Below are 56,286 nucleotides of genomic sequence, written 5' to 3'. Positions count from 1 at the left end.
TGCGGACACATTACTGGGGAGAGGTCAGGTAGAAGCCGGTGTGTTCCATATGCACTCCTGTGTACATGCGAATGATGGAGTATTTATCATGCATGAGGGTTTAAGTGAAACACCCCGATGCCTCCACCACATCCTGCTCTAATACCCAACTGTTGAACTTTTGGGGCCAGTTTTCCAGCGGCCAGCACCCATTTTTTTTTTTTTTAACCCTTTTCTCTCTTTTGATCTAGAAATCTCCTCCACGTGAAGACTTTGTCTTTACCCAACTGTACCTCTGTAATTCCTGCTCATAAAAAGATCCGTCTAGAACTCCCCGTCATAATATTTTAAACTTGTAGACCTGGGGTATGCGTGGTAGACACTGTGGGAGCAAGATGTACATATAGGAGAAACATAATACTGTACCACAAGAGAAAGATACACTTAGAGTGCATTTGCCATTCTGGTCAAATGCATTGTCTATTGTATAGGACAGGAGCCAAAGTAAGGCCATGAGAGCATATACAGCTGGACATACCAAGGTCAGAGGGACATACAAAGGAGGGGGTCAGCCAAATGACCCACTGATGGACTATAGACATAGGGCAGATATTTTAGGACATGAAGAGAAGAGACACATAGTCTACTAGTCCTAATAAGGACAAGCTAAACATAAGGGGCCCATAGGATAAGATGGGCATGTATATCTTTGGGACATGAAGAGGTCCTGTCACCATTATAACTTGACTGAAAGCAGATATGGGCGTTATTGGGCGTGAACAAGCAGGAAGCACAGATTGAAAGACAATGGTGGCAGATGGACTGAGGGAAGTAACTTCATTTGCATGTGGGATGGACTCATATGTTGTATGTGTATAAAGACAGAGCCAGTGCTCTGGGAAAGTGTGTGTTCTGCGGACCATCTAGGCTTCTGATATGTTTGTATTAAAAGCCTATATTGAATTCACAAGTTCTTGTAAGTGTTATATTTTGTAACGATCCTCCAAGACAACACTCGGTAGCAGTGAACAACTCATCGCTGCTCATATTTTTAGTCTAAACACCCCTCAACTTGGACATACGCACCAAGTCCCCAACTATGAATTTAAAAATATATTTTTTCTTACGGCAAAGGGGGAACAAACCATACAGATTTTTAAAGACTTGAAAATAGTTTTCAGAAGAGACCTCGGAGGGCTTCATACATATACTCTTATGGCAGCTGTTGTTGTATCCCTTCACTAAAACTTGAACTATATCGATATATCTATGCGTGTGGTGAGCTGTAAAATATCGCCACATCCGCTCCTTCAGAGTTCTGTTAAAGCGTTCAACAACTGAAGCTTTCAAATCCAAGCCTGTAGCAAAATGTACTATATTGTGCTTCTTCATGAGTTTCTGAAAAGCATTATTAAAAAATTATTTTCCGCCATCAGTCTGCACTTTCTTGGGGGCTCCTCCATCCTTCAAGATGGGGCAGAGGTGACCCGGGCCTTTGACCCTGCTCTTATTTAAGCCCCTTACCAAATGCTATTTCAGAGAAAATATCTGTAACCGTTAGCATGTAGCGATTTCCATCATTTTTATCTGCAAGGACCTGCATGTCACATAGATCCGCCTTTCTTACAGGTTTATGGAGAGTATATGCATCCTGCTCTGATAACCACTCATTCACTTTAGAATCGCTTAATTAACCGGCTACCTGTTTCTTCGGCTATAGCTCTCTGTAAATGTTCCTTACCCCCATAAGACCCGGGGTTAGAGGGATTATAATAAATGTTTTTCAACATCTGCTCCGCCATCCTTCTTACCTCTCTGAGGTACAATAACGTTAATGAGCCACTTTCAAATAACGACAACATTTCATTTTCATTATAGAATATTTTATTTTATTCATGCATCAAGTATTACGTATACAGACAATTCAGGATTCTTTGCAGGATACATGTCCCAGTTTTCTCAACGATCACAGCATGCAACACCCTGTATATTTGGTTTTGATTTACAGACTTGTGTCGCTGAACTTTGAAAACACACATGTCCGATATATATGCATATAAACAACAAATATGATACACGTTACAATTAAATGGTGTTTCAAACAAGTAAAATCTTAGACAAAGTTGTTTCTAGTTCTTCAGAATCATCCACAACATGATTCATGATTTGTTCCATTTTCAGCACACGCTCTACATTAACCCAGGCACTGTGTGTTGTGTAGAACGATACATTGTTCACTTTATTTTCAATAATCTGATGCATAACATTTGTAAGTTCTCTCAAAAGAAGACATTTATTTAATATCTCTAACATCGTATACACAAAATGTCACTAGGTCTCTTGGGGTTTATTGAGCCAGAAAGTCATCACATCAGCCACAACAGCTTCCCGGTATTTATTGTCGTCCAACAGGGTGTGTCGGATTTCTTTGAGTTTATCATGGATGTAGATTGCCTCCTTCAGTTCATGTAGGAATGCCGTGGTTACCAAGTAAACTCTGGGGATAGACGGCACAAGACCCATAGACTCCAGGGCTCTGACCAGCGATGGTATAAACCTGCAGGACCACAGTCTTTTCACCAGCTCCTCAAATTGGTTGAAGAAGTAGTATCTTGGCGGGTCATATACGGCGCTTGCTGGGGTGATTGATCTCACAACCGATGCATTTCTCTCTTATATATTCTCCAATCACCACGTCTATCACTCTGTGGCTACAGAGGCCTTGATGGTGTCCACAAAAATAGTACTGACTATCCCATCAAACACGTCCTCAGGCTGTGTACATGCAGGGGGTGTCGCGGGTCTTGCCAGGGGGGGGGGGGGGGGGTAGAATGTTGGGCTGCCGGCATACGGTCCTTAGGGTCTGGCCCCCATGTCGTATCGGAGTCCTGGTATGTTGTATGAATATCCATGGTGTATGATGAAATTAAGAACTGGAGGCTTTAAGGGAACTCCTTTTATTGTTGAACCAGTCCTTTGGGTATCAGGGCGTGGTTAACGCAACCGCGTACTTAGTTTTCTTCGGAGGCTGTCCCTTCTGAGGATGTACCTTCTTGGGGCTCCTTTGAATCATAATCCTCAGGATTCGTATATATTATGCACTTCTTTACATGAACAATGCTCTGCCGCTGTTGGCTCTGTACAAAGAGAGCGTCCAACAGCTGGAACATTTTCAATTCCATTAGATCCCAAATTTGAAAAGGAATAAGCATGCGCAACCTAAAATCCCCACCATCACAAAATGTTTTGGTTGCGGGTTTCCTCGTTGCCGAAATAGAACTCCACGTAGCCACATGGAAGTCCATTCTTTCTTTGTATTTTCACCCTGTGAATTATTCTTCCTGAGGAGTCAGGGGCACCTTGAATAAGCTATACCCCTTGGTGATAAGGCTCAGTTCAGGACACACAACCTTGCGAAAAACCGTCCAGTCTTCAAGCCCGTAGTCTACTCCTAAAGTCTGGTCTGTATATTCTTCTCCTTCGGCTACCGTATAGAGGTTCACTCTACAGGCCAGGTAATCAAACCGATACCCCGATTGATGTCCATTAGACATCAGATCTTTCAGCGTAGTTGCGGGCGGTATTTGGGTTCTATACACACTTAGAAACTGCTTTTTTTGGCGCATCGTATATTGTGGCTTGATACTTGGCCCTTTCTCGATGTTTCAACCGAGGTCCTGCTTCCATTGTTACAGTCATCACAGCTTTGCCATTGATCACAAAATCCATGCTGATTTAAAAAATCTTGTTTAGTGTTCTGAGGACGCATGTCTTGTTCTGGGCTTTATTTATAAGGCGTCTGCCAACCCCAATACCCCAGGACATTCGTGTTTCATAGACAACAACCCTAAGGTCAATAAAACAGGGGGTGGGGGGGTCAAACTCTTTGAAATGGTCACCCCCCCCAGTTCAAAGAGGTCACTAGACATCAATCATCATGACAACTTCAAAGGCATTATATACATATTGTCGCACTCACTCCAAGGCGTGAGAACAGGAACAGGATGACCAGATATGGGCATAACCACGTGATCACAACTTGTCAGTTTTGGTGTGAGAGAGAATAAAGTAGACGGCACACGTCAGTAAAGAGAGACATTCTATAATGCTCCCTTTCCTCTGCATTGTTCTCTCACAGTGAGAAACTATAGGATTACAATAGTGTTCTACACTTTCTTCATTTGATCAAATTCAACGTTGCCAATTATTTAATGACATGAGAATTAAGTGGAGTGTCTAATCTTAGCTGGTCTGAGAGAACTGATGAGGCCTGTCCTTTATGTATACATTTGTGTCTTTTTAAATGACCTAATCTGTAGAACCTCTTCCCACAGTCAGTGCAGTAATAAGGCTTCTCTGAAGTGTGTATCCGTTGGTCTGTTTTTACATTGCCCAATTGGGAAAAACTCTTGCCACATTGAGAGCGGAAATAAGGCTTCTCTCCTTTGTCTTTTCTCTAATGACTTTTAAGCTCAGCTGGTGTTTTAACATTTCCTACAGTCAGATCAGTGGTAAGGCTCCTCTCGTGTTTCCCTTGGTGTCTTTTGAAATGGCACATTCAAGAGAAACACTTTCCACAGTCGGAGCAGGAGTAAGGCTTCTCTTACTCCTGAGAGAAACTCTTTTCAAAGTCAGAGCAGGAGTAAGGCTTCTCTCCTTTGTGTATACGTTCATGTTGTTTTAAGGTGCCCAGGTGAGAGAAATTCTTTCCACAGTCAGGGCAGAAGTAAGGCTTCTCTCCTGTGTGTATGCGTTCATGTTGTTTTAAGGTGCCCAGGTGAGAGAAATTCTTTCCACAGTCAGAGCAGGAGTAAGGCTTCTCTCCGGTGTGTGTTCTCTGGTGAACTTTTAGGTCAGTTGATGTTTTGAAGCATTTTACACAGTCAGAACAGGAGTAAGGCTTCTCTCCTGTGTGTATACGTTCATGTTGTTTTAAGGTACCCAGTTGATGGAAACTCTTTCCACAGTCAGGGCAGAAGTAAGGCTTCTCTCCTGTGTGTATGCGTTCATGTTGTTTTAAGTTGCCCAGGTAAGTGAAACTCTTTCCACAGTCAGAGCAGGAGTAAGGCTTCTCTCCTGTGTGTATACGTTCATGTTGTTTTAAGGTACCCAGTTGACGGAAACTCTTTCCACAGTCAGGGCAGAAGTAAGGCTTCTCTCCTGTGTGTATGCGTTCATGTTGTTTTAAGATGCCCAGGTAAGTGAAACTCTTTCCACAGTCAGAGCAGTAGTAAGGCTTCTCTCCTGTGTGTATACGTTCATGTTGTTTTAAGGTACCCAGTTGATGGAAACTCTTTCCACAGTCAGAGCAGGAGTAAGGCTTCTCTCCTGTGTGTATACAATCATGTTGTTTTAAGGTGTCCGGACGAGAGAAACTCGCCCCACAGTCATAGCAGGAGTAAGGCTTCTCTCTCGTGTGTATACGTTCATGTTTTTGTAAGGTGCACGGGCGAGAGAAACTCTTTCCACAGTAAGAGCAGGAGTAAGGCTTCTCTCCTGTGTGTATACGTTCATGTTGTTTTAAGTTACTCAGTTGAGAGAAACTCGCCCCACATTCAGAGCAGGAGTAAGGCTTCTCTCCTGTGTGTGTTCTAAGATGAAGTTTTAGTGATGTTGATGTTTTGAAGCATTTTCCACATTCAGAGCAGGAGTAAGGCTTCTCTCCTTTGTGTATACGTTCATGTTGTTTTAAGGTGCCCCATTCAGAAAAACTCGATCCACAGTCAGAGCAGGAGTAAGGCTTCTCTCCTGCGTGTAAACGCTCGTGTCTTTTTAGGTAGCCCAGTTGAGAGAAACTCCTTCCACAGTCAGAGCAGGAGTAAGGCTTCTCTCCTGTGTGCATATGTTCATGACGCTTTAAGTTGTTCCGATGAGAGAAACAAGCCCCGCAGTCAGAGCAGGAGTAAGGCTTCTTTCCTGTGTGTATATGTTCATGTTGTTTTAAGGTATCCCGACGAGAGAAACTCTTTCCACAGTCAGAGCAGAAGAAAGGCTTCTCTGCTCTGTGTGTTCCATGATGAACTTTTAGCGCAGTTGACGTTTTGAAGCATTTTACACAGACAGAGAAGGAGTAAGGCTTCTCTCCTGTGTGCATATGTTCATGACGTTTTAAGTTGTTCCGATGAGAGAAACAAGCCCCGCAGTCAGAGCAGGAGTAAGGCTTCTCTCCCGTGTGTATACGTTCATGTTTTTGTAAGGTACCCAGTTGAGAGAAACTCTTTCCACAGTAAGAGCAGGAGTAAGGCTTCTCTCCTGTGTGTATACGTTCATGTTGTTTTAAGGTACCCAGTTGAGAGAAACTCACCCCACATTCAGAGCAGGAGTAAGGCTTCTCTCCTGTGTGTTTTCTCTGATGAACTTTTAGTTTAGTTGATGTTTTAAAGCATTTTCTACATTCAGAGCAGGAGTAAAGCTTTTCTCCTGTGTGTATTTTTAGGTGTATTTTTAGCTTTGATAGAAATGGGAAAATCTCCTCACAATGTGTGCAGTGGTGAGACCCCTTTGCTATGTGATCTTCCTGTTGATGCTCTCTGGATATAGAGAATGTCTCAACATGGTCTCCTGTGTGAACAATATCAGAACAACCAGTCAATTGGTGTGATATACATGTCAATCAAATGTATTTTATGAAGCTCCTTTTACACAAGTTGTAACAAAGTTCTTTACAGAAACCAACCCGAAATCCCCAAAGAGCAAGCAATGCAGATGTAGAAGCACAATGGCCACGAAAAACTCCCTAGAAAGCAGGAACCTTGGAGGAAACAGAGAGGAACCAGGCTCAAAGGGGTGGCCGGTCCTCTTCTGTCTGTACCGGGTGACATATGTATTTATATCAGTAGGCTGTACAATACAGGGGAATAAAACTATTCTAAAAGTGGGTAAGAGATGAAAGCTAAAAAAAAGGGGCTTGTCATCCTCCACTCACTATAACAAGGGTTAGTAACGACACAGACTCATTTCATATCATCCTCCACTCACTATCACAAGAGTTAGTAACTACATAGACTCATTTCATATCAACATCCATTCACTAGAACAAGGGTTAGTAACTACACAGACTCACTTCATAGAACTTTAAAACACAGTTTGTCTACTTCACTTCTTTAGTCTACTCTCTGATCACTCCAGATAGCTCAGTTAATTAAACAAATGCTGGCAATACTGGTGTCAAACATGCACATCTCAGTAGCATGAAATAACATCTACCTTCTCATTGAACCAGTTCATCATGAAACAGCTCTACTGCAACTTTTCATACACAGTGGGAAGTTGGAATGAACAACAAACTTAGTTAGATAGAACCTGCTCTTACCATGATTAACAGATTTCCCAATCTTCTCCTCCTCTTCTTCATCTTTAATGTTGACATTCAGCTCCAGTGTTTGACTGCAGTCTTCCAGCTTCACTGATGCCATCTCTGGATCCTGCAGTGCAAACTGGGCCCCACTGTCACAATCAGGACCCAGTGACTGTGGGTTTGCACTCAGTGTGGAAGGAGAGAGGCAGGCTGGGTTTGTCATTACTGTTGATGTTACTGGCCTCAGACTTAATTCTAGTCCTGTAGTAACAATGAGAAACAGAAACAAAAGTTATTGTCTTGACAGTTCTGGCACTTTCTTTATTCTCTAAAAATATATTATATGTTCAATTATCTAATTCAGTGCTTGACTTGGACTGAAATGGGTGCTGGTACTGTTTATATTTAGGCACAGGAGCTCCACAATACTGTTGAGCTAATATTCTATTAGAGGAACTGCCACGACTTCCGCCGAAGTTGATCCCTCTCCTTGTTCGGGCGACGCTCGGCGGTCGACGTCACCGGTCTTCTAGTCATCGCCGATCCATTACATGCGCAGTATATTTAACCCTCTGTTTCCCACATGTATGTGTGCGTGTTAGTTCTATGTTGATGGCTGTATCTGATGGCTGGTATTTTGTTGCCGGGCTAAGTATCGCCCTCGTCTCATGCCTCTCAGGGAAGGCCCTGGAGTGGGCCAACGCCTTATGTGGGGGAAGAAGAAGCTTGTTGGACCACTTCGGGATTTCACCCGCCGCTTCCGGGCAGTCTTTGACCACCCGCCTGAGGGAACGTCTCGTACACCTGAGGCAGGGGACGAGGAGCGCACAGGAGTTTGTGATGGAATGACAGGGCCCTGATCGATCACTACCGGTGCAGTCTGCGCGAGGACGTCCGTCGGGAGTTGGAATGCAGGGACACCACTCTCACATTCAACCAGCTGGTGGACCTGTCCATCCGGCTGGAAAACGTGCTGGCTACCCGCGGACATCCAGATCGGGGTCTGTCAATTCCATCCCCCAGCACCACCGCCCATGGAGCTGGGAGATGCTGCACTTAGGGCGACCGGAGGCGGGGCCATTCCATGCACCATCTGTGGCCGCAGAGGGCACACTGCCGGTCGGTGCTGGGGCGGTTCCTCTGGGAGTCGAGGCAGCAGGCGCGAGGACGTCCGTCGGGACACTCTCGTGTCAACCCAGGTGATTAGGGGTTTCCATCGATGCTACTACAGTGGAAAGCCTAGACCAGGTCTCCACCGTGCGCATCCCCCCTGAATATACCGATTTGACTCAATTACCACCCCATCCACGGGGGGGGGGGGTTGTGCGATAAATCTCCTGTCGCAAGAGGAGACGGCGGCTATGGAAACATATGTTTCCGAATCTCTGGGGCAGGGGTACATTCGGCCCTCCACTTCACCTGCCTCCTCGAGTTTATTTTCGTGAAGAAGAAGGATAGAGGTGTATTGACTACTGAGGCATTAACCAAATCACTGTGAGGTATTTACCCGCTGCCTCTCATAGCCAGTGCGATCGAGTCAATGCACGGGGAACACTTCTTCACAAAATTGGATCTCAGGAGCGCTTACAATCTGGTACATATCCGGGAGGGAGAAGAGTGGAAGACGGCGTTTAGTACCACATCAAGCCATTATGAGTACCTTGTCATGCCATACGGGTTGATGAATGCTCCACCAGTCTTCCAATCCTTTATTGACAAGATTTTCAGGAACCTGCACGGGCAGGGTGTAGTGGTGTATATCGATGACATTCTGATTTACTCCTCTACACGCGCCAAGTATGTGTCCTTGGTGCGCAGGGTACTTGTACGACTGTTGGAGCATGACCTGTACGTCAAGGCAGAGAAATGCCTGTTCTTCCAGCAGGCCGTCTCCTTCGTAGGGTATCGCATTTCCACATCAGGGGTGGAGATGGAGAGTGACCGCATTTCAGCTGTGCGTAATTGGCCGACTCCCACCACAGTAAAGAAAGTGCAGCGGTCCACTTTTCATTTTCCATTTGTTTTGTCTTTGTTTTTTTCACACCTGGTTTCAATTCCCCCATTACAGATTCAGTATTTAACCCTCCGTTTCACACATACATACGTATCCGATGGCCGGTATTTTGTTGCCGGGCTTTGTATGAACGCCAGTTTATTCGTGGTACCGGTATATTTCACGGTATTGTTTCTATACCCGTGTTTTTTCGTGTATTAAATACCTTGTCCACGCATCTCAACTCTCCTGCGTCTGACTCCTTTTCACCAGTTACCCAAAGCCTTGACAGGAACATGAGCTCAAACAGTAGACATTTGAGGTGCCGGTTCTCTGCTCCAGTGAGCTCCTGTCCAAGTCAAGCACTGATCTAATTTCATAAGCATTGACAACAAAACACTAATTCATTCATATCACAAAGTACACACTTTAAAATTAGTCTACACAAACTAAGTGCACTTAAACTAAAGTAGATTTCCCCAATTCACATAAATGGCAAAAAAACATTTAGTAAAAGTTTAGTTAACCTGGTCTTCACTGTATTATTTTAATCAAAAACCAATTGTATTTCCCGTTCACACCATAGGAACATTTATAGATAAAGATAGAAGCAACTGAAGGTGTCTGACTATTAGTGCACATGTAGAAAACTGATGATCATTACATTAAGCTTCAAAACTGGAGTGTGACCATGAAATGGTCTCTCTGCACCAGCACTGAAGTCCGTTGGAGCAGACAGAGTGGACAGCTCCATTTTACCAGCTCGTGAATTTTACACAAAACCAATAACATGCTAAACAAACTCAGAAAACTCAAATAAATAGATTCTTTATTAAAACTACATTGAGGAAATTATGTACATTTATTCAGACAAACCAAAAGCTTCTAGCTATGTGAATTGTAAAATAGTTGATCACAATCACTCGGTTTCACACAAAAATAAAACATCTCTTTTATTTATTTAATTATTTTTTATAATGAGGCTGTAACAAAACGTGGGAAAAGTCAAGGGGTCTAAATACTTTCTGAATGGGAGAGGGGATACCTAGTCAGTTGTACAACTGAATGCATTCAACTGAAATGCAACTGTGTCTTCCACATTTAACCCAACCCCTCTGAATCAAAGAGGTGGAGGGGGGGGGGGGGGGCTGCCATAATCGACATTCACGTCTTCGGTGCCCCGGGAACAGTGGCTTAACTGCCTTGCTCAGGGGCAGAATAACATTTTTACCTTGTCAGCTCAGGGATTCAATCCAGCAACCTTTCCTCCACTCACTATCACAAGGGCACGACACAGACTCATTTCATAGAAAACACTGGCAGTTTGTCCACTTCACTTCTTTAGTCTCCTCTCTGAACACTCCAGACAGCCCAGTTAATAAAACAAATGCTGGCAATACTGGTGTCAAACCATGCAAGTGTCAGTAGTAGTGATGCACCGATATGACATTTTTTGCCCATTCCGATATTTTCCTTGACAAAAAAAAACAGCTACAGATACCCGATATTGACATTTTTTGCGGCCTTTTATGCATTTTAGTACAGTTAAATAGTTAACACACACACAAACACACACATGGACGCAGCAGTCAAAGGCACAGTATCTCAGTGCAAGAGGCGTCACTACAGTCCCCGGTTCAAATCCTGGCTGTATCACATCCGGCCATGATTGGGCGGCGCACAACTGGCCCAGCGTCGTCCGGGTTTGGCCGGGGTAGGCCATCATTGTAAATAAGAATTTGTTATTAAATGACTTGCCTAGTTAAATAACAGGTTACACAAACACAACAAAAAGTTATTTTGTTGGCATTTCCATATGTCCCCATTACCAGTAAAACATAATCAAAACCTATTTCCCCACTTACTTGCTGTGCTGTTTCCTTGTTCATTTGTTCTGTCGTTTCATTCTCAACCAGGATTTCTATGGAACGCCGTTTGGGTCTTTGCGTGTCAAAAAACAAGCTTGTTGACCAATCAGGACCTGAATATGACTGCCCGTCACAATAATATTACGCGTTCATATTTTAACGTAGTTATTACACATGGATTACACAATCACTCGAATTTCATATGTCAACGATTCATCAATACGTATGCTCTGATGCTGGTCATAAAAAAAGCTAGCTAACTCATGGATGCAAACAATGTTCTTCCCCAAAAACATCGCAAACCGGCATAATCTGTTTCAGTAGCTATAGTCAGGTAGTTAACTATATAGCTAGATATCATTATCTAAAATAGCCCTAATTTATAAGACGGTTCTTATTTGATTAATGGTGGTTGGACCCATCTATGTGAAACTAGCAACAATAAGGATTAGCCACAATAGTGGAATTTGCAGTTAGCCTTCAAAGTAAAGGTAGGGCATAATTCTACTATTTGTAATCATTTGCATCACTATCAATGACATACCTTTATTTTGAAAACAGCAAATTCAACTTTTGTGCTAATCCTTATTGTGGCTAGCTTCACAACACATAACCCGGTCCGGTCGAGCCTCACTAGCCAGATGAAGCTAGTTGGATGCTTATAACGGAAGCTTTGGGCAACAGGGTTAAGTAGCTGGCTAACTGTTTATTTTCATGAACAGAAATTCAATTTCAATAGGCGAACAACAAGTGGCAACCTAGCTATTGTTTTCAGGCTGGTTGTATTGGTGCTAACGTAAACTCACGTAAACTCGTACATCGCCTTGGTCCGTACAATTACCCTTATTTTAGCGCCCCAAAAGCGTAATACTTCCAGATCAACTGTAATGTCAATACCATTGTAATAGATAGATATTGTAGATATTTGACTGTAGATAATAGATATTGTCAATAGATCTGGAAGCTAAGCATTGACAACAAAACACGAGTTCATTCACAGACAAAGTATAGACTTTAAATTAGGCTACAGAACTTAATCTATAGTAGATTTCTGAATTGACATAAATGACTCAAAAAACATGTAGTACAAGGTTGCAGTATGTTTCAGGCAGCACTATGTACTATTTTCCTGAATAACCTTGTCTTCCCTGTATTATTTCAATCAAAAAACAATATTATTTCCGTTCACACCATAGTAACATTTATAGACAGACAGAAACAACTGAATGTCTCAATATTAGTACACGTGTAGAAAACTGATAATCATTACATTTATCTCCAAAACAGTAGTGCAACCGTAAAATGGTCTCTCTCTGCTGCACCCTCATTGCCTGCACTGAAGTCCGTTGATGCAGACCGAGAGGGAGCCGCCATTTTACGAGCTCGTGAATTTTAACGTTACACAAAACCAAAAACGACATGTTAAACGAACCCAGAAATCACAAATTATTTGATCCTTAATGAGATTACCTTGACGAGATGATATACATCCACTCAGACAAACCCAGAGTATCTATGTCAATTGTAAAAATTTAAAAAGTGATCACGTTCACTCACGCGGTTTGGCACATTTTTTTTTACCAAACGTGATAATAACTTGACGTATTTGTTACCTAGCATGTTATGACGTGTTCTTAAGATATTAAAACGTGCTATTACATACCAGTAGTAATACATTTGAAACGTACACAGAAGTTGTGGTCTCGACTGCACAATTCTGGCGTGTCCTTTGTTGTGAAGAATGATGTGCGCCTGCGTGGAATTTCCTGTTCCCCCACTACCAGTTTCTAAACCCAGAGACGCAAACAACGCGAGACTTCAGAGAACGCGTGTGAAGCGGACCAAGCCTGGGTTTGACAAGTCAATGAGAGAAGTTTACAATTTTGATACTTTTGCAGCGGCTAATGGGGATCCTAATAAATACCAAAAATATTCCGTCGGTACACACTTGAAACATGGCCATTATTTTATCAATTTCATAACTGCAGTGGTTTATTCACAATCGCTCTCACTGCGTATCTTACATATCGCAGCATCACATGAGTAGGCAGACACTGTTCACTCTTCCAACGAAACTCCAGATATAACACATTTTATCGGTGCCCTGCTCCAAAAAACAATGCTCTCTCCTTCTGCTCTTCTGAGACGCATGAAATCAAAACCACTACTGGTCACTGACTGACCCTACCTTTCCTAATGCCTCCTTTACCATCTTCCTGACCTCAAATGATCTCCCAACAATACATAATTGTTGATGAATCGCACTCCATAAGAAACCGATGTTAATTTACAACTTTTGGCCAATTGCTCAATTTTTCGTCGTCTCCGTCTTCCATTCAATTCATTCTTACCAATTTTACTCAACTTGGAGCCACCAGACTCGAACAGCACTTCGGCTTCGCCATATTTCCCTACCCAAAACCAGACACACCACGCTACCGACTAACTCCTGCATGTAGAATCCTGCATTGAAAAAAGCCAACATCTACAGGTTAAATGGGAATTTCTCACTGGCTTTGCCATTTTCAGCTATATCAGGTCAAATCAAATCAAATGTATTTATATAGCCCTTCTTACATCAGCTGATATCTCAAAGTGCTGTACAGAAACCCAGCCTAAAAACCCAAACAGCAAGCAATGCAGGTGTAGAAGCACAGGTGGAGATTATAACAGAACATGGCCAAGATGTTCAAATGTTCATAAATGACCAGCATGGTCGTATAATAATAAGGCAGAACAGTTGAAACTGGAGCAGCAGCACGGTCAGATGGACTGGGGACAGCAAGGAGTCAAGCAAGGTCAGGTCCATCCATCATGGACTTTATTTCGCCCAAAATTGTCCGTCTGTTTTGATCCAAATATAGCTAATGTTTGTATACTCCATGTTTCATATGTTGGTCATTTTTGCTACCATTTTCTCTCCGCTTACTCTTGTAATTAGTATGTCCAGATGTAACAAATGTAATTATGACCTCAGCTAATGTAGTCATGTACATTAACTTAATGTAATCATTGGCATGTTGTTTTGCCCAGAAGCAACAAATACACTAGATTACATCATCTCTACATCCTGTTAATGTAATCATTGTTCCTATGTTTTCTCAGTATACATGACATTAACTCCCGCTTTAGCGGGGTGCGCGCAGGCGACGCGAGCGGTTTAGCCAGCCTGTAATAACCCAGTAACTCGGTAGTGAGTTGTCATGTCTAAATGTTGATATTTAACCCGAACCCAGTAATAACCATAGTAAGTCACATGAATAGACATCAAAATCACTCAACCATCCTAACATAATACATCATGTAATGGTCTTATTTAGTGTTCAATTTCAACTGAACCATGATCATATATGTCATTTGTTTGTCTTCTCAGGTCTTACAGCAAGTAAAAATGTATGAACTAAAACATTTAGTCATTACCACCAGATTCTGTCCTTACCATCACAGTTCATTATGTGGTAGTAATGACGTGGTGGGAATAACAATTTTACGACATTTGGTCATAAATAGCAGGGATTCTAGCATGCTAACTCCAGTTGAACAGCTAGCATACAATGTACCCTAAATACACATAATTAAAACAATTTCAAAAATTAACATAATTTGATGAAATTATAGCCTATTTAGTAATGACCAAATAGACTCCATGACATCCATGTGCTCCACTGTCACTATTCATATCCATGGACACACAATCTAGTAGTCCTAATAAGGGCAACATACCAAAGAGCACACCAAGCTAAACATAAGTACAAAGGCCAAAGACATAGGCCCATAGGACAGCTGGACATATATTATTTTTAGGACATGAAAGGGTCCCGCCACCATTATAACCTAACCGAAAGCAGATATGGGCGTTATTGGGCGTGAACAAACAGGAAGCTTAATTAAACTTGGCACCACACGTCCCGCTAGGGCACCTCCCCCCACTGCTCAACTGACATAGTAGCACACAGAACGCAAAAAATATTCTTAGAAATATTTAACCTCCACACATTAACAAGTCCAATAGCTCAAATGAAAGATAAACACCTTGTTCATCTAGCCACCAAGTCAAATTTCTAAAATGTTTTACGGCGAAAACATAGCACATATTTATGTCAAACCACCACCAAAGATAGGCTAATTTACATAGCCATTTTGTAGAACAATAGATGCAATCACAAAAGCAGGATTAAAAGTAAAATAATTCACTAACCTTTTGAAAGTCTTCATCAGATGACAGGAATAGGACATGTTATACAGTACATTTATGTTTTTTTCAATAATATGCTAATTATATCCATAAATCACAGTTTACATAGAAGGTCATGGCTAAAAAATGCTACAACAATGCCTGGAGAAATTATGGTAACTCTGCCAGATAACAGAAATACACATCATAAACGTTGACTAAATATACATGTTCTACATATACTTAGAAAGATACACTTCTTCTTAATAAAACAGCTGTGTTACATTTATTTTTAACTTTACAGATTTCGTTCACTAGGCTATAATGTGAGTCGGCGCTCAGGAATTAGCATTTTGGCTCCTCCACAGAAACCCAAATTTAACACATAAATGTTCCCTTACCTTTGCTGTTCTTCCATCAGAAGACCTGGAAGGGTTTATACTTACCAAAAACAGCTTTAGTTTTGAAGTCTGTGTCTTTCGGTTATCAAACACGACATATTTCGGTTGAAATGCAGCCAAAAAGTAAAGTTAGTTCGCACCAAAACGTCGAAATTACATATTATATGTCGACTAAACTTGTCAAACTTGGTTCAGAACACAGCGTTAGCATGCTATATAGCTTCACCGCAATTCTCAGGACAAAGAGAAACACACGCATCGTTTAATCAATCTTGGAAGAAAGACAGAATGCGCGTCAGAGTAACCTGTTTTCCAGCGCGACCGAAAGGTTTCGGCCCCTCATTACTCTCGTGAGCGCGCGATTCACACAATGAGAAGCCCCATTGAAAGCGGACACCGCGCTGAAGGCATAGGAGCTGTTCCCAGGACTGTAGGTGCTTGGGAAGGGTGGGGGCGATGACTTCAAAGTTGGGCCAACTTTTTGGATGACAAGAGAGAGTTTGGGAGAATGAGTGCCCTGAGAGTTCTGCTTTACTTACAGACATAATTTAAACGGTTTTAGAAGCTTTAGAGTGTTTTCTATTCAATAATATATATTATATGCATATATTAGCAATTTTTTACAGATTTTTTCTCTGTTTACTATGGGCATGCATTTCACCAACGGGGGCAGTATTCTGCCCTAGCCTTAACAGGTTTTAAACTAAAAGGTAATGGTGGCAGATGGACTGAGGAAAGTAACTTCATTTGCATGTGGGATGGACTCATATGCTGTATGTGTATAAAAGCAGAGCCAGTGCTCAGGGAAGTTGGCTGTTCCGTGGACCAGCACGGCTTATGATATTTTGTATTAAAAGCCTTTATTGAATTCATAAGTTCTTGTAAGTGTTATATTTCTAAGACGATTTTCCACCACATACTCCAGCCACCCAAGTCATAGACTGTTCTCTCTGCTACCGCACGGCAAGCAGTACCGGAGCGCCAAGTCTAGGTCCAAGAGGCTTCTAAACAGCTTCAATCCCAAGTCATAAGACTCCTGAACAGCTAATCAAATGGCTACCCAGACTATTTGCATTGCCCGCCCCTTATTTTATGTTGCTGCTACTCTCTGTTATTATCTATGCATAGTCACTTTAATAACGCCACCTACATGTACATATTACCTCAATTACCTTGACTGGGAATGACAGTCAAGTGCCCCCGCACATTGACTCTGTACCAGTACCCCCTGCATATAGCCTCGCTATTGTTATTTTACTGCTCTTTAATAATTTGTTACTTTTATTTATTATTTTTCTTCTTAAAACTGCATTGTTGGTTAAGGGCTTGTAAGTAAGCATTTCACTGTAATGTCTACACCTGTTGTATTCGGCGCATGACATAAAATTGGATTTGATCACCCATATTCATCGTACTTCTCCAATTTCAAACCAGTATGTCTTCTTTGTAACGAGACTGTTGCTGTTTGCAAAGAGTTCAATCTGAGATGTCATGATGAATCTAAGCATGGTACATTCAGAAGTAGATGTTCCACCCCAGACATGAGGCTGGAGTCTGATGCAGAAAGGAAGGTGAGCCTAAGGAGAGAACACCCTGTGTGCTTTACAGTGGTGATTTTAGCATGTACATATTTTATTGTTATCTAACATTTATTTAACTAGGCGGTTCTTATCGACTTACACAAATCCACAAGGAGTCAGTAGAAACCATATTTGTTTAAGCAAGTCAGCCATATCAGATATGTTTTTTAAAAAGGCAGTAAATGAGGGCGAATTAGCTGCCAGACGAGGCTCCTGTGGCTGATAGCCAGGTGCAGCGGTGGTAAGGATTCACTCCAAGATGCTGAAAGCAAAGCTCTAGCATTATGTTGGACTAACTAAAATTCTGTTATAAATGGTTTATTTGAGCTGTTCTTGCCATAATATGGACTTGGTATTTTACCAAATCTTCTGTATACCACCCAGTGGCGTAGCTTCAGCCGGTGTGGTTGCACCAGGGCCCGTGTCGTACATGAGCCCGGTGACGGGCCCGGATCTGCGGAGCCACAGGCCCCCTATGTAATTTTAATTCCACCCTACCATACCAAATACTAATTGTTGACACGAGTCCATCACACCGATTACTTCTTTAATTTAGGCCATATGATAAATGATCTCACTGATGGTTTCACCAACAAAATGTTTTTTTTGTCACTACATGTCAGCATGATATTTTAGTGTATTGATGACAATACCTCTAATTCATTTGCTAAATAAATCATATTATTCAATACCATGTTAAGATAATGAAATGCATTCTGGGATTCATTGTGCAAAAATACTCTCCAAAGCGTTGTTGTTTCTGTCATCGTTTAAAGCAACAGTTGAGCTAGCTATCAAGAGACAACGGGCAAAAGAAAAATAAAGAGAGAATGTCGAGAATAGAAAATTACGGATTTAAAAATCAGCAATGTATCAACACAAAAGTGGAGACCAAAAGAGCAAGGATCAAAAATGAGAAAGGAGGAGAGGAGGTATCAAATTAGTTAAATTAGATTCCTTTTTCAAATGCAGTTCAAGTGCAGCCATTGCTAGCACAAGCAATGTAGCAGGACCAGAAGAGGATGTAGGTTTATCATCACCAGCAGCAGCTTTTAGCGTGTGAAGTGAGCCAAGGCCGAGCTGTTCCATCATACCAGAAGAAGCAACTTTGACAGAGGAGGATACAGGTTGTCAGGTATCGGCGGATACGACCCTCAGCACAAGCCAGGCCGGACAAGCTATCCCCGGGCCGGGCAGGGAGGAAGAGGATCAGGGCGAGGCTAGAATCGTGGTGGCTGAGGAAACAGGTGGAAGTGGGACAGACAACATTTTTACCTATCCAACTGACAGGGGGCATTATGCAACAAATGTGGATCCAAAGGCGGGATTTCCAACAATACCAGATCAATAATGTGGGAGTTGGCTCTAATGAGTTCGCAAATGTAATTGTTCAATTTAAATAATGTTCCCTGAAATATTTTAAAACAATTACTGGTGATTCTTCACCACCAGAGGTCACTGATAACACAAGCTGAAATCACATGGGATTCCCGCACGGCACGGGATTTCACTTTGAACAACGGGGAAAACAAAAATGGCTGCTCCCCCTTGTTAGTTTAGCATTTGGTGCAATGCTTAGCTTCACTTGTGCTGGAAAGTGAGACTCCGCACAACAAAAGTCCCCTCCAACAAGAGAACGAGTTTACTAAGTGACGTCTCACGTTGAACCTTTCAGCAATATTTTTTGCGATTAACCGGAACGTGCGGAAAACACAAATACGCCGTTGGTCTACTCGCATCAATGAAAACGCGAGACAGAGATAATTACTAACTTGGTCAAGCCAATATCTACTCACATTTTAATCGGCTGGCCCTATGTCCACACTCGAGAAATGAATTATGACCAAGTCTACTCGTTCCTGAACGCCATAGACAGAAATAACACTACATTGGGCCCAACTAGTACTTTTCTCATAATGCCTGCATCGGCTGGTACATATGCCCCAGCTCATAGCATTCAGTAAATCCCCTACACACTGATTTGTGTCAGATATACAACACGAGTCAATCTCGCTACACTAGTATCTGGGTGAAAAAGAAAAACTACACACACGCCACTCTCAACAATAATCCTGATTGGTGTATGAGTAACTTGCTACACAATTCCTATGGACTGAATTCAACAGTGAGGCCTAGTTTTATCTTAGATTCCTCGCACGGGGGCATCAATATGACGTGACGTTATTGTTAATGTGATGACATGCTATTTATCGAATAATTAACTGTTTATTATTACGTGATTAAATAAATCCTGTAACAATTAACTCTAACCTGAAGCACCATGGGAAAAGCTTGTTTAATGAGTTACCGTTTCACAAATTAACTCAAAGGTTATATAGATTTCATAGCAGTCACCAATTAATTCATTTCCGTCTCATTCTGAATGTCACATAATTAGTAAATCTGCACAAACCCGGGTCTCACTAATTATGCCGTACCACACAAATTTAGTTGATTATTTATTTACTAACCAGTTAAATGATAACATAAGATAAATATACACAAACAGTCTAGGTTATTGGTCAAAACTTCATACAATGGCAACAGGCCCCTAGTGGACCAACACAAGATGGAGTTTTACAGAGAGAAAGAGAGAAATTCCACACTTGGATACATTTGTAAACTATGCTTAGTTTCAGCCCTCTTATGGGTAAAAAGTGTAATGTATGTATTTATGTGTTGAAGGTCTCTGTTGGGTATCTCTTTGTGGGTCGAGTTCCGCTTAGTGGGAAAAGTTTGGCCAACGCCCTGTTCATTCGTCTTCAGTTGTTAGTCTCTGATTTTCCAAACAATGTCACAATATCCTTTCTCTTAGTTGTCAGTTTCCTTGCACTCGTTCTGTGAGAGTGGGCATCTGAGGAGGCTAATCAGCCGTGTCGATGCTCCCGGCGTGGGCAAGAGGGCCCTGTAGACAACCGGTGACTTGAAAAGAATAGCCGGATGGTTCTGCTTAAATTCAACTTCCTAGATACAGTACTTAGAATAGCTACTCCACCATAAACTTGATTGTTCAGAGATTTACTTTGTCTTCAACCTCGTGTTGCGTTTCGGGGTCACGACTAGTCGTAGACCTCAGCTGCAGCGCGTGGTCAACTTATACCCTGGAGTAGAAAGGGGCATTTCCATCTTTATGACACACTCTCTGGGTTCCCTGGGGCGTAGCTAGTTACAAGGTATTATGATTCTCTATGATCTCGTTTAGACAACTAAAATCAGTCCTATCATCACCAAAACATTATCTTTCATATGCATATTTTCTACACAAAGTATGTCAAATCACATTATGAAAACTCTTCAAGTTAATGTTTTCGTTATAACATCCTCAACTAACTTTTAAGAACATCATAAAATAGACATTCATTTTCATATTCCATCCATCATTGTTTCCACCATTTGGCTGATCAAATATACATGTCCCAAAGTCCATTTATTTGATGTTGTGTAGTTTTGGGCTGTAAACTCTTCCTAAGGCACACAGACATTCCAGTCTCTCACATTAGAGAACAGAATGGAGTTGGGCTGTTGCATTATAATTTATGATGGGCGTGAGGTCATAAACCCCCCCATCAATCCCTCTATACTTCTCCCCGTCTTCGGTAGGGAGAGATATCTCTGTAGAACCGAGATCCACTGTAACCTGATCCTCACAGGACCATCATGACAATCCCCCTCTGGTGGGTTCAACTTGGAAGGATCCTGCATTTTGCAACCCACCATAAGAATGACCATCGAACGTCAACAATTGTATTTACACAATGTGGGCCATTGGTTTGTGAGAATATGAATGGGATCAAATTTGGTTCATATATAGACACCATATCATTTAAAACAGTTTGTTTAATTTAAAACTATACACAAGAGAAGATGTTTCACAGAACAAATTAATGTACAAACATATCAATTAACTTCAACAGTTATTAAAATAAATTAATCAATGACTAAAACAATGAATCTAGCATTAAAAAACAATTGAATAAACACTAGTCAATTCATAGCCTGTCCATCATTAAACAAAACGTGTTTGGTAATATCAAAATAATCCACCGAAACTAATGCTAAAAACTGATCATCGCATCATCTTTATCTGATACAGTGCATTCAAAAAGGGTTCAGACCCCTGGACCTTCTCCACCTTTTGTTGCTTTACAGCATTATTCTAAAATGTATTAAATCGTTTTTTCCCTCATCAATTGTTAGGCATTTTATGAATAATGACTAAACAATATCTACATTTAAATAGAACTATAACTAATTAAACTCTACTCTGTTTTACAATATCTGATGAATAATGTTAGTTCCTAAGAAAGAGGTTATGTAGCATGGATAAGGGGTAATTGGAAATGATAACCATTGTGTAGGAATGAATGTGTGTGTGTCTTTAAGTAAGCAGAGGGTCATTAACCTGTTTGAACCGACTCAACTATAACTCTGTGGCGATCAAATAAGACAGCGAGAGCCTCTCCAGGTTTTCCGCTATCTGGAACTGTCTACTAGGTAGTGACAGATAATGGTGAGACTTCAGAAGTTAATCTAGATATAGTGTGTAATCGAGTGTGCGCTAGTAGCTTGGAATGAACTTTTGAACCTGCTTTGTCCTGGTCGAGAGGAGGAAATACATTTTAAACCCTATGACATCATAGGTTTATATAAGCTGTTATACATGGTTCTATGGACAGCACGCTCCGAGAATAAATGCTATTGGCTAATTTTTGATAGACTGGTCCCTGTCTATTTTATTAAAATAAGGATCTTACAAATTCTTAGAAACCGACAGTGATTTTAATTGAATTGGTTAATGAACACATATAGGAATTGTAAAATTCCCATGACATCAATCTACACAAAACACCCCAAAATTACAATGTAAAAACAGTTTTTTTTGCAAACATTGTCTTAGCTGTGTGCTTAGGGTCATTGACCTGTTGGAAAGTGGACCAGTGTGAGGTTCTAAGAACTGTGGAGCAGGTTTTCATCAAGGATCTCTCTGTACTTTGCTCCGTTCAACTTTTCCCTCGATCCTGACTAGTCTCCCAGTCCCTGCCGTTGAAAAACATACCCACAGCATGATGCTGTCACCACCATGCTTCACTATGCTCTGACATGCACTGTCAACTGTGGGACCTTATATAGACTGGTGTGTGCCTGTTTGAATTGAATTTACCAAGTGGACTCCAATCAAGTTGTTGAAACATCACAAGGATACTTAATGGAAACAGCATGCACCTGAGAACAATTGAGTCTCCATAGTAAATGGTATGAATACTTATTTATTATTTGCCCCCAAAAAATCAAAAACTGTTTTCAATTTGTCATTATGGGCTTTGTGTGTAGATTGAGGAATTTTTGTAACAAAATGTGGAAAAAGTCCAGGGGTCTGAATAATTCTTTGGCACCGAGTATACAAAACATTAGGAACACCATCCTAATATTGAGTTGCAATCCCCTTTGTCCTCAGAACAGCCTCAATTCGTCAGGCCATGGACTCCACATGGTGTGGAAAGAAACCCACAGGGATGCTGGGCCATGATGACTCCAATGCTTCCCACAGTTGTGTCTGGTTGGCTGGGAGTGGACGTCTACTCTGAATAGCTCGTTCCATCTCCTCCCACAGATGCACAATTGGATTGAGATCTAGTGACTTGGCAGGCCACTGCAGTAAACTGAATTGCCTGTCATGGGTCCCATGGAACCATTCCTGGACAAGCCTTGGGGCATAATCCTGCAGAAAACATTAATTTGCAGCTGGATACATTGCTGCCATAAAGGGATGGACCTGATTGGAAATGTTTAGCCATCCTGTGGTATTAATACATTGCTCCACAATTATCAAGGGGCCCAATGTGTACCATGAAAACACACCCCACACCATCACTGCCAGCCTGCAATGCTGACACACGGCATTGATGCATGTACTCATGGTTTTCTCCATAGCCTAGTCTTCCCATCAGCATGACACAGCAGGAAATGGGATTATCTAGACCAGCGGTTCCCAAACCGTTTATAGTCCCGTAACCCTTCAAACATTCAACCTCCAGCTGCGTACCCCCTCTAGCAACAGGGTCAGCGCGCTCTCAAATATTGTAAGCCTGTCACACACATACACACACTATATGATACATTTATTAAACATAAGAATGAGTGTGAGTTTATCACTTCACACGAGCCTGGCTATAGGACTAGGGCACAAATAATCATAATAATCCATTTGGCTCTTTATTTAGCAATTTTACATATAAAACCTTACTTGCTCATTGAAAATGGTGAATAACTCACCACAGGTTAATGAGAAGGGTGTGCTTGAAAGGATGCACATAACTCTGCAATGTTGGGTTTTATTGGAGAGACTCTCTGTCTTAAATCCTTTTTCACACAGTCTGTGCCTGTATTTAGTTTTCATGCTAGTGAGGGCCGAGAATGTGGTTCCAAAGGGCATCAGTGTCTTAACAGCGCGATTTGCCAAGGCAGGATACTCTTGAGCGTAGCCCAATCCAGAAATTTGGCAGTAGGTTCTGATTCAATTACATTTTCACAGAACCGCATGTTGCAATTTTGATGAGGCTCTTTTGTTCAGATATTGGTAAGTGGACTGGAGGCAGGGAATGAAAAGGATAACAAATCTAGTTTGTGTCATCCGTTTCAGGAAAGTACCTGCGTATTTGCACACCAAACTAACTCAGGAGCTTCGCTAGATCACATTCAACATTTTCCGTAAGCTTGAGTTCATTTGCACACAAAAAAATCATACAATGATGAAAAGACCTGTGTGTTGTTCATGTTAACAAAGTTCCCAATTTTCACTGTAGTGCCCAAAACATCTTTCAAGCTGTCAGGCATTCCCTTGGCAGCAAGAGCCTCTCGGTGGATGCTGCAGTGTACCCAAGTAGTGTCGGGAGCAACAGGTTGCACGAGCGTTACCACTCCACTATGTCTCCCTGTCAAGGCTTTCGCGCCATCAGTACAGATACCAACACATCTTGACCACCTAAGTCCATTTGATGTCACAAAACTGTCCAGTACTTTTTGAAGATATCCTGTTGTTCTGGTTTCCAGAAGAGGATGTCTTCCTCAATTGACCCGCCAAAAACGTAACAGACATACAGTGGGGAGAACAAGTATTTGATAACCTGCAAAATCAGCAGTGTTTCCTACATAGAAAGCATGTAGAGATCTGTATTTTTTATCATAGGTACACTTCAACTGTGAGAGACGGAATCTAAAACAAAAATCCAGAAAATCACATTGTATGATTTTTAAGTAATTAATTTGCATTTTATTGCATGACATAACTTTTTGATACATCAGAAAAGCAGAACTTAATATTTGTTATAGAAACCTTTGTTTGCAATTACAGAGATCATACGTTTAAGAAAATTGAAATGATTCATACTTTTAGTTTTAATACTTAAGTATATTTACAACCAAAAACTTTTACTCAAGTAGTATTCTACTTGGTGACTTTCACTTGAGTTACTCTTGCCACATTAAGAGCAGAAGTAAGGATTCTATCCTGTGTCTGTTCTCTGATGAACTTCTAGCTGACCTGATGTTTTGAAGCATTGTAATCAGTCAGAGCTGGATTAAGTCTACACTCCTGTATGCATACGTTCATGTCTTTTTAAGGGGCCCGGTTGAGAGAAAATCCTTCCACAGTCAGAGCAGGAGTAAGGCTTCTCTCCCGTGTGTATACGTTCATGTTGTTTTAAGGTGCACCGTTGGGAGAACCTCACCCCACAGTCAAAGCAGGAGTAAGGCTTCTCTCCTGTGTGTGTTCTCTGGTGTACTTTTAGCTCAGTTGATGTTGTGAAGCATTTTACACATTCAGAGCAGCGGTATGGCTTCAGTCCTGTATGTCTACATTTATGTGTTTTTAAGTTGCACAGTAGAGAGAAACTCTTTCCACAGTCCGAGCAGGAATAAGGCTTCACTCCTGTATGTATATGTTCATGTGTTTTTAAGTTGCACAGTAGAGAGAAACTCGTTCCACAGTCAGAGCAGGAGTAAGGCTTCTCTCCTGTGTGTGTTCTCTGATGAACTTCTAGATGAGCAGATGTTGTGAAGCATTTTACACAGTCAGAGCAGGAGTACGGCTTCTCTCCAGTGTGCAATCTCCGATGAACTGTCAGAGACCCTGCTGTTGTGAATCTCTTCCCACAGTCAGAGCAGGGATACAGATTCTCTCCTGTGTGTATTTTCAAGTGTATTTTTAGCTTTGATAAAATTGGGAAAAGCTCCTCACAATGTGGGCAGTGGTGAGACCTCTTAGCTCTGTGATCTTCCTGCTGCTGTTGCTCTCTGGATGTAGAGAATGTCTCAACATTGTCTCCTGTGTGAACAACATCAGAAGAACCAGTCAGTTGATGTGATATACATGTCAATAATATGTATTTTATGTAGCCATTATTACATCAGCAGTTATCACAAAGTGCTTAACGGAAACCCAGCCTCAATCCCCAAAGAGCAAGCAATGTAGATATAAAAAGCACAGTGGCCACGAAAAACTCCCCAGAAAGCAGGAACCTAGGAAGAAACGTAGAGAGGAACTAGGCTCAAAGGGGTGGCCAGTCCTCTTCTGTTTGTACCGGGTGACATACACGGCTCAAAAAAATAAAGGGAACACTTAAACAACACAATGTAACTCCAAGTCAATCACACTTCTGTGAAATCAAACTGTCCACTTAGGAAGCAACACTGATTGACAAGGAGGAGGAGATCCCTCAGGAGACCATCCGCCACCTCATCAGGAGCATGCCCAGGCGTTGTAGGGAGGTCATACAGGCACGTGGAGGCCACACACACTACGGAGCCTCATTTGGACTTGTTTTAAGGACATTACATCAAAGTTGGATCAGCCTGTAGTGTGGTTTTCCACTTTAATTTTGAGTGTGACTTCAAATCCAGACCGCCATGGGTTGATAAATTTGATTTCCATTGATAATTTTTGTGTGATTTTGTTGTCAGCACATTCAACTATGTAAAGAAAAAAGTATTTAATAAAAATATTTCATTCATTCAGATCTAGGATGTGTTATTTTAGTGTTCCCTTTATTTTTTTGAGCAGTGTATGTATTCATATCAATAGGCTGTACAACACAGGGGAATACAACTATTCTAAAACTGGGTAAGAGATGAAAGCTAAAAAGGGGCGTGTCATCCTCTACTCACTATCACAAGAGTTAGTAACTACACAGACTCACTTCATATAACTATAAAACACTGGCAGTTTGTCTCCTTCACTTCTTTAGTCTACTCTCTGATCACTCCAGATAACCCAGTGAATAAAACAAATGCTGGCAATACTGGTGTCAAACCATGCAAGTTTCAGTAGCATGAATTAACATCTACCTTCTCAATGAAACAGTTCTACAGCAACTTTTCAGACACAGTGGGAAGTTGGAATGAACAACAAACTTACAACCTGCTCTTACCATGAGAAAAAGATGTCTCTATCTTCTCCTCCTCTTCTTCATCTTTAATGTTGACATTCAGCGCCAGTGTTTGACTGCAGTCTTCCAGCTTCACTGATGCCATCTCTGGATCCTGCAGTGCAAACTGGGCTCCACTGTCACAATCAGGACACAGTGACTGTAAGTTTGAACTCGGTGTGGAAGGAGAGAGGCAGGCTGGGTCTGTTCTCACTGTTGATGTTACCGGCCTCAGACTAATCTGAGTCGGCCAGTAGTAATAAAGAGAAACAGATACAAAAGTTAGTCTTGACAGTTCTGGCACTTTCTTAATTCTCTAAAAATAGTGTTTATATTTAGGTGCAGGAGCTCAACAATACTGTTGAGCTAATATTCTATAAGAGGAACATGAGATCAAACAGTAGACATTTGAGGTGATGGTACTCAGCTCTGATGAGCTCCTGTCCAAGTCAAGCACTGATCTCATTTCAATAGATCTGGTAGCTAAGCATTGACAACAAAACATACATTCATTCACATTAGACAAAGCATACACTTTAAATTAGGCTACACAACTCTAAAAGCACTTAATCTATAGTAGATATCCTGAATTCACATAAATGACCAAAACAAATGCAGTGCAAGGGTGCAGTATGTTGTAGGCAGCACGATGTACTACTTTCCTGAATAACCTTGTCACTGTATTATTCCAATCAAAAACCAATAGTATTTCCGTTCACACCATAGTAACATTTATAGATAAAGATAACTTGATATGTCTGAATATTAGTACACATGTAAAAAAACTGATAATCATTACATTTAGCTCCAAAACAGTGGTGAAACCGTAAAAGTGTCTCTCTGCTGCACCCTCACTGCCTGAACTGAAGTGTGTTGATGCAGACCGAGTGGAAACCGCTATTTTACCATCTCGTGAATTTTACACAAAACCAAAAACGACATGTTAAACGAACCCAGAAATCTCAAATAAATTGATCATAAATAAAAATTACCTTGACGAAATTATATACATCCCCTCGGACTAACCTAAAGTCTCTATGTGACAATTTATCACGTTCACTCACACGGTTTGACACAAAACATAGCACATAAAACCTTTATCAAACGTGATAATACCTTGACGTAGTTGTTACCTAGCATGTTATGACATGTTCTTTCGATATTATAACGTGCTATTACATACCAGTAGTAATACATTTGAAACGGACACACAGAAGTTGTCGTCTTGACTGCACAATTCTGGCGTTTCCTTGATTGCGAAGAATGATGCGCGCCTGCGCGGAACTTCCTGTTTCCCCACTACCAGTTTCTAAACCCAGAGACGTAACAACGCGAGACTTCAGAGAACGCTTCTGAAGCAGACCACGCCTGGGTTTGACAAGTCAATGAGAGAAGTGAACAATTCTGATACTTTTGCAGCATTTAACGGGGATCCTAATAAATACCAAAAATATTCCGTCGGCACACACTTGAAACATGGCCATTATTTTATCAATGTCATAACTGCAATGGCTTGTTCACAATAGCTCTCACTGCGTGATACCTACCACAGCATCACAGGTAGCCTAGTTATTAGCGTAAGAGCGGGGCAAGTAACCGAAATGTTGCTGTGTCGAATCTTCGAAATGACACGGTAAAAATCTCTCTCTCTGAACAATGCAGTTAACCCACTGTTCCCTGGTAGGCCGTCATTGTAATTTAACATGTGTTTGTAAATGACTTGCCTTGTTAAATAAAGTTTTTTTTTTTTTAATCACATGAGTAGGCAGACCGATGTAAAGTTCGTTTTATATTCATTCATTCGCCAAAAGCCTTTTAAAATGGCAAAAATCAATAACTAATTCATTGATTGTCACATGAAAATAGATATGGTTTACTCTATAAATGTCTAGCATACTTTTACAACCTCTGTTTTGAGTAGAATTTCCAGTTGACTAGATAGAAATACATAAAAATCTATCAAATGTCATTTAAAACTGTATAAAACAATAACTAATTCACCGTTTGTTACAGATCTATTGAAATCACAGAAACATGATTTATTCTATAAATGTCTAGTATATAGTCTAGTAGATTGTCGCAAAAGAAAAAAACGTGTTATAAGACGAGACAAAAACGTCAAGACAGGAGAGAGAAAGGTACGTTTTCCATTGAATTTGTTTCGCTTTCTTTTGGGATACATGAATTCTGCTGCACGAGGAAGTTAGCATTTTGGCCTGCTAGCTAACTGCAGTGCCATAACCGTAGCTAGGTAACGTTAGCTGGCGTTATTGTTAGGCCTGCTAACTAGTTACCATATCACCATATCACAAACGGTGAATTAGTTATTGTTTTATACAGTTTTAAATGACATTTGATAGATTTTTATGTATTTCTATCAAGTCAACTGGAAATTCTACTCAAAACAAAGGTTGTAAAAGTATGCTAGACATTTATAGAGTAAACCATATCTATTTTCATGTGACAATCAATGAATTAGTTATTGATTTTTGCCATTTTAAAAGGCTTTTGGCGAATGAATGAATATAAAACGAACTTTACATCGGTCTGCCTACTCATGTGATAAAAAAAAAAAAAACTTTATTTAACAAGGCAAGTCATTTACAAACACATGTTAAATTACAATGAATATACTTTCCATGTAGTATGTTGAGTTTTGACTAGCTACTGTGGCTAGCTAAGTTACCTAACCTGAAACTGACAAATAGCTATGATATGGTCGCTACTCGCTAGCTAGCTATGCTCACCTTTGTGTGAAGCTAGCCACAATAACGATTATCCACATCAGTAGAATTTACGGCTTGCCTTCATAATAAAAGTTCCCCATTGGAAACAGGGTGTGGTCAATCTTGGTTAGTTATACATATCTTTCGTGTTAGCATGCACTTATAGCTAGCTGGATAACACAATAACTAGCTAGCTATAGGCTTAAACCATGGAAAGCATGATGATGATAACTACTATAGGGTAACATAGTGTCTAAATTGTCAAACATTATTCTTCTCTACGACAGATTTCCACAAGGTCTCAGACTCCAAGATGGGAAAATGCCTACTAGAAAGAAACATAACAGAGACAGAGTTGTTGATATTCATTGTTATTTGTAACATTAAAAAGGAGGACAAGAAGACAATCCCGTTTTTCTAAATTAGGCTACAGTGCTTTGGAACGTATTTTAGACCCCTTTGACTTTTTCCACATTTTGTTACTTTATAGCCTTATTCTAAAATGTATTAAACAAAACGTTTTCCTCAGCAATCTACACACAATACTCCATAATACCAAAGAAAACACGTTTTTAGAAATGTTTGCAAAAAAACACAAATTTAAACAGAAATACTTATTTACATAAGTATTCAGACCTTTCGCTATCAGACTTGAAATTGAGCTCTGGTGCATCCTGTTTCCATTGATTATCCTTGATGTTTCTACAACTTGATTAGAGTCCACCTGTGGTAAATTCAATTGATTGGACATGATTTGTAACGGCACACACCTGTCTATATAAGGTCCCACAGTTGACAGTAGATGTCAGAGAGATGCTTGATGAAAACCTGCTCCAGAGTGTGTGCAGGACTTCAGACTGGGGTCAAGGTTCACCATCCAACAGGACAACAACCCTAAACGCAGGAGGGGCTTCTGGGCAAGTCTCGTAATGTCCTTGAGTGACCCAGCCAGAGCCCGGCCACTGCTCGGAGCATGGTTGCTGTCCAGGTTTATTCCTAGGTTCCTTCCTTCTAGGGAGTATTTACTAGCCACTGTGCTTCTGCATTGCTCTTTGGGGTTTTAGTCTCGGTACCTGCACCCTCAGCGGAGTCAACGAACACCGGAAGCATCTGTTTTTCAGGGAAAAGGCAGAGAGGAAGCCAAAGCCTGAAAATAACAAGCTTCTGGTGTTTCACACCAACTGACTTGTTCTTCTGATGTTGTTCACACAGGAGACCATATTGAGACATTATCTACATCCAGAGAGCAACAGCAGGAAGATCAGAGCTAGGAGGTCTCCCCACTGCCTACGAGGAGATTTTCCCAATTCTATCAAAGCTAAAAATACACACAGGAGAGAATCTGTATCTCTGCTCTGACAGTTCATAATTCAACACTGGAGAGAAGCCCTACTCCTGTTCTGACTGCGAGAATATTTTCTCTCAGCAGAGCAACTTAACACACCAACGTATACACACAGGAGAGAAGCTTTACTCCTTCTCTGTTGGAAGAGTTTCTCTCAACATGGCCACTTAAAAAGACACCAACATACATAAATGTGAGAAACCTCATCAGTTCTCTGACTAGTGTAGATTAAAAGAATTCCTTCATTTAATTATCAAGAAGTTGTAACACACTATTTTAGTCGTATTGTTTCTCACTTTGAGAGAACTGTGCAGAGGAAAGGGAGTGTTATAGAATGTTAGCCTCTCTTTACTTTACTGATCAATGTGCACCTGGTCAGTTTTGGTGTGTTTTGATAGCTTCTACTGTAAAGATATTTAGAGCACCTTAAATTTGCCTTTTGAGTTGAATGTGGGTTGATGTGTCATAATACCCTGGAAGTAAATCTGCACTGGGAGACACATTTGAAATGGAATAAATTGAATACATTCAGCAGGGTGGAAACAATCACAGTAAAACATGATTTAAATGTATTGTTGGAAGGGCTGTGGTCACCAGTCATGTAATACATTAAATATATACATCAGATGGTATTGGGGAGCTATTTCATGGGTACATTATTTACTAATTTCAATCTTATACCAACCAACCCTATGCTTGGTGTGACTGTTATGGACAGAGCAGACCATCTGATATGCCCTTAAATATTATAATATGCAACCTGGAATTAAAATGTAAGAGGACCTGTGCTTCTACAGTGAATCACATCTGTGCTGTTTAAGGGAGATGTAACAAATTAAAACGTATCAACGCCTGATTTATATTTACAACGACAGGGGGTGCACCGTTCCTGGAGGTACTGCAATACCAGGTCGATGCGTGGAGTGGACGGAGCAAGCCCCTATTCCATCTCCCTGTTCCAAAAATCTATTTAATATATGGTCCCCAGATAGGGGACGTGTCAGATATTAAACTGATAAGAACAGATTTAAAAAATATAATTTTTATTTTCATTTCTCTATGGATGTCCCCCCCCCCCCCCCCCCCCAAAAGGAAATTAAACAGTACCCGTATGAATGTTTTTCATACACAAGGGAAGGGAATGGGAAGCCCAAGGGCAAGGTGAAGTATTTGGTATTTATTCACATATGTAGTCAGTTTATCTACTGTTTATTATTTCTCCAGTGGATGTAAATGCTGGTGTTATATGTAGAGAACGCAGTCATTTGGAAAGGTGGAATTATTGAATATTATGTTAATAATACTAATAACAATTTACCACTATCAAAAGGAACTATGTATTTTTACCTCTAGATTTGATATTTTATTTTGAATTAGTTTTTCTAGTCATTAGTGTGTTGATAATTTATTTCAAATAATTTAATTTATTTGAAATAATGATTGTGATTTTAATATATTTTTTACCTTTATTTAACCAGGCAAGTCAGTAAAGAACAAATTCTTATTTTCATTGACGGCCTAGGAACAGTGGGTTAACTGCCTGTTTAGGGGCAGAACGACAGATTTGTACCTTGTCAGCTTGAACTCGCAACCTTCCGGTTACTAGTCCAACGCTCTAACCACTAGGCTACCCTGCCTATATATATTCCATGTTATCTTATAAGGAAGGGTCGAATTTGGACTTTTCAGTAGTCATTAGAAGTTAGGAACAGGAATGTTTATTTAGGGTTTGAACTAACGGGTTGCCTCCCACAATGTAGACAATGGCTGTTGCGATTGAACCACATGATTAAAGATGCTGTCTTTGTCTCAGCTTAGACTTCCCTTAGAGTGTACGTCAGAGGTTCAAACTGTAGAACCCAGTTCCTACATTTTAAAATATATATTTTTTGAATCAATCAAACCTATGCTACATTTGTATCTCTGAGGCCATCAGGATGACGAATCAGAGCAACATTACTGAATGTAAGTACATTATTTACCTTCAGAGGGGAATGTATTAAACCAGTTGCCGAGATAAGTGTTTTGTTGTTGTGCACTCTACTCATCAATAGCATGGTATTGTTTCTCTGTAATGGCTACTGTAAATTGGACACTGTAGTTAGATTAACAAGAATGAACAAGAATATAAATAAAGACATGTCTGTCCCGGAAAGTTGGCTGCTGTATACAGATTCATTCTAGTCACATTAGAGCATGTTAACAACAATCATCCCGGTTTAGGGACAACAATCATCCCGGTTTAGGGACAGCAATCATCCCGGTTTAGGGACAGCAATCATCCCGGTTTAGGGACAACAATCATCCCGGTTTAGGGACAACAATCATCCCGGTTTAGGGACAGCAATCATCCCGGTTTAGGGACAGCAAGCATCCCGGTTTAGGGACAGCAATCATCCCGGTTTAGGGACAACAATCATCCCGGTTTAGGGACAGCAATCATCCCGGTTTAGGGACAGCAATCATCCCGGTTTAGGGACAGCAATCATCCCGGTTTAGGGACAACAATCATCCCGGTTTAGGGACAACAATCATCCCGGTTTAGGGACAACAATCATCCCGGTTTAGGGACAACAATCCCGTGGAGGTTTTAAACTGTATGTACTTAATATTTGAATGAAATTAAATGGTTTTAAAATGGTATCTCACCCCTTAATGAATGGGAAGCTCTCGTTTTCTCTCCCACCCCGGTCTGTAGCGAAGAAAAAAGACTTACGGAAAAGCCATGTGCGTGCGTGTGTGTGTTTCAAAAACAAAAAGGTAGGGGGTGTGTGTTCAACAATGCCCAGGCATCTGCACTCAAGGCTCTCTCTCTCTGCAGGGGTCGTTTGAAACCAAGGTTTGCACTATCATGCAAACGGTATGTACAGATATCTGCCTATCCCCCATCAAAAAGTGTGTCGGTTTCTCTTAAAATGGGGACTTTCGATTCATTAACACATATGCCTTTCAAATCCTAATTTATTTCACACCCTCCAGAGGATGTGAGGGCTAAAAAGTCAACCTGCCCCCAGAAAGAATACACCATGTCTAGACCGACCCCCGGGGGTAAACATTGATATTTCTAATCAGCGCATATACTAACCGTGCCCCCACCCCGGTCTATAAATTTACATCGGACACCCCCCAAGGTGCTAACCCTGAGGATGTAGGAAATCAAAAGGGCCATGTCTTACTGTCTCGACACCCCTCCTGTTGTTTGAAATCACTACCTTTGTAATCTAAACCAAAATATACAGGGTGTTGCAAAGAGGATATCGCCCGAAAAACGTCACCCCCATGCCCTGTAAATGCATTCCGTAGTATCTCTCCTTTTGAGCCAAGACCGAGGAGCGAGTGTCCGATCCACTATGTTAGCACCGCTTTAGCGCAGCTACAAACCCACAGGCCAGCAACCCCGAATAGTTATCGGACTGAACATTTAAAAGGATAATCTGTGAATCCGTCCTAATGGAGCTTTCTGAAGGTGAGTTAATGAAAAAATATATATTAGATTTGGATGCGTGGAATTGTTTGAACATGAAGGATGTTATTGTAATATTAAACATGGAGTTATATGTGTTTTAAACGTGGGTCAATGCACGTATTCTTATCGTATAAAATGTTAGGGTCTTTAAATGTTTGTAGGGTCTCCAACATTTACGCAGCTGCTCAGAGGGATAAATGATCTGGAACAGACAGCGTTAGACAGCGATTCTCAGGAGCAAATCGCAGGCAGCCAAACCCCGTCACATTATTGTAGACGTAAATCCAATAATCACATACACAAGAATATTTATACATTCAAAACAAAACGAGTGCACCCTATATTAAAAGCTATTTTGTGTGTTTACAGCTGACATACAGCCAAGAAGAATAACGGGGTCCATATGGACCCTGAACGGCTTCGGAAGAGCAGATGACACATCCGATGACACAGATTCAATTCTCCTGTACTGTACGAACGTTTTTTCAAACACACCGAGAACAGAGGATTTAAACGTCCGGTCAACTCCCCCGGAAACCTCCACCAGCTCGCTCCATATTCCTAACCCAAGCAAACAACGCATAACTCGGGCGCAAATACATTGCTCAGAATCAACCCCTCCGGAAAAGTACGACAGGATAGGGAATTTACGAGACGGCGCTCCATGGACACGGTATGAAACTATTATATATATATATTATTATTATTATTTATACATTTTTAGGCTTGAATATGTTAAAACAAGGACAAATAATGTTTTGATTCGTCAGAACAGCCCTCGTCAAAAAAGCAGAGGTAATGTAATTATGTATTGTTAATATATAGTATTATACCTGAAATGTATTTGACATTTTTTATCTAACATATTTGTATGTTTAATAACCTATTTTATATGTATTATTTTCTTCAGACTCCTCCCCGGCGTATAACGGCACCAAAGACCTCACACATCTAGAGCACGCGGAGGATTCCGGCTCACCGAACATTCACAATGAAACAACCAAAACGGAGGATTTCAACGTTATAAATGACATTTCCCAGGCAGACGACCGGTTATTATGGGATGCGGCCAACCTTCTTGATTCTGCCAATGCTGTGGTGACAACAGATGGATCTGAAATAGAACAAGCTAGGTTTTTCACAGCCTTTTCCAGGGCTCTAAAATCCCGAAAGGTTTTGCTACACAGTCGTCTGGGTGTTTTACTAGAGCGCCAATAACGTCAGGATATATCCTTCTGGCATAGAGCAATTCCACGTATGTTAAACAGCAATCCAATTTTAAAAAACGCAAATACAGGCGTTAAAAGCATATATGTTACACGGATCCTTCCAGAATAACCCAAGAACACACATCATTAATTATCCAAATGGCTGACCCAACAGACCTAGGCGAGACAGTTGAAAACCTCTTATCCCAGATACCGCCAGAATTATTAATGAGTCAGGGCCTTCGGATGAAAAGCCCTCATATCGCTAATTACCCAGATGAACGAGAGCCTGAGATCTAATTCTGCAACACACACGCCTCAAAACCAGACATTAACACCCATGTCCGAAGAGTCTGAAAGGCAATAGGATGTTTTTGAGGAATTGGAAAATTGTCTAATAAATCAGGATTGTATGGATAGAAGTGTACCGATATCAATTCAACAATACAGAGATTCGACAGTTTTTCAATTTCGCATGGGTGAATCAAAAACTTGACTATACTGTGTTTTACGTAATGATATTGGACACTCTGAACGAACTGTTAGAAAGGGCTAGAGATTATGGCGAACCACGTGATGTCTTACAGTTGGAAATTTGTGGAGACATGCATAGCACGGTATCTCTTATTTTACCCAATGGCGAAGCAGATCTGGAACAATTTATCGCGCTGCTAGAACGACTTGTTCAGTCAAATGTATCCGTCTTAGCCGATAGGACCCTCGAGCTTGTTGTGCAAATAATACGTCAACCCCTGGGTGGTGGTGGGCAGAGAAGGAAACTTGATAGCCTCTTGGGGGCTCCTCCATCCTTCAAGATAGGGTCAAAGGCCCGGGTCACCTCTGCCCCGCTCTTATTTAAGCCCCTTACAAATGCTATTTTAGAGAAAATATCTGTAACCGTTAGCATGTAGCGATTTCCATCATTTTTATCTGCAAGGACCTGTCACATAGATGCGCCTTTCTTACAGGTTTATGGAGAGTATATGCATCCTGCTCTGATAACCACTCATTCACTTTAGAATCGCTTAACCGGCTACCTGTTTCTTCGGCTATAAGACCCGGGGTTAGAGGGATTATAATAAATGTTTTTCAACATCTGCTCCGCCATCCTTCTTACCTCTCTGAGGTACAATAACGTTAATGAGCCACTTTCAAATAATGACAACATTTCATTTTCATTATAGAATTTTTATTTTATTCATGCATCAAGTATTACGTATACAGACAATTCAGGATTCTTTGCAGGATACATGTCCCAGTTTTCTCAACGATCACAGCATGCAACACCCTGTATATTTGGTTTTGAGTTACAGACTTGTGTCGCTGAACTTTGAAAACACACATGTCCGATATATAAGCATATAAACAACAAATATGATACACGTTACAATTAAATGGTGTTTCAAACAAGTAAAATCTTAGACAAAGTTGTTTCTAGTTCTTCAGAATCATCCACAACATGATTCATGATTTGTTCCATTTTCAGCACACGCTCTACATTAACCCAGGCATTGTGTGTTGTGTAGAACGATACATTGTTCACTTTATTTTCAATAATCTGATGCATAACATTTGTAAGTTCTCTCAAAAGAAGACATTTATTTATTATCTCTAACATCGTATACACATAGTTGCCCATTGCTTTACATCTAAATAACAAAATGTCACTCGGTCTCTTGGGGTTTATTGAGCCAGAAAGTCATCACATCAGCCACCACAGCTTCCCGGTATTTATTGTCGTCCAACAGGGTGTGTCGGATTTCTTTGAGTTTATCGTGGATGTAGATTGCCTGCTTCAGTTCATGTAGGAATACCGTGGTTACCAAGTAAACTCTGGGGATATACGGCTTAGGACCCATAGACTCCAGGGCTCCAGGGCTCTGACCAGCGATGGTATAAACCTGCAGGACCACAGTCTTTTCACCAGCTCCTCAAATTGGTTGAAGAAGTAGTATCTTGGCGGGTCATATACGGCGCTTGCTGGGGTGATTGATCTCACAACCGATGCATTTCTCTCTTATATATTCTCCAATCACCACGTCTAGAAGTGTGGCTACAGAGGCCTTGATGGTGTCCACAAAAATAGTACTGACTATCCCATCAAACACGTCCTCAGGCTGTGTACATGCAGGGGGTGTCGCGGGTCTTGCCGGGGGGGGGGAGGAGAGTAGAATGTTGGGCTGCCGGCATACGGTCCTTAGGGTCTGGGCCCCATGTCGTATCGGAGTCCTGGTATGTTGTATGAATATCCATGGTGTATGATGAAATGAAGAACTGGAGGCTTTAAGGGCACTACTTTTATTGTTGAACCAGTCCTTTGGGTATCAGGGCGTGGTTAACGCAACCGAGTACTTAGTTTTCTTCGGAGGCTGTCCCTTCTGAGGATGTACCTTCTTGGGGCTCCTTTGAATCATAATCCTCAGGATTCGTATATATTATGCACTTCTTTACATGAACAATGCTCTGCCGCTGTTGGCTCTGTACAAAGAGAGCGTCCAACAGCTGGAACATTTTCAATTCCATTAGATCCCAAATTTGAAAAGGAATAAGCATGCGCAACCTAAAATCCCCACCATCACAAATGTTTTGGTTGCGGGTTTCCTCGTTGCCGAAATAGAACTCCACGTAGCCACATGGAAGTCCATTCTTTCTTTGTATTTTCACCCTGTGAATTATTCTTCCTGAGGAGTCAGGGGCACCTTGAACAAGCTATACCCCTTGGTGATAAGGCTCAGTTCAGGACACACAACCTTGCGAAAAACCGTCCAGTCTTCAAGCCCGTAGTCCACTCCTAAAGTCTGGTCTGTATATTCTTCTCCTTCGGCTACCGTATAGAGGTTCACTCTACAGGCCAGGTAATCAAACCGATACCCCGATTGATGTCCATTAGACATCAGCACTTGATCTTTCAGCGTAGTTGCGGGCGGTATTTGGGTTCTATACACACTTAGAAACCGCTTTTTTTGGCGCATCGTATATTGTGGCTTGATACCTGGCCCTTTCTCGATGTTTCAACCGAGTTCCTGCTTCCGTTGTTACAGTCATCACAGCTTTGCCACTGATCACAAAATCCATGCTGATTTAAAAAATCTTGTTTAGTGTTCTGAGGACGCATGTCTTGTTCTGGGCTTTATTTATAAGGCGTCTGCCAACCCCAATACCCCAGGACATTCGTGTTTCATAGACAACAACCCTAAGGTCAATAAAACAGGGGGTGGGGGGGTCAAACTCTTTGAAATGGTCACCCCCCCCCCAGTTCAAAGAGGTCACTAGACATCAATCATCATGACAACTTCAAAGGCATTATATACATATTGTCGCACTCACTCCAAGGCGTGAGAACAGGAACAGGATGACCAGATATGGGCATAACCACGTGATCACAACTTGTCAGTTTTGGTGTGAGAGAGAATAAAGTAGACGGCACACGTCAGTAAAGAGAGACATTCTATAATGCTCCCTTTCCTCTGCATTGTTCTCTCACAGTGAGAAACTATAGGATTACAATAGTGTTCTACACTTTCTTCATTTGATCAAATTCAACGTTGCCAATTATTTAATGACATGAGAATTAAGTGGAGTGTCTAATCTTAGCTGGTCTGAGAGAACTGATGAGGCCTGTCCTTTATGTATACATTTGTGTCTTTTTAAATGACCCAATCTGTAGAACCTCTTCCCACAGTCAGTGCAGTGATAAGGCTTCTCTGAAGTGTGTATCCGTTGGTCTGTTTTTACATTGCCCAATTGGGAAAAACTCTTGCCACATTGAGAGCGGAAATAAGGCTTCTCTCCTTTGTCTTTTCTCTAATGACTTTTAAGCTCAGCTGGTGTTTTAACATTTCCTACAGTCAGATCAGTGGTAAGGCTCCTCTCGTGTTTCCCTTGGTGTCTTTTGAAATGGCACATTCAAGAGAAACACTTTCCACAGTTGGAGCAGGAGTAAGGCTTCTCTTACTCCTGAGAGAAACTCTTTTCAAAGTCAGAGCAGGAGTAAGGCTTCTCTCCTTTGTGTATACGTTCATGTTGTTTTAAGGTGCCCAGGTGAGAGAAATTCTTTCCACAGTCAGGGCAGAAGTAAGGCTTCTCTCCTGTGTGTATGCGTTCATGTTGTTTTAAGGTGCCCAGGTGAGAGAAATTCTTTCCACAGTCAGAGCAGGAGTAAGGCTTCTCTCCGGTGTGTGTTCTCTGGTGAACTTTTAGGTCAGTTGATGTTTTGAAGCATTTTACACAGTCAGAACAGGAGTAAGGCTTCTCTCCTGTGTGTATACGTTCATGTTGTTTTAAGGTACCCAGTTGATGGAAACTCTTTCCACAGTCAGGGCAGAAGTAAGGCTTCTCTCCTGTGTGTATGCGTTCATGTTGTTTTAAGTTGCCCAGGTAAGTGAAACTCTTTCCACAGTCAGAGCAGGAGTAAGGCTTCTCTCCTGTGTGTATACGTTCATGTTGTTTTAAGGTACCCAGTTGACGGAAACTCTTTCCACAGTCAGGGCAGAAGTAAGGCTTCTCTCCTGTGTGTATGCGTTCATGTTGTTTTAAGATGCCCAGGTAAGTGAAACTCTTTCCACAGTCAGAACAGTAGTAAGGCTTCTCTCCTGTGTGTATACGTTCATGTTGTTTTAAGGTACCCAGTTGATGGAAACTCTTTCCACAGTCAGAGCAGGAGTAAGGCTTCTCTCCTGTGTGTATACAATCATGTTGTTTTAAGGTGTCCGGACGAGAGAAACTCTTTCCACAGTAAGAGCAGGAGTAAGGCTTCTCTCCTGTGTGTATACGTTCATGTTGTTTTAAGTTACTCAGTTGAGAGAAACTCGCCCCACATTCAGAGCAGGAGTAAGGCTTCTCTCCTGTGTGTGTTCTAAGATGAAGTTTTAGTGATGTTGATGTTTTGAAGCATTTTCCACATTCAGAGCAGGAGTAAGGCATCTCTCCTTTGTGTATACGTTCATGTTGTTTTAAGGTGCCCCATTCAGAAAAACTCGATCCACAGTCAGAGCAGGAGTAAGGCTTCTCTCCTGCGTGTAAACGCTCGTGTCTTTTTAGGTAGCCCAGTTGAGAGAAACTCCTTCCACAGTCAGAGCAGGAGTAAGGCTTCTCTCCTGTGTGCATATGTTCATGACGTTTTAAGTTGTTCCGATGAGAGAAACAAGCCCCGCAGTCAGAGCAGGAGTAAGGCTTCTTTCCTGTGTGTATATGTTCATGTTGTTTTAAGGTATCCCGACGAGAGAAACTCTTTCCACAGTCAGAGCAGAAGAAAGGCTTCTCTGCTCTGTGTGTTCCATGATGAACTTTTAGCGCAGTTGACGTTTTGAAGCATTTTACACAGACAGAGCAGGAGTAAGGCTTCTCTCCTGTGTGCATATGTTCATGACGTTTTAAGTTGTTCCGATGAGAGAAACAAGCCCCGCAGTCAGAGCAGGAGTAAGGCTTCTCTCCCGTGTGTATACGTTCATGTTTTTGTAAGGTGCACGGTTGAGAGAAACTCTTTCCACAGTAAGAGCAGGAGTAAGGCTTCTCTCCTGTGTGTATACGTTCATGTTGTTTTAAGGTACCCAGTTGAGAGAAACTCACCCCACATTCAGAGCAGGAGTAAGGCTTCTCTCCTGTGTGTGTTCTCTGATGAACTTTTAGTTTAGTTGATGTTTTAAAGCATTTTCTACATTCAGAGCAGGAGTAAAGCTTTTCTCCTGTGTGTATTTTTAGGTGTATTTTTAGCTTTGATAGAAATGGGAAAATCTCCTCACAATGTGTGCAGTGGTGAGACCTCTTTGCTATGTGATCTTCCTGTTGATGCTCTCTGGATATAGAGAATGTCTCAACATGGTCTCCTGTGTGAACAATATCAGAACAACCAGTCAATTGGTGTGATATACATGTCAATCAAATGTATTTTATGAAGCTCCTTTTACACAAGTTGTAACAAAGTTCTTTACAGAAACCAACCCGAAATCCCCAAAGAGCAAGCAATGCAGATGTAGAAGCACAATGGCCACGAAAAACTCCCTAGAAAGCAGGAACCTTGGAGGAAACAGAGAGGAACCAGGCTCAAAGGGGTGGCCGGTCCTCTTCTGTCTGTACCGGGTGACATATGTATTTATATCAGTAGGCTGTACAATACAGGGGAATAAAACTATTCTAAAAGTGGGTAAGTGATGAAAGCTAAAAAAAAGGGGCTTGTCATCCTCCACTTACTATAACAAGGGTTAGTAACGACACAGACTCATTTCATATCATCCTCCACTCACTATCACAAGAGTTAGTAACTACATAGACTCATTTCATATCAACATCCATTCACTAGAACAAGGGTTAGTAACTACACAGACTCACTTCATAGAACTTTAAAACACTGGCAGTTTGTCTACTTCACTTCTTTAGTCTACTCTCTGATCACTCCAGATAGCTCAGTTAATTAAACAAATGCTGGCAATACTGATGTCAAACATGCACATCTCAGTAGCATGAAATAACATCTACCTTCTCATTGAACCAGTTCATCATGAAACAGCTCTACTGCAACTTTTCATACACAGTGGGAAGTTGGAATGAACAACAAACTTAGTTAGATAGAACCTGCTCTTACCATGATTAACAGATTTCCCAATCTTCTCCTCCTTTTCTTCATCTTTAATGTTGACATTCAGCTCCAGTGTTTGACTGCAGTCTTCCAGCTTCACTGATGCCATCTCTGGATCCTGCAGTGCAAACTGGGCCCCACTGTCACAATCAGGACCCAGTGACTGTGGGTTTGCACTCAGTGTGGAAGGAGAGAGGCAGGCTGGGTTTGTCATTACTGTTGATGTTACTGGCCTCAGACTTAATTCTAGTCCTGTAGTAACAATGAGAAACAGAAACAAATGTTATTGTCTTGACAGTTCTGGCACTTTCTTTATTCTCTAAAAATATATTATATGTTAAATTATCTAATTCAGTGCTTGACTTGGACTGAAATGGGTGCTGGTACTGTTTATATTTAGGCACAGGAGCTCCACAATACTGTTGAGCTAATATTCTATTAGAGGAACTGCCACGACTTCCGCCGAAGTTGATCCCTCTCCTTGTTCGGGCGACGCTCGGCGGTCGACGTCACCGGTCTTCTAGTCATCGCCGATCCATTACATGCGCAGTATATTTAACCCTCTGTTTCCCACATGTATGTGTGCGTGTTAGTTCTATGTTGATGGCTGTATCTGATGGCTGGTATTTTGTTGCCGGGCTAAGTATCGCCCTCGTCTCCTGCCTCTCAGGGAAGGCCCTGGAGTGGGCCAACGCCTTATGTGGGGGAAGAAGAAGCTTGTTGGACCACTTCGGGATTTCACCCGCCGCTTCCGGGCAGTCTTTGACCACCCGCCTGAGGGAACGTCTCGTACACCTGAGGCAGGGGACGAGGAGCGCACAGGAGTTTGTGATGGAATGACAGGGCCCTGATCGATCACTACCGGTGCAGTCTGCGCGAGGACGTCCGTCGGGAGTTGGAATGCAGGGACACCACTCTCACATTCAACCAGCTGGTGGACCTGTCCATCCGGCTGGAAAACGTGCTGGCTACCCGCGGACATCCAGATCGGGGTCTGTCAATTCCATCCCCCAGCACCACCGCCCATGGAGCTGGGAGATGCTGCACTTAGGGCGACCGGAGGCGGGGCCATTCCATGCACCATCTGTGGCCGCAGAGGGCACACTGCCGGTCGGTGCTGGGGCGGTTCCTCTGGGAGTCGAGGCAGCAGGCGCGAGGACGTCCGTCGGGACACTCTCGTGTCAACCCAGGTGAGTAGGGGTTTCCATCGATGCTACTACAGTGGAAAGCCTAGACCAGGTCTCCACCGTGCGCATCCCCCCTGAATATACCAATTTGACTCAATTACGGGGGGGGGGGGGGGTTGTGCGATAAATCTCCTGGTAGACGCAGCACTTCCCAGGAGTCACGTGTATCCCCTGTCGCAAGAGGAGACGGCGGCTATGGAAACATATGTTTCCGAATCTCTGGGGCAGGGGTACATTCGGCCCTCCACTTCACCTGCCTCCTCGAGTTTATTTTCGTGAAGAAGAAGGGTAGAGGTGTATTGACTACTGAGGCATTAACCAAATCACTGTGAGGTATTTACCCGCTGCCTCTCATAGCCAGTGCGATCGAGTCAATGCACGGGGAACACTTCTTCACAAAATTGGATCTCAGGAGCGCTTACAATCTGGTGCATATCCGGGAGGGAGAAGAGTGGAAGACGGCGTTTAGTACCACATCAAGCCATTATGAGTACCTTGTCATGCCATACGGGTTGATGAATGCTCCACCAGTCTTCCAATCCTTTATTGACAAGATTTTCAGGAACCTGCACGGGCAGGGTGTAGTGGTGTATATCGATGACATTCTGATTTACTCCTCTACACGCGCCAAGTATGTGTCCTTGGTGCGCAGGGTACTTGTACGACTGTTGGAGCATGACCTGTACGTCAAGGCAGAGAAATGCCTGTTCTTCCAGCAGGCCGTCTCCTTCGTAGGGTATCGCATTTCCACATCAGGGGTGGAGATGGAGAGTGACCGCATTTCAGCTGTGCGTAATTGGCCGACTCCCACCACGGTAAAGAAAGTGCAGCGGTCCACTTTTCATTTTCCATTTGTTTTGTCTTTGTTTTTTTCACACCTGGTTTCAATTCCCCCATTACAGATTCAGTATTTAACCCTCCGTTTCACACATACATACGTATCTGATGGCCGGTATTTGTATGAACGCCAGTTTATTCGTGGAACCGGTATATTTCACGGTATTGTTTCTATACCCGTGTTTTTTCGTGTATTAAATACCTTGTCCACGCATCTCAACTCTCCTGCGTCTGACTCCTTTTCACCAGTTACCCAAAACCTTGACAGGAACATGAGCTCAAACAGTAGACATTTGAGGTGCCGGTTCTCTGCTCCAGTGAGCTCCTGTCCAAGTCAAGCACTGATCTCATTTCAATGGATCAGGTAGCTAAGCATTGACAACAAAACACTAATTCATTCATATCAAAGTACACACGTTAAAATTAGTCTACACAAACTAAGTGCACTTAAACTAAAGTAGATTTCCCCAATTCACATAAATGGCAAAAAAAACATTTAGTATAAGTTTAGTTAACCTGGTCTTCACTGTATTATTTTAATCAAAAACCAATTGTATTTCCTGTTCACACCATAGTAACATTTATAGATAAAGATAGAAGCAACTGAAGGTGTCTGACTATTAGTGCACATGTAGAAAACTGATGATCATTACATTAAGCTTCAAAACTGGAGTGTGACCATGAAATGGTCTCTCTGCACCAGCACTGAAGTCCGTTGGAGCAGACAGAGTGGACAGCTCCATTTTACCAGCTCGTGAATTTTACACAAAACCAATAACATGCTAAACAAACTCAGAAAACTCAAATACTTGTATTCTTTATTAAAACTACATTGAGGAAATTATGTACATTTATTCAGACAAACCAAAAGCTTCTAGCTATGTGACTTGTAAAATAGTTGATCACAATCACTCGGTTTCACACAAAAATAAAACATCTCTTTTATTTATTTAATTATTTTTTATAATGAGGCTGTAACAAAACGTGGGAAAAGTCAAGGGGTCTAAATACTTTCTGAATGGGAGAGGGGATACCTAGTCAGTTGTACAACTGAATGCATTCAACTGAAATGCAACTGTGTCTTCCACATTTAACCCAACCCCTCTGAATCAAAGAGGTGGAGGGGGGGGGGCTGCCATAATCGACATTCACGTCTTCGATGCCCCGGGAACAGTGGCTTAACTGCCTTGCTCAGGGGCCGAATAACATTTTTACCTTGTCAGCTCAGGGATTCAATCCAGCAACCTTTCCTCCACTCACTATCACAAGGGCACGACACAGACTCATTTCATAGAAAACACTGGCAGTTTGTCCACTTCACTTCTTTAGTCTCCTCTCTGAACACTCCAGACAGCCCAGTTAATAAAACAAATGCTGGCAATACTGGTGTCAAACCATGCAAGTGTCAGTAGTAGTGATGCACCGATATGAATTTTTTTGCCCATTCCAATATTTTCCTTGACAAAAAAAACAGCTACAGATACCCGATATTGACATTTTTTGCGGCCTTTTATGCATTTTAGTACAGTTAAATAGTTAACACACACACAAACACACACATGGACGCAGCAGTCAAAGGCACAGTATCTCAGTGCAAGAGGCGTCACTACAGTCCCCGGTTCAAATCCTGGCTGTATCACATCCGGCCATGATTGGGCGGCGCACAACTGGCCCAGCGTCGTCCGGGTTTGGCCAGGGTAGGCCATCATTGTAAATAAGAATTTGTTATTAGATGACTTGCCTAGTTAAATAACAGGTTACACAAACACAACAAAAAGTTATTTTGTTGGCATTTCCATATGTCCCCATTACCAGTAAAACATAATCAAAATCTATTTCCCCACTTACTTGCTGTGCTGTTTCCTTGTTCATTTGTTCTGTCGTTTCATTCTCAACCAGGATTTCTATGGAACGCCGTTTGGGTCTTTGCGTGTCAAAAAACAAGCTTGTTGACCAATCAGGACCTGAATATGACTGCCCGTCACAATAATATTACGCGTTCATATTTTAACGTAGTTATTACACATGGATTACACAATCACTCGAATTTCATATGTCAACGATTCATCAATACGTATGCTCTGATGCTGGTCATAAAAAAAGCTAGCTAACTCATGGATGCAAACAATGTTCTTCCCCAAAAACATCGCAAACCGGCATAATCTGTTTCAGTAGCTATAGTCAGGTAGTTAACTATATAGCTAGGTATCATTATCTAAAATAGCCCTAATTTATAAGACGGTTCTTATTTGATTAATGGTGGTTGGACCCATCTATGTGAAACTAGCAACAATAAGGATTAGCCACAATAGTGGAATTTGCAGTTAGCCTTCAAAGTAAAGGTAGGGCATAATTCTACTATTTGTAATAATTTGCATCACTATCAATGACATACCTTTATTTTGAAAACAGCAAATTCAACTTTTGTGCTAATCCTTATTGTGGCTAGCTTCACAACACATAACCCGGTCCGGTCGAGCCTCACCAGCCAGATGAAGCTAGTTGGATGCTTATAACGGAAGCTTTGGGCAACAGGGTTAAGTAGCTGGCTAACTGTTTATTTTCATGAACAGAAATTCAATTTCAATAGGCGAACAACAAGTGGCAACCTAGCTATTGTTTTCAGGCTGGTTGTATTGGTGCTAACGTAAACTCACGTAAACTCGTACATCGCCTTGGTCCGTACAATTACCCTTACTTTAGCGCCCCAAAAGCGTAATACTTCCAGATCAACTGTAATGTCAATACCATTGTAATAGATAGATATTGTAGATATTTTACTGTAGATAATAGATATTGTCAATAGATCTGGAAGCTAAGCATTGACAACAAAACACGAGTTCATTCACAGACAAAGTATACACTTTATATTAGGCTACAGAACTTAATCTATAGTAGATTTCTGAATTGACATAAATGACTCAAAAAACATGTAGTACAAGGTTGCAGTATGTTTCAGGCAGCACTATGTACTATTTTCCTGAATAACCTTGTCTTCCCTGTATTATTTCAATCAAAAAACAATATTATTTCCGTTCACACCATAGTAACATTTATAGACAGACAGAAACAACTGAATGTCTCAATATTAGTACACGTGTAGAAAACTGATAATCATTACATTTATCTCCAAAACAGTAGTGGAACCGTAAAATGGTCTCTCTCTGCTGCACCCTCATTGCCTGCACTGAAGTCCGTTGATGCAGACCGAGAGGGAGCCGCCATTTTACGAGCTCGTGAATTTTAACGTTACACAAAACCAAAAACGACATGTTAAACGAACCCAGAAATCACAAATTATTTGATCCTTAATGAGATTACCTTGACGAGATGATATACATCCACTCAGACAAACCCAGAGTATCTATGTCAATTGTAAAAATTTAAAAATGTAAAAAGTGATCACGTTCACTCACGCGGTTTGGCACATTTTTTTTAACCAAACGTGATAATAACTTGACGTATTTGTTACCTAGCATGTTATGACGTGTTCTTAAGATATTAAAACGTGCTATTACATACCAGTAGTAATACATTTGAAACGTACACAGAAGTTGTGGTCTCGACTGCACAATTCTGGCGTGTCCTTTGTTGTGAAGAATGATGTGCGCATGCGTGGAATTTCCTGTTCCCCCCACTACCAGTTTCTAAACCCAGAGACGCAAACAACGCGAGACTTCAGAGAACGCGTGTGAAGCGGACCAAGCCTGGGTTTGACAAGTCAATGAGAGAAGTTTACAATTTTGATACTTTTGCAGCGGCTAATGGGGATCCTAATAAATACCAAAAATATTCCGTCGGTACACACTTGAAACATGGCCATTATTTTATCAATTTCATAACTGCAGTTGTTTATTCACAATCGCTCTCACTGCGTATCTTACATATCGCAGCATCACATGAGTAGGCAGACACTCTTCACTCTTCCAACGAAACTCCAGATATAACACATTTTATCGGTGCCCTGCTCCAAAAAACAATGCTCTCTCCTTCTGCTCTTCTGAGACGCATGAAATCAAAACCACTACTGGTCACTCTGACTGACCCTACCTTTCCTAATGCCTCCTTTACCATCTTCCTGACCTCAAATTATCTCCCAACAATACATAATTGTTGATGAATCGCACTCCATAAGAAACCGATGTTCATTTACAACTTTTGGCCAATTGCTCAATTTTTCGTCGTCTCCGTCTTCCATTCAATTCATTCTTACCAATTTTACTCAACTTGGAGCCACCAGACTCGAACAGCACTTCGGCTTCGCCATATTTCCCTACCCAAAACCAGACACACCACGCTACCGACTAACTCCTGCATGTAGAATCCTGCATTGAAAAAAGCCAACATCTACAGGTTAAATGGGAATTTCTCACTGGCTTTGCCATTTTCAGCTATATCAGGTCAAATCAAATCAAATGTATTTATATAGCCCTTCTTACATCAGCTGATATCTCAAAGTGCTGTACAGAAACCCAGCCTAAAAACCCAAACAGCAAGCAATGCAGGTGTAGAAGCACGGGTGGAGATTATAACTGAACATGGCCAAGATGTTCAAATGTTCATAAATGACCAGCATGGTCGTATAATAATAAGGCAGAACAGTTGAAACTGGAGAAGCAGCACGGTCAGATGGACTGGGGACAGCAAGGAGTCAAGCAAGGTCAGGTCCATCCATCATGGACTTTATTTCGCCCAAAATTGTCCGTCTGTTTTGATCCAAATATAGCTAATGTTTGTATACTCCATGTTTCATATGTTGGTCATTTTTGCTACCATTTTCTCTCCGCTTACTCTTGTAATTAGTATGTCCAGATGTAACAAATGTAATTATGACCTCAGCTAATGTAGTCATGTACATTAACTTAATGTAATCATTGGCATGTTGTTTTGCCCAGAAGCAACAAATACACTAGATTACATCATCTCTACATCCTGTTAATGTAATCATTGTTCCTATGTTTTCTCAGCATACATGACATTAACTCCCGCAGGCGACGCGAGCGGTTTAGCCAGCCTGTAATAACCCAGTAACTCGGTAGTGAGTTGTCATGTCTAAATGTTGATATTTAACCCGAACCCAGTAATAACCATAGTAAGTCACATGAATAGACATCAAAATCACTCAACCATCCTAACATAATACATCATGTAATGGTCTTATTTAGTGTTCAATTTCAACTGAACCATGATCATATATGTCATTTGTTTGTCTTCTCAGGTCTTACAGCAAGTAAAAATGTATGAACTAAAACATTTAGTCATTACCAGCAGGTTCTGTCCTTACCATCACAGTTCATTATGTGGTAGTAATGACTTGGTGGGAATAACAATTTTACGACATTTGGTCATAAATAGCAGGGATTCTAGCATGCTAACTCCAGTTGAACAGCTAGCATACAATGTACCCTAAATACACATAATTAAAACAATTTCAAAAATTAACATAATTTGATGAAATTATAGCCTATTTGGTAATGACCAAATAGACTCCATGACATCCATGTGCTCCACTGTCACTATTCATATCCATGGACACACAATCTAGTAGTCCTAATAAGGGCAACATACCAAAGAGCACACCAAGCTAAACATAAGTACAAAGGCCAAAGACATAGGCCCATAGGACAGCTGGACATATATTATTTTTAGGACATGAAAGGGTCCCGCCACCATTATAACCTAACCGAAAGCAGATATGGGCGTTATTTGGCGTGAACAAACAGGAAGCTTAAACTAAAAGGTAATGGTGGCAGATGGACTGAGGAAAGTAACTTCATTTGCATGTGGGATGGACTCATATGCTGTATGTGTATAAAAGCAGAGCCAGTGCTCAGGGAAGTTGGCTGTTCCGTGGACCAGCACGGCTTATGATATTTTGTATTAAAAGCCTTTATTGAATTCATAAGTTCTTGTAAGTGTTATATTTCTAAGACGATTTTCCACCACATACTCCAGCCACCCAAGTCATAGACTGTTCTCTCTGCTACCGCACGGCAAGCAGTACCGGAGCGCCAAGTCTAGGTCCAAGAGGCTTCTAAACAGCTTCAATCCCAAGTCATAAGACTCCTGAACAGCTAATCAAATGGCTACCCAGACTATTTGCATTGCCCGCCCCTTATTTTATGCTGCTGCTACTCTCTGTTATTATCTATGCATAGTCACTTTAATAACGCCACCTACATGTACATATTACCTCAATTACCTTGACTGGGAATGACAGTCAAGTGCCCCCGCACATTGACTCTGTACCAGTACCCCCTGCATATAGCCTCGCTATTGTTATTTTACTGCTCTTTAATCATTTGTTACTTTTATTTATTATTTTTCTTCTTAAAACTGCATTGTTGGTTAAGGGCTTGTAAGTAAGCATTTCACTGTAATGTCTACACCTGTTTTATTCGGCGCATGACATAAAATTGGATTTGATCACCCATATTCATCGTACTTATCCAATTTCAAACCAGTATGTCTTCTTTGTAACGAGACTGTTGCTGTTTGCAAAGAGTTCAATCTGAGTAGAATCAGAAGTAGATGTTCCACCCCAGACATGAGGCTGGAGTCTGATGCAGAAAGGAAGGTGAGCCTAAGGAGAGAACACCCTGTGTGCTTTACAGTGGTGATTTTAGCATGTACATATTTTATTGTTATCTAACATTTATTTAACTAGGCGGTTCTTATCGACTTACACAAATCCACAAGGAGTCAGTAGAAACCATATTTGTTTAAGCAAGTCAGCCATATCAGATATGTTTTTTAAAAAGGCAGTAAATGAGGGCGAATTAGCTGCCAGACGAGGCTCCTGTGGCTGATAGCCAGGTGCAGCGGTGGTAAGGATTCACTCCAAGATGCTGAAAGCAAAGCTCTAGCATTATGTTGGACTAACTAAAATTCTGTTATAAATGGTTTATTTGAGCTGTTCTTGCCATAATATGGACTTGGTATTTTACCAAATCTTCTGTATACCACCCAGTGGCGTAGCTTCAGCCGGTGTGGTTGCACCAGGGCCCGTGTCGTACATGAGCCCGGTGACGGGCCCGGATCTGCGGAGCCACAGGCCCCCTATGTAATTTTAATTCCACCCTACCATACCAAATACTAATTGTTGACACGAGTCCATCACACCGATTACTTCTTTAATTTAGGCCATATGATAAATGATCTCACTGATGGTTTCACTCTCCAAAGCGTTGTTGTTTCTGTCATCGTTTAAAGCAACAGTTGAGCTAGCTATCAAGAGACAACGGGCAAAAGAAAAATAAAGAGAGAATGTCGAGAATAGAAAATTACGGATTTAAAAATCAGCAATGTATCAACACAAAAGTGGAGACCAAAAGAGCAAGGATCAAAAATGAGAAAGGAGGAGAGGAGGTATCAAATTAGTTAAATTAGATTCCTTTTTCAAATGCAGTTCAAGTGCAGCCATTGCTAGCACAAGCAATGTAGCAGGACCAGAAGAGGATGTAGGTTTATCATCACCAGCAGCAGCTTTTAGCGTGTGAAGTGAGCCAAGGCCGAGCTGTTCCATCATACCAGAAGAAGCAACTTTGACAGAGGAGGATACAGGTTGTCAGGTATCGGCGGATACGACCCTCAGCACAAGCCAGGCCGGACAAGCTATCCCCGGGCCGGGCAGGGAGGAAGAGGATCAGGGCGAGGCTAGAATCCTGGTGGCTGAGGAAACAGGTGGAAGTGGGTCAGACAACATTTTACCTATCCAGGGGGCATTATGCAACAAATGTGGATCCAAAGGCGGGATTTCCAACAATACCAGATCAATAATGTGGGAGTTGGCTCTAATGAGCTCGCAAATGTAATTGTTCAATTTAAATAATGTTCCCTGAAATATTTTAAAACAATTACTGGTGATTCTTCACCACCAGAGGTCACTGATAACACAAGCTGAAATCACATGGGATTCCCGCACGGCACGGGATTTCACTTTGAACAACGGGGAAAACAAAAATGGCTGCTCCCCCTTGTTAGTTTAGCATTTGGTGCAATGCTTAGCTTCACTTGTGCTGGAAAGTGAGACTCCGCACAACAAAAGTCCCCTCCAACAAGAGAACGAGTTTACTAAGTGACGTCTCACGTTGAACCTTTCAGCAATATTTTTTGCGATTAACCGGAACGTGCGGAAAACACAAATACGCCGTTGGTCTACTCGCATCAATGAAAACGCGAGACAGAGATAATTACTAACTTGGTCAAGCCAATATCTACTCACATTTTAATCGGCTGGCCCTATGTCCACACTCGAGAAATGAATTATGACCAAGTCTACTCGTTCCTGAACGCCATAGACAGAAATAACACTACATTGGGCCCAACTAGTACTTTTCTCATAATGCCTGCATCGGCTGGTACATATGCCCCAGCTCATAGCATTCAGTAAATCCCCTACACACTGATTTGTGTCAGATATACAACACGAGTCAATCTCGCTACACTAGTATCTGGGTGAAAAAGAAAACTACACACACGCCACTCTCAACAATAATCCTGATTGGTGTATGAGTAACTTGCTACACAATTCCTATGGACTGAATTCAACAGTGAGGCCTAGTTTTATCTTAGATTCCTCGCACGGGGGCATCAATATGACGTGACGTTATTGTTAATGTGATGACATGCTATTTATCGAATAATTAACTGTTTATTATTACGTGATTAAATAAATCCTGTAACAATTAACTCTAACCTGAAGCACCACGGGAAAAGCTTGTTTAATGAGTTACCGTTTCCCAAATTAACTCAAAGGTATATAGATTTCATAGCAGTCACCAATTAATTCATTTCCGTCTCGTTCTGAATGTCACATAATTAGTAAATCTGCACAAACCCGGGTCTCACTAATTATGCCGTACCACACAAATTTAGTTGATTATTTATTTACTAACCAGTTAAATGATAACATAAGATAAATATACACAAAACAGTCTAGGTTATTGGTCAAAACTTCATACAATGGCAACAGGCCCCTAGTGGACCAACACAAGATGGAGTTTTACAGAGAGAAAGAGAGAAATTCCACACTTGGATACATTTGTAAACTATGCTTAGTTTCAGCCCTCTTATGGGTAAAAAGTGTAATGTATGTATTTATGTGTTGAAGGTCTCTGTTGGTATCTCTTTGTGGGTCGAGTTCCGCTTAGTGGGAAAAGTTTGGCCAACGCCCTGTTCATTCGTCTTCAGTTGTTAGTCTCTGATTTTCCAAACAATGTCACAATATCCTTTCTCTTAGTTGTCAGTTTCCTTGCACTCGTTCTGTGAGAGTGGGCTTCTGAGGAGGCTAATCAGCCGTGTCGATGCTCCCGGCGTGGGCAAGAGGGCCCTGTAGACAACCGGTGACTTGAAAAGAATAGCCGGATGGTTCTGCTTAAATTCAACTTCCTAGATACAGTACTTAGAATAGCTACTCCACCATAAACTTGATTGTTCAGAGATTTACTTTGTCTTCAACCTCGTGTTGCGTTTCGGGGTCACGACTAGTCGTAGACCTCAGCTGCAGCGCGTGGTCAACTTATACCCTGGAGTAGAAAGGGGCATTTCCATCTTTATGACACACTCTCTGGGTTCCCTGGGGCGTAGCTAGTTACAAGGTATTAGGATTCTCTATGATCTCGTTTAGACAACTAAAATCAGTCCTATCATCACCAAAACATTCTCTTTCATATGCATATTTTCTACACAAAGTATGTCAAATCACATTATGAAAACTCTTCAAGTTATGTTTTCGTTATAACATCCTCCACTAACTTTAAGAACATCATAAAATAGACATTCATTTTCATATTCCATCCATCATTGTTTCCCACCATTTGACTGATCAAATATACATGTCCCAAAGTCCATTTATTTGATGTTGTGTAGTTTTGGGCTGTAAACTCTTCCTAAGGCACACAGACATTCCAGTCTCTCACATTAGAGAACAGAATGGAGTTGGGCTGTTGCATTATAATTTATGATGGGCGTGAGGTCATAAACCCCCCATCAATCCCTCTATACTTCTCCCGTCTTCGGTAGGGAGAGATATCTCTGTAGAACCGAGATCCACTGTAACCTGATCCTCACAGGACCATCATGACAATCCCCCTCTGGTGGGTTCAACTTGGAAGGATCCTGCATTTTGCAACCCACCATAAGAATGACCATCGAACGTCAACAATTGTATTTACACAATGTGGGCCATTGGTTTGTGAGAATGTGAATGGGATCAAATTTGGTTCATATATAGACACCATATCATTTAAAACAGTTTGTTTAATTTAAAACTATACACAAGAGAAGATGTTTCCCAGAACAAATTAATGTACAAACATATCAATTAACTTCAACAGTTATTAAAATAAATTAATCAATGACTAAAACAATGAATCTAGCATTAAAAAACAATTGAATAAACACTAGTCAATTCATAGCCTGTCCATCATTAAACAAAACGTGTTTGGTAATATCAAAATAATCCACCGAAACTAATGCTAAAAACTGATCATCGCATCATCTTTATCTGATACAGTGCATTCAAAAAGGGTTCAGACCCCTGGACCTTCTCCACCTTTTGTTGCGTTACAGCATTATTCTAAAATGTATTAAATCGTTTTTCCCTCATCAATTGTTAGGCATTTTATGAATAATGACTAAACAATATCTACATTTAAATAGAACTATACTAATAAACTCTACTCTGTTTTACAATATCTGATGAATAATGTTAGTTCCTAAGAAAGAGGTTATGTAGCATGGATAAGGGGTAATTGGAAATGATAACCATTGTGTAGGAATGAATGTGTGTGTGTCTTTAAGTAAGCAGAGGGTCATTAACCTGTTTGAACCGACTCAACTATAACTCTGTGGCGATCAAATAAGACAGCGAGAGCCTCTCCAGGTTTTCCGCTATCTGGAACTGTCTACTAGGTAGTGATAGATAATGGTGAGACTTCAGAAGTAATCTAGATATAGTGTGTGTCGAGTGTGCGCTAGTAGCTTGGAATGAACTTTTGAACCTGCTTTGTCCTGGTCGAGAGGAGGAAATACATTTTAAACCCTATGACGTCATAGGTTTATATAAGCTGTTATACATGGTTCTATGGACAGCACGCTCCGAGAATAAATGCTATTGGCTAATTTTTGATAGACTGGTCCCTGTCTATTTTATTAAAATAAGGATCTTACAAATTCTTAGAACCGACAGTGATTTTAATTGAATTGGTTAATGAACACATATAGGAATTGTAAAATTCCCATGACATCAATCTACACAAAACACCCCAAAATTACAATGTAAAACAGTTTTTTTTTGCAAACATTGTCTTAGCTGTGTGCTTAGGGTCATTGACCTGTTGGAAAGTGGACCAGTGTGAGTTCTAAGAACTGTGGAGCAGGTTTTCATCAAGGATCTCTGTACTTTGCTCCGTTCAACTTTTCCTCGATCCTGACTAGTCTCCCAGTCCCTGCCGTTGAAAAACATACCCAGCATGATGCTGTCACCACCATGCTTCACTATGCTCTGACATGCACTGTCAACTGTGGGACCTTATATAGACTGTGTGTGCCTGTTTGAATTGAATTTACCAAGTGGACTCAATCAAGTTGTTGAAACATCACAAGGATCTTAATGGAAACAGCATGCACCTGAGAACAATTGAGTCTCCATAGTAAATGGTATGAATACTTATTTATTATTTGCCCCCAAAAATCAAAAAACTGTTTTCAATTTGTCATTATGGGCTTTTGTGTGTAGATTGAGGAATTTTTGTAACAAAATGTGGAAAAAAGTCAGGGGTCTGAAATAATTCTTTGGCACCGAGTATTCAAAACATTAGGAAACCATCCTAATATTGAGTTGCAATCCCTTTGTCCTCAGAACAGCCCAATTCGTCAGGCCATGGACTCCCAATGGTGTGGAAAAGAAACCCACAGGGAATGCTGGGCCATGATGACTCCAATGCTTCCACAGTTGTGTCTGGTTGGCTGGGAGTGGACGTCTACTCTGATAGCTCGTTCCATCTCCTCCCACAGATTGCACAATTGGATTGAGATCTAGTGACTTGGCAGGCCACTGCAGTAAACTGAATTGCGCTGTCATGGGTCCCATGGAACCATTCCTGGACAAGCTTGGGGCATAATCAATGCAGAAAAACATTAATTTGCAGCTGGATACATTGCTGCATAAAGGGAATGGACTTGATTGGAAATGTTTAGCCATCCCTGTGGTATTAATACATTGCTC

At 41.3% G+C, this 56,286-nt stretch overlaps 1 protein-coding gene, 1 long non-coding RNA gene and 1 pseudogene across 2 annotated transcripts; all 3 read right to left on the bottom strand.

Moving 5' to 3' along the window:
- Positions 1-22,717: 22,717 nt before the first annotated feature.
- On the bottom strand, positions 22,718-28,360 carry LOC116366466 (uncharacterized). The gene is made up of 3 exons (XR_004208280.1): positions 27,898-28,360; positions 26,718-26,955; positions 22,718-25,615 (listed from the first exon to the last, which is right to left on the bottom strand). It is a non-coding gene; the product is annotated as an uncharacterized LOC116366466 (long non-coding RNA).
- A 3,298-nt stretch (positions 28,361-31,658) lies between these two features.
- Positions 31,659-31,823, bottom strand: LOC116366468 (uncharacterized; annotated as a pseudogene).
- A 4,803-nt stretch (positions 31,824-36,626) lies between these two features.
- Positions 36,627-47,660, bottom strand: LOC116366467 (zinc finger protein 345-like). Its single transcript, XM_031818574.1, has 3 exons — positions 47,580-47,660; positions 42,040-42,285; positions 36,627-41,284 (listed from the first exon to the last, which is right to left on the bottom strand). Exons 2-3 carry the CDS (start codon positions 42,245-42,247, stop codon positions 39,411-39,413), a joined length of 2,082 nt encoding a protein of 693 aa, XP_031674434.1. The 5' UTR covers positions 42,248-42,285; positions 47,580-47,660; the 3' UTR covers positions 36,627-39,410.
- Between the last annotated feature and the right edge of the window lie 8,626 nt (positions 47,661-56,286).

Source organism: Oncorhynchus kisutch, unplaced genomic scaffold, assembly GCF_002021735.2.
Source record: "Oncorhynchus kisutch isolate 150728-3 unplaced genomic scaffold, Okis_V2 scaffold1494, whole genome shotgun sequence".
Taxonomy (NCBI): domain Eukaryota; kingdom Metazoa; phylum Chordata; class Actinopteri; order Salmoniformes; family Salmonidae; genus Oncorhynchus; species Oncorhynchus kisutch.
Note: the sequence above shows the minus strand (reverse complement) of the source record. Positions and strands in the feature narration are given on the sequence as shown.

Bases quoted from the DNA above. Each gene is read 5' to 3' on its own strand.
- LOC116366467 (XM_031818574.1), bottom strand. From the start codon at position 42,247: ATGACAAACCCAGCCTGCCTCTCTCCTTCCACACTGAGTGCAAACCCA. The intron at 41,285-42,039 runs GTAAGAGCAGGT...TTGTTCACACAG, and splicing joins TGGGAAATCTGTTAATCATG to GAGACCATGTTGAGACATTC.